General features: G+C 32.0%; 5 protein-coding genes, 1 long non-coding RNA gene and 1 pseudogene across 14 annotated transcripts; 4 read left to right on the top strand and 3 right to left on the bottom strand.

The window, feature by feature from the left end:
• Positions 1 to 7,198: 7,198 nt before the first annotated feature.
• Positions 7,199 to 13,346, bottom strand: LOC107920519 (SUPPRESSOR OF ABI3-5). Of its 3 annotated transcripts, none has more exons than XR_001690642.2 (11): positions 13,159 to 13,337; positions 12,224 to 12,440; positions 11,587 to 11,712; positions 11,330 to 11,491; positions 10,510 to 10,639; positions 10,012 to 10,053; positions 9,544 to 9,855; positions 9,388 to 9,430; positions 9,128 to 9,205; positions 8,768 to 8,880; positions 7,199 to 7,999 (listed from the first exon to the last, which is right to left on the bottom strand). XR_001690642.2 is itself a non-coding variant. In XM_016850268.2 (10 exons), exons 1-10 carry the CDS (start codon positions 13,233 to 13,235, stop codon positions 8,823 to 8,825), a joined length of 1,245 nt encoding a protein of 414 aa, XP_016705757.1. In that variant the 5' UTR covers positions 13,236 to 13,346; the 3' UTR covers positions 8,350 to 8,822. The 3 variants fall into 3 exon arrangements, 1 of the variants encoding a protein (XP_016705757.1); XR_001690640.2 differs by lacking the exon at positions 7,199 to 7,999 and adding an exon at positions 8,350 to 8,655; XM_016850268.2 differs by lacking the exon at positions 7,199 to 7,999 and having other exon boundaries at positions 8,350 to 8,880; positions 13,159 to 13,346.
• A 2,746-nt stretch (positions 13,347 to 16,092) lies between these two features.
• On the bottom strand, positions 16,093 to 20,034 carry LOC107920341 (serine/arginine-rich splicing factor SC35). Of its 3 annotated transcripts, XR_001690567.2 has the most exons (10): positions 19,818 to 19,994; positions 19,649 to 19,727; positions 19,196 to 19,275; positions 18,985 to 19,051; positions 18,524 to 18,595; positions 17,813 to 18,016; positions 17,547 to 17,730; positions 17,310 to 17,419; positions 16,842 to 17,024; positions 16,093 to 16,502 (listed from the first exon to the last, which is right to left on the bottom strand). XR_001690567.2 is itself a non-coding variant. In XM_016850006.2 (8 exons), the coding sequence occupies exons 1-8, from the start codon at positions 19,891 to 19,893 to the stop codon at positions 17,414 to 17,416; spliced, it is 768 nt and encodes a 255-aa protein (XP_016705495.2). In that variant the 5' UTR covers positions 19,894 to 20,034; the 3' UTR covers positions 17,135 to 17,413. The 3 variants fall into 3 exon arrangements, 1 of the variants encoding a protein (XP_016705495.2); XR_001690565.2 differs by having other exon boundaries at positions 16,093 to 17,024; XM_016850006.2 differs by lacking the exons at positions 16,093 to 16,502; positions 16,842 to 17,024 and having other exon boundaries at positions 17,135 to 17,419; positions 19,818 to 20,034.
• Positions 20,035 to 21,947: 1,913 nt separating this feature from the next.
• Positions 21,948 to 23,713, top strand: LOC121225735 (uncharacterized). Its single transcript, XR_005923603.1, has 3 exons — positions 21,948 to 22,036; positions 22,480 to 22,553; positions 23,486 to 23,713. It is a non-coding gene; the product is annotated as an uncharacterized lncRNA (long non-coding RNA).
• Positions 23,714 to 36,339: 12,626 nt separating this feature from the next.
• Positions 36,340 to 38,717, top strand: LOC107949882 (microtubule-associated protein TORTIFOLIA1-like; annotated as a pseudogene).
• Positions 38,718 to 47,168: 8,451 nt separating this feature from the next.
• LOC107918524 (uncharacterized) lies at positions 47,169 to 48,553 on the top strand. Its single transcript, XM_016848098.2, has 3 exons — positions 47,169 to 47,326; positions 47,878 to 48,105; positions 48,222 to 48,553. Exons 2-3 carry the CDS (start codon positions 47,896 to 47,898, stop codon positions 48,294 to 48,296), a joined length of 285 nt encoding a protein of 94 aa, XP_016703587.1. The 5' UTR covers positions 47,169 to 47,326; positions 47,878 to 47,895; the 3' UTR covers positions 48,297 to 48,553.
• Positions 48,554 to 57,261: 8,708 nt separating this feature from the next.
• LOC107919847 (calmodulin-binding transcription activator 2) lies at positions 57,262 to 66,202 on the top strand. 4 transcript variants are annotated; one of them, XM_016849239.2, is made up of 14 exons: positions 57,262 to 57,489; positions 58,734 to 58,796; positions 58,907 to 59,026; positions 59,376 to 59,491; positions 59,621 to 59,718; positions 60,364 to 60,406; positions 60,570 to 60,741; positions 60,871 to 60,987; positions 61,083 to 61,390; positions 62,175 to 62,696; positions 63,102 to 63,790; positions 64,029 to 64,566; positions 64,843 to 65,166; positions 65,726 to 66,202. In XM_016849239.2, exons 5-14 carry the CDS (start codon positions 59,708 to 59,710, stop codon positions 65,849 to 65,851), a joined length of 2,850 nt encoding a protein of 949 aa, XP_016704728.2. In that variant the 5' UTR covers positions 57,262 to 57,489; positions 58,734 to 58,796; positions 58,907 to 59,026; positions 59,376 to 59,491; positions 59,621 to 59,707; the 3' UTR covers positions 65,852 to 66,202. The 4 variants fall into 4 exon arrangements, with proteins under 4 accessions (XP_016704728.2, XP_016704727.2, XP_040966091.1 ...); XM_041110158.1 differs by having other exon boundaries at positions 57,263 to 57,489; positions 59,630 to 59,718; XM_016849238.2 differs by lacking the exon at positions 58,734 to 58,796 and having other exon boundaries at positions 59,630 to 59,718.
• A 389-nt stretch (positions 66,203 to 66,591) lies between these two features.
• Positions 66,592 to 69,315, bottom strand: LOC107919404 (tobamovirus multiplication protein 1). 2 transcript variants are annotated; one of them, XM_041110159.1, is made up of 11 exons: positions 69,037 to 69,315; positions 68,580 to 68,670; positions 68,437 to 68,489; positions 68,080 to 68,172; positions 67,904 to 67,981; positions 67,742 to 67,814; positions 67,519 to 67,564; positions 67,374 to 67,437; positions 67,241 to 67,294; positions 67,081 to 67,158; positions 66,592 to 66,961 (listed from the first exon to the last, which is right to left on the bottom strand). In XM_041110159.1, the coding sequence occupies exons 1-11, from the start codon at positions 69,199 to 69,201 to the stop codon at positions 66,869 to 66,871; spliced, it is 888 nt and encodes a 295-aa protein (XP_040966093.1). In that variant the 5' UTR covers positions 69,202 to 69,315; the 3' UTR covers positions 66,592 to 66,868. The 2 variants fall into 2 exon arrangements, with proteins under 2 accessions (XP_040966093.1, XP_016704365.2); XM_016848876.2 differs by having other exon boundaries at positions 67,910 to 67,981; positions 69,037 to 69,312.
• Positions 69,316 to 70,903: the final 1,588 nt, after the last annotated feature.

The following is a 70,903-nucleotide window of genomic DNA, read 5'->3' as shown; positions in this document are numbered from 1 at the left end:
AGACACAAGGGCCAGAGATGGCTGACGAACTTTTTAATTTGAACATTCAAGGCTTCGAAATAGGGTTAAGATGACATTTTTTGTTCTAAAAAATATCTCCTATATTAGCAACATCACCTTAGTATAACATAAAAAAACAGTTGGATCATACTAACATGTCGCATGCTTCATAGCTTCATTCATATGTGGATTTGGGATGATTCATATTTCGAAAAGTACATGGAAGAAATAGGTCTTGATAATCTTAATGATACAGATTCAAAATCAGATAATGATGACTCAATCAATGACCAACATTCGATAAAAGGAGCTCATGTTAAATATTAAAAAGGAAATAACCCAACAAATATGAAACACTAGAACAATTAGATAAAATTGCATATGATATTTATTTTTCTTATTATTTTTATTATTAATCATACTATCAACTCTTTTTTTGGACTTATAAGATAAATACAATGATTTGATTTTAATTTTTATTACTTGCTTAGTAAATTTTTTTACTGTGTTAATAATTCTTTATAGTAATTTATATTATTTTAAAAATATAAATTATGCAACTATATTGTATAATTACACTATGTGATATAAAGAATTACAATGTAATTACACTCTGTGAGCCAAATATGTTTAGAGAATTATAATTCTTTGTAATTACTATCCTAACAATTACACTTTTGTTCAATTACTCTGTGCTTTCCGAATAAACCCTTAATATTTCAAATACGATACTATTACGATACATTAACGTTTAGTATATAACAAACTAAAAATGATCAAAATTATTGTATAAAATTTTTTAGCAAAATTATATCTTTACAATTCAACTAAATCTTCCACATAAATGTAAAAAAGCCACATAATTACATTTAAATTCACAATTGGAAACTAATTGAATAGGTTATAATAATGTTATATTTAATTTAAAATGTATATTCAAATTTTAAGGTAATTAAATTCACTTTATATCCCAAAAATTTGTAATTGATGGAGTAATTTACAAGATTTTACTAAATTATTCAGAATTCATTATGTTAATGGAAAATTTTTACAGGTATTATCTTTTATATTATTAAGTATATCTTAAAATTTTCAAAGTTAAACCCCAAAAGACCAATATTTTGACCCATAAACCAATCCTTAATATTATCACTTATATCATATAAAAAAATAAAACAAAATAAACATGCATATCAATTATAACAAGAAGCAAAGTTATGGAAGCAATTTTTACTAGGTCCTTCAATTAAAGGGTAAACTAAACTTATGGTTATTTTTGTTGACCTCAAGTTATATTTTAGTTATTTTATATTTAAAATGTTATTTTTTAATCACTTATGTTATCATGTTGTAACATTTTAGTACTGAGTCGTTAATTGTCATTAATAGTGTAACGGTAAGTTGACGTGACACGTTAAATCACCATTTCAAACAAAAAATTTAGGTTAAATTATACAATTGGTCCCCATATTTTTTCATTTTGATCAATTCAATTTTTTCTTTTATGTTCTTTAAATTTTTCTCTCTCTTTTTTTCCATTCTCTTTTGTTTCTCCCTCTATTTTCATACTTCTCTATTTCTTTTAACATATCAGGAAGTCAAATTGACAGTGAAAAAGAAGAAAGAAGTTGAAAGCTATCATTACCTATAACCAAAACCAATAAACCCATACCATCTGCTAACTATCAAAACCCTCCACCACCACCCATCACCTTTGTTTCATCCACCAACACATTCACCACTACCATTACCTCCTTTTGAAAACATCTCAAAAATCTCCAACTTTTGGACTACCTAAGATTGAACCTCCGTCACCGACCATTAGATCGGATCGATTTTTTTTATATGTGCTCCACTATCACCAATCATTGTCTAATCTTTGGCTCTTTGTGATTTTTTGCGGCTTATTAAATTGTTGTTTACTTGGATTCTTGATTGATTTATACGTGGGTTTATTTTGTGAGGGGATGATATTGTTGGGTTTGTCATGAATGAGGTCATGATAGTGGTGAAGGTGTTAGTGGATGAAATGAAGATGATGGGTGGTGGTGGAGGGTTTTGATAGTTAGTAGATGGCATGGGTTTATGGGTTTTGATGGCTTTCAACTTCCTGCTTCTTTCTTCATTGCCAATTCGACTTCCTGATATGTTAAAAGAAATGAAGAAGGTAGAAAAACATAAAGAAAAGCATAAGAGAACGGAAAATAAAGAAAGAAAAAAAAAAGAAAGTTTAAAGAACATAAAAACAAAAAAAAGTGCTCAAAACGAAAAAATATGGGGACCAATTGTATAATTTAACCTAAAATTTTTGTTTGAAATGATGATTTAAGTGCCACGTCAGGTTATCGTTACATTGTTAATGGTAATTAACGGCTCAGTGACTAAAATGTAATATGAGGTAAACAAAAGTGACCATGCCTTAATTAAAATCCAAAATCATTAGTATTAATTTTGTAAAGATCTTATATGTTTACTATTTTGCATGATTTTTAGTTGTGATATATAAATTATAAAGTTTATACTTTGAATTTAAACTCATCCGATTGGATTTTTAACAAATATATAGAAAAATAAATCATATACTTTGATTAAAAAACAAAATAATTATATACATATTTTTTTCATTTTAATCATAACATATTTAGTGGATAGTTGGAAATGTCATTATAAATGCTTGTTTCATTTTGCTAGACTCTCCTATTGTTTCAGCCCAAGCATTATGCTAAAACCAAAAAATATGCCACCATATATATTTATATCAATATGAATCAATGATAACAATAAATTACCTTTCCATAAAATTTATAATATTTGTTTTTAAATATAATCTCAAAATTTTTGCTCAATAAATAAAGTTCTTTTCTTGGATAAAAAAATTAAAGGTGATATATAAATATAATATAAAAATTATTGTAACACCTTAGAATTATTTAATTATCAAGAAATAATTTAATTTTAATGATTATGTAATTCTTAAGAAATTCTAGGTTCAAGCCCTGCTTTTTTCATTTTCTTCCATCTTTTTTCAGTAACTAAAGAATAAAATTGAACTAAGATATATATTAGTTTTGGTGAAAAGTGTGGGTAACAGCTCAAATAATAAGGCTTTAGCATTCCTTCCATTGATTCTTAGGTTCAAGTTATGCCAAGGGCTATTTTCCCAATCAGCCCCTCAAATTTAGAAATCCTAAGTATTTAATTTCTTCTCCAAATCAAAATATAACTCTAATCCCTTTTCTAATTGAACCACAATTTTACTTTCTTTTTCCTATTTCTTCCCCTTTTTCTTTTTCATTTTTTCCTTTGCAAACATTTTTACTCTCATTGTTGAAATTTTATTTTGATCTCGAATTTGAAATCGAGCACCGTTCAACTGTTCATTTAATCGATTTAGCATAACGCCGTCAAATCTCGCCTTAAACACTGCCAGGAATCGATAAGAATATTTCGATTTTGACAGTTAGATCTCAAAAATACCTGTAGGATTCTGTTCTTGTTAATTTCAAGATCAATTAAACGATCTTCTACGAATATTGTCGATTTCTTTCGAAATCTTTAAAAATCTTGAAAACCAATATTAATTCTTGTGTATTTTTCGTTGAAAGACTCATTGTAGGTATCCCAGATCAGATTTGGCCGTGAGGATCGTCGTTCGAGACCATAAAAGTTAAGTGTGTGTTCTTTTACAAGAAAATTGAGGCAAAACCAAGCTTAGGTTAGACCACACGGGCGTATGGGCCACCCGTATGGACCACACAGCCCCCTCACACGGCCATGTCCCCTTGAAACCCTAGTTTTTTCGCTTCTCACACAAACTAGGACCCTCCACATGGCCTGTCACACGATCACGTCTCCCCTGTAGGTTGAAATTTTGAATGTCAAACAACCATAGCCTCTCACACGGCCTAGCCACACGATCGTGTACCCCCTCCACACAGCCCAGGGCTTCTCACACGGTCAAGTCACACGGCCGTGTGTCCCCTGGAACCAAGAATTTACAGTTTGGACCCAAAATTTTATGTTTTGATCAAATTAGTCCCTGAATAAGTTTCGAACTAGTTTAAGTAAATTAAATCATGCAATTAGGTCATTGATAAAATGAAAGATGTTAGATTCCCTAACTGATCGAATTAATCTGGCAATAATTTGCTTATGTATATATATATATTTGCATAAGTTATGAATAGTATATATTACTATTGCATTTGTATATTTGCGATCCTATGAATGGCATGCCCTATATTACTATTAATCTGAATGCACGAAAAGTATGTTTTGCTATTGATTTGTCATGTGTTAGTACAATAAATGCTATCATATGTGATTTGCATAAAATTTTTCACATTGCATTGCATGGGTTGAGACGATATGATTGGAGGAAGCACTGGCAATATATCTACATTTATTTTTGTTGTGTACCACAGCCATAGGTAGATTTCATCTGTGATGGTCTTGATGTGTACCCATAACCATAGCAGATTCCACCTGTGACATTTTGTTGTGCATTCACAACCCTTTGACAACTATCATCTGGAAGCACGTTGTGCTTCCACGGCCACTTGCAGATTTCATCTGCAGTATTTTGTTGTGTACCCATAGCCATATGCAGATTCCATCTGTGGCGTTTTGTTGTGTGTCCACAGTCATTGGCAGTAAAACTGCAAACTATTGGTGGTTAATCCACAATCTGGTGTGTTGGTGGTTGGAGTTCTGAAGAACTCTTATTGTGGTGTGTAGCGATGGGGTAGGATATTTTCTATTAAAAACCCGAAACTGTATGGCATCTTTTAAACCATGTGCATACAAATCTAAAAATCATGCTATGATATATGCGTGGGTGAAAATATGTAAATCTATGTGAATATTGTAGGCAAATTTGAGAATCCGTTATTCTGAAATCTATATTATGAGTTCTGTGATATGAATGTTGGTTCAACTGAAAAACTAATATTCTGAACTGTTATCTGATTATGATTATTTTACGCAATTTATTTAATATGTCTTACCAACGGTTTGCACTTATTTTGCCCAGCTCACTCACCCTTGAATTTTCATCCTTACAGATAACCCACCAAGTTAGGATGTGGGCACGACATCCAAAGGGCCTCGGCACAATCTATTTTATTTCCGATTTATTAAGGCTTAGTCTTATGATTTATATTATTTTTCAAGGACCGTGATGTTTTATATTGAACTATGGCACGAGATTTAGGATTTAGGCTTGCCTATTTTTGCATGACACTTTATTTTAATTTTTACTCAGGATATTAAGTCAATATTATTAACTATTTGTGCTTGAACCCCAGTTTTTATTAAAAATATAAGTAATTACCATCTTTTTCGTTGTTGAATTATAACTAAATTTTAAGGGATAACAAATTGGTATTTAACTAAATCCTCTATCAAAATTAATAAATATTTTAAAATAATTACTTTCAAAACTCCGATAGCTTACTGGGTTACTTTGGTGGCTAATGTAATCTTCTGAATTTGGGCCTAACGTCTAGACTGAATTAGGGAGATTACAATTATGCTCTTAATTTATATAAAATAAATTTAAATATAATAAAGCTTTTTTTTTATTTTCCTTCTAATTGCAAATAATAGTGACTAACCCACAATTTAAATTGTATTTAAAGTTTATTGTTTTAAAATTATATTTTCTTTGTATTCTATATATAATCAATAAAAATAAATAAATCTTAATACAAAATGATTTAATCTAGTTTTCTTATTAAATATAACTGGTATACAAATGCATATGTATACTAACTTATATCACATTTGTACACTAAAACAAGGTTTACACATTAAAAAAATATGTTTATAATTCAATTTTAGGTTTATAATTTTATCTCTACTTATTTGTTTAATATTAATATTTGTCTTCCATAATTTTTATGCGTGTAATATATTTAAAATATTATTAATATATTATATTTTAAATATTTTTATACACACGATAAACTCATGCATCGCACACGATAAACCCATGCATCGCACGGAAGAAAAAACTAATTATTTATAACTATATATAAAAGTTATCCCATGCAATTCATCAACGAGAGAGGCTAAATTTTAGCAAAATTAGCAATGTGGATAAAGATTTTAAGAGGGCAATTATGGTATATCAAGAAGATTAAGAAAAAGAAATAAAATGCATAGGGAGTGTGTATTATTATTATTATTATTATTATTATTATTATTATTAGGGTAAACTATATAAAAAGTCATCCAATTACTCTTATGTTCTTGTCTTAGTCACTCAATTTAAAAAATAATAATTTATCAACTAAACTTTGTATTTGTTCACCCGTCGTTAAATTGTTAACGAAAATAATGACGTGGTCTTTTTTAACCAGAATAATAATACATTTAGTCCTCAATACTTACATATTCTATCAATTTGATTCTAATTTTAAATAATTTAATAAATGTAACCCTTCACATTTAAAAATTCTATCAAATTGATCCTCAAGCTTCTTAACCAAAGCTTTCAAGTTTTAAAATAGAGGCATTCTACATCTATAAATTTGTAAACCTTCTCCAATTGTGCAAATATAACATACTTGTAATATAAATATTTTTTATGAATAAATATAAAATTTATTTTTATACAATAAATATACAATTTATTAAATCATATTGAAAATCATAAAATTATATAACATTTTAAATATAATTATAATATAAAAATATATTAATATAAGGAGAGGATTGTACTAGTATTGTCCAAATATTTAATTTTTACCATGTTTTTTATAATTTTTTTTGTATAATTAATATTTTAACAATTCAAATGTTGAAATTTTTAATACAACTGTATTTGTCAAGTATATATTATTTTAAATGGTCAAATATATTTATAAAATAGATCTAGAATATTATTTTTGTTAATACTAAATCATACCATACCTATTATGTAGGTGGAAGAATTTTTTTAACAACATATATATTTATAATTTTATCCTTTAAACTTAAAAAAAAAAAAGCATTTCTTTTGAGTAACGGCTGAGGCTTTTCTACCTTAAGATCTAAGTTCAAACTTCAGCTTTGTATTTTTAAGTAAATTATGTTAAAAGATTTTATATAAACTATTAAAGGACAAAAAAATTTATAATAATATTTGTTGTTTATTAAAAATGGTATTTTACATTTTTCCTAATTAAATTGATGTTCGGTTGACTCATGATACAGATTCAATCAAAAGCCTTATATACGATATAAATATATTTAAAAGTTGAAAGTTTTTGCATAAAACAAATAGTGCTATATTCTAGTTTTATTCAAAACTTAAAAGATAAATAAAACAAAAAAGTCACAATTGAATTGTTAAAATGTTAATGATATAAGTTAGTGTCTGGTGCTCATTCAGCCGAAGATGCCTTCCGTTCCTAATTACTACATGCAGCGTTGTATGCTCTCTTCTAGAATCCACTCTCAACTAGATCGGAATTTCCTTTGGGGATCATGAGTTTTCTAACCATGGTCATCTTGTTAAATGGAAGTTGGTGTCGCAACCTAAAGCCTCTCGTGGGCTGAGTATCCTGAGAGCTAAGGTTAAAAAGCAAGCCTTGTTGGTTAAACTTGGTTGTTGCCTAATCCAAGAGAAAGATGCATTATGGGCAAGAATCCTTTCTTCAAAATATCTTATTGACCCTCGTAACCTTCACCTTCTGCCGCCTGTGTCCCCAATATGGTCCTATCTAATAAAGATTAGCCAGTTTATCAAGTCCAGAATTAGATGGTTATTGGAGATGGTAATTCTATTAATTTTTGGAGTGATAATTGGATGGGGAGAGGTCCCATTCGACATTTAAGGCATGGCCCCTTATCATCTCTTAAGGAATCTTGGTCCATTGCTCAAATTTGTAATAGTTGGACAAATATGTGATCTCAGCTTCTATCTATCCAACTTCCGCAAGATGTAATTAATGCCCTTCTTAAGTACTCCTGTTTTGTCTCATTCTCCCCCTTAGTGACCTTTGAGAAATCATATCTACATGCAGCCACCGGAAAATGTGCTTCAGTAATAAGTTGAAGGAGATTCGCCTTGCCTGATTTATCTGTCTTATTACTACTTTTGTACCAAAAAGAAAATATATTTCCTTCAAAAAAACTTTATGACTTAGATTTAAAATCGTGAACTTTACAACTCCAAATTCAATATTTTTGTTTGCTTATTTGGCCTCTCGGCCATCTAACACTAGCCACGTGAGGAAATTTCTTTTTTTTTTTTTTTAAACTAGCACATAATCAAATTCAATGGAAGTTTTTGAGGATGTTATCAAAAAAGAAAAAAGTTGACTATAGAGACTAAATTTCTAAGTGTGCAAAAAGTACAGGGACTAGGAGCATAATTACGTCTAGAATTGCAGTGTAACCACATAAGCATCTGCAATTGCAAAAGCTTCTTTCTGAATGGCTGAATGTTAGAGAATACAACTTACAAACTCGTAGAAGACTAGAAGAGAAAAAAGGAAAATTGTCAAAACACTCAGATAAATTTCCCATGAGTCTAAGAACTCAAAAACTAATTCAAAGGAGTTCCTAAGTGATAAAATATGATTGTTTTCGGGTACACGAGAAGCTGCAACCTCTAAGAATGACCTCGAAAACTAGCTAGACTAGGCCTCAAGTTCGAACTCATAATAACTACAACAGCATTGTAACTATTAAGGTTAGAGACATCAAAAGGCAATAAAAGGTAAGGAGCCTAACGTATGGAACATACTTAAAAGATGAGAGTTTCACACATTGGACTTACTCGATAGCCTGTACGACATCTTCCACCGCAAGAGCAACTCAGGATCAAATTTATACTAAGATGCAACTTCCTTAACTTCATCATATGTTCCAGTTGTCTCATTAAAAGAATACCTACATCCGCAGAAGAGATAAAGGCAGATTAGATTCTAAACAGCATATGTGAAATTTAACAACTGTAAAACCAGCATAGGATGCTTATGCATCACTGAATTGAATTAATAAATATGCAATTCCCAAGACTTTCACATTTTCTTTAGTTTTTCCAAACAAGAAGAAAAAGAAAAAAGAAAAACCGTAACGAAAAGCATCTATAGTCTGAATCACTAAATAAGGATACTGTGCAAAATCTATACATTACCATTGCCCTGTTGCTGCTGAGCAAAATAATCCAGTAGATGGGTCATAATAATATCCCAAAGTGCTACTGTAGTAGTACCTGAACAAATAATTACCAAGATCAGATATTACCTAATGCCGACATATTTATTCGTAAGCGATTCTGTGTTCAAATATCTATCACTGCTTAGTAAATCACAAACAAACAAACTCCTAGAAAAGAAACTCCGGAAGAGAAAGACATAGTATTTGGGGGGCAGCAAAGGACAAAAAAGGGGTTACCCTGAAGACTCGTCATAGACATAATCATTTTGGACATCTCCAGCTGCAAATGAAGCAAGTGCAAAAGTTAGACCGAAGGTCAAGCAACGCTTACTCTTAATTTAATCCAAAATGCTCTGTCATATTCGTGATTAAATGATCATTGACAATACATACTCTCGGAGGAAGTGTTTACAGCTTCTGATGATGATTGAACGGCTGCAGTGGAATTAGGCTCAGATGATGGTTTTTCGTCATCTTCATCATCTGCAAACATATCGTAACTTTCGGCAGCATTGTTTGAAGCTTCTGCAGAAGTTAGATCTGAATTTGAAGTACCCACAGCCAAGTCAGTAAGTACAGAGGACGTTGCTCCATGATTATTTGCATCTGTGAGTACGTCATTTCCCAAGATGGGATAAGAATTGTCCAGCCCAGCATTAGCAGATAAGCTTTTGTCCCTGGCCAGAGCTAACTTCTCATATCCCTCTGAGAAAATATAAATCAAGAGCATAGTTAATAAAAGCTATTAGAATATACATTTGCCTTCACAAAATTACACAGAATTATTATCCAATGAAAATTTTAGAAACAATTAATATAAAAAAGAACATGTTAAAATAACTACAGAAACAATGCACCAACCTGCCTCGCGCTGGAAAACCTCTTGCTTCTCATGGTACACATCTGCAGAACAAAATTTAAGCCAATAAACATAAACTGTGGCCAAAGATACATGTACCCAGAGCTATGCCTACACCTGCTTTTGAAGTTATCACATGAAGATGGAAAGTTAAACAAAAGGAGATTTGCTTTGATGGATATAAAGGGCAGGGCTATTGGTGGTCAATAAAAACATTAAGTCTCAATCTTGATTCAATCTTAAACAAGTAGAAATCTGCTTACTAATCCTTTTCCAAGATAAGTTACCATATCCATTAACAAGCACCTGTGTTTAAAATGGTGAAGGTAACACTTATGGACCTGAGTTCAATTCAACTTTGTCTCAAAAGATTCAAGCACCATTGAAAACATTAATCACACCCTTTTTTTCCTGAAGGTAGTGGCATTAAAGCTTAATAATATATAAGGTAACTTCTAAATTGTAGATACCTAGAAGCACAAGAAAGTAACAGACTTAACTGTAGTCGCCATTCTCCATTAACTTAATGGCATCGTCAGTTAGCTGATCAAATACAAGCTGAGTCTCAGCTGACATTTTCTCCTTTCTCTTATTTGAAGCTCCTTTCAACCTTCTCAGAGCTTGCAAAACCTGTCCATATAAATTAAAATTAGCTTTATACTGCCCCTTGTAGTCTTTTTAATTACCCAATGGATAAAACATGTTTAATATCTGGTACATAGGGGACAGAGCTTAGAACCAAAAAAGATAAGTGTTAATAGGGGAAAATAAATACTCTATATCTGACATTCAAAAGCATACGTGACTTTTACCAAAAAAAAAGACAAAAAAAAATCTAGAAGGAACTATCTGACAACCTTAGTCAAACTTATGCCCCATGAAAGCATTGTTATGAACCCAGATTAGACTCAAAATAGACAACTCCCTCAATGGGATGAAAACTAACAACTAAAATAAGCATAACACTAAATGCAGTAAGGTCCATGTCCCAGCATAAAATCATAATCAAATAAAAATACCGGGTACAGTATCCAGTATTCACTTTATATATAGTGTATTGACTTCAAAAATGAAAGCAAAATGGAACTCTGGGGTTTAGTCCACTTGGTACATCCAATTCTTAAAAGGTGAAATCTAGCAGATCAGAGATTCAAATTTCAGCATCTGCAATCCATTTCCTATCCTAGGTTGCAACCTCCTATGTACAAAAAGAAAATTAATAATAAAGCAAAATGCAAATTTTGGAACAAACATGTAACAATTGAAGACTACCATTTCAATTTACTTTTTCAGACAAAAAATTTATCATGATGTAATTACCGTTTCTCCAGGTTCAAGCACATTGGCAATCCGTCTCTTTATTATCCCAACGTCTTGGGTGGAAAGATCCTGTGCTGCAACTTCATTATCTTCACCTTTTGTGGTTACAGATGTTTTTCCTGTATATTTTATATCAACTTCAACACTATCAAGCCAGGCATCCTACAATAATTCCATGTGGAGTCAATAGAAATTCTGATAATTATATTTAGCAGCTTCTGCATCAAAGTTTCCATGTGGTCAATACAATTCTTTACCTTGATTTCCTTGTCAGCAACATATTCAACAAAGTTTCCATCTGCATCAAAGTATCCTTCTTCTCTTTCTTTGCTAAGATTGAAAGGTTCTATTTGAACTCCATCATCAACGAAGTTCTCATTATCCTGCAAAAAGAAATTCTTCATCATTGGCTAATCCTGTCCCCTTAACCAATATATGAGGACTCTGGCGGTCATCTTGACTGCAAGAAATGCAGCCAATTCAGCAAAGAAGCATCCTTAAGTTATAAATTCACTCGATAACAGAATTACATGCCAAGTGTTTGATAGCTCACAACAGCACTAAACATTGTAAGAGCCAAACCCTAAACTGGCAAATCAATGATAAAGATACTTTCTTTTTAGGAATAAAATGGAGAAAAAAGAAGGCCCTTTACCATTTATTAGAGTCAAAAGACTCAACTTGGAGAAAGCTACAGTACATAACTGGCAGGACCACCATAAACTAGATGAGAGTACAAAGATTGTGCATGATCTTCTACTTTTAAAACAGTTAGGATAAATTGGCATTTATTCAAAAAACATGGACTGCATATTAACATCTTATTGCCTCTTCATTCTATCAAGTCACGCATAGAATCTAAAATCAGATAGACTAAGAGTGCAATAAACTTACCTCATATGAAATTTCAGCAGCTGATACATCATTAAGCATTCCTCTCCCATCTTCAGCAAATAGCTCCGTAGTAATTTGACTGCGGCGTTTGGCCCGCTCCTTAGCGGCGAGACGAGGATCCTTCAAGTCACCTGAACCGTCTTCAATATCAACCCTGTTCGGTGCTTCTTCTCCAGGCTTTACCTTCTTTCCCTTGGGAAACCTAACCCTCTTTTGCCTGTAAATCAACATATTGATATTAATTCTAAAATTCAAACAATACAAATGATTCTTAAAGAATAAAAAGGAGTGAGAACGGAAAATTAGTTTATCAAATAGTTAAGATCTCTGTCACCAGAAATCGTATTTCCCTAGCGATCTTGAATTGGTTTGCGCAATCCCAATAAGAGAACAGTAGCAACCTAATTCAGTAAGACTAGCGATCGCATTAACCTATAGTTTATTATAAAATTAGAGAGCAAAATAAATGATTTCACAAACCTCAAATTTATTTATATAAACACAGAAACCATATACGTACAAGTTCCAAAACATCTCTTTAACATTCCAATAAATCGTACTTTGTTCCTACTAAACAAACAAGAGAAGATTGCCCCTATCTAATTAGGTTTCAAATAAGTAGCGATTCGGGTTCTAAATTTCGTTTCTCAGTACCGATTACACTGAGCCATAACCACTTCCCTACCTTCTAGCTTGACCATTAAGATTAACAAATTTTCAATCATCATTTCTTTATATTCTTCAAACCAAGCAAAGCCTAAAGGAATTGACTATCAAAGACTTAGAAAAAATCATTTAAACCCTAAAAAATCAATAAACTAAATAAGCACGGCCTAAAACATCTAGACCGGCGAAAACGAACTACGAGCTAAAAACAATTGCAACGATATGCTGAGATATGAAACTAAAAAAGAGGATTTAAAGGAAATAATTACGCGGGAGGCTTGTTGGAGTGTTGGTCTTCGAAGAATTGGCGCTTGAGATGAGAACGCTGTTGTGGGTTTTCTTCCATAACTGCAAATATTTCTCAGCTGAGCTCCAAAATTTCAAATGATACAGAGACTTGGAGAGCAAAATAAAATAAAATGGTGGAAGGGACAAAAAGCATTTGCCGACTCACCTAGCTTGTTAATGTAGCTGAGCCCACATGAATTATCGGGAACTCGACTCAACTGATGTTTTGGGTAAATTTAAAAATTGGTCATCTAACTTTAAAGAATTACTATTTGGTCAGTAATGTTATCTCTTACCCAAATTGTGGTTACTCGGCACCAGAGATGTCTGTGGATGTAAAAAGTTATTTTCATAATTAAATTAAACAAAAGTTGGCATTGTCCAAACCTAACCCAAATTGATCATCAAAGTCTTGGACAAATCTACTTATCACAGCGACCCAAGTGAAAACAAGGGGAGAGGGTCAGTTGGGTAAAATCAAGTTATATGCCTGCCAATGAGAATCAATGGCAACCAGGAAGAAAATGGAGAAGGAATGAATACAATATAACAAATGTAAAGAGAAAAAGTCATAGTTTTTTAGTAAATATAATTTAATAAATCAAAAATATTAATGATCTTTTTTATATTATTTCACCATTATAATAAGGTCCTTTATCTCAATACCTAACCATCACTTTCTCCCCAATTTACCAAAAAATTATTACAAACAATAATGGAACATGTGGCATACTCTTTTTAGAACAAAATAATATTTCAAGTACTAAAATAGAACAAAATATTAAATATTAAGGTCAAATAATAAATAAAGTTAATCTTAGTATTCAATAGTTATGTTAGCCTTGGTAAAATTTAAATTCCAACTAGATACATACCTAATTATGAGACAGTCTGTTTCCTAATATACTTCAAAAATATTTTGGAGGTCCCTTGTATTATTATAATGTAGATTTTATTTTGTCACTCTTCTCAAAAATCACATAAATTAGTCTATTTATGTATATGAGGCCAAATAGTAAACTAGTCATTCTATTAAAATTGCATCCATTTTTATTGCTAAGTGATGATGTGTTGCTATTTGATTGGTTGAATTACATCCATGCTAAAAAATTCATTCATTTATTTGTCTGTAAAAATGTTTTTTTTTTAATATTTCATCCATTTTGCTTGAATTAGTCACCTCATGTCAACAAGAGGTACACATGGTATGCTATCACTATTTAGTTGCTCCATTAGTTACATCAACACTTAACATTAGAAATTAATGAATTTAAAAAAAAATTTCAATTTGCTATTTGATAGAACATACAAGGACTAATTTGCTCATTTTTTTAATAGATAAAATAAAGACAATCTACCCAACTTCAAAAACTTTCAATTTCATCATCAACTCTTTCAAATATTAAAATTTTAATCACCCACCGTTAAATACATTAATACTTAACAGAAAGCTGGCGTAACCCTTTGTTATTCGCATAATAATAAATTTAGCCTTCCAATATTTACACATTTTATCAATTTAATCCTAAATCTAAAAATTCAACAAATCTAGCCTTCAATGTTTAAGATATTTGTTTTTTAGTTCTAATTCTAAAAAATTCAATAAATTTAACCCTGAACATTTACAAAATTTATCAATTTAATTCTAATTTTAAAAGTTCAAAGAAAAGGAAAAATATTTTTAAAATATGCAAATTTGGATAAAATGATTTTAAAAAATCTAAAAAGCATAGAAAAACCCAAAACATATAAAAAAATACAAAAAATAAATTATATCAAATGATTCAAAAATAAATGAACACAAAATAGATCGAAAGGTATTAGAAAGAGATAAAGTTAGACATTCCCATAAGACATAGAATTAACAAAGTTATCTCCATTGGTTCAATGCAATTCATACTTAAACTAGATTTTTTGGGATTTTTATCATTTAATTAATTTATTTAGACTAATCTTATTAGAACCGAACCAATTGAATCTAGAACTGACCAATACACCAATCTAAAATAATATAAAAAAGCGATTAACCTAAAAATCAGATCAACCGAGACCACCAGCTGGATGAACCAATAAAAACTCGATTCAACCAATTATTCTCTAATTGGACCTATTTTGTAGCCCAAATTGAAAAAATATATATTTACAGCCCAACTCCATTTTAAAATGGCCAAAACTAGTTTTCTCTGCCAAAAATAATAAAAGAAATAAAAATAAAACAAAAGGACATAAGAAAAAAGGCAGCCGCTCACTTATAAGCTTAAAAGTTTTTGGCTTTGTATGCTGCCGCCTCCCCTAAAATCCCAAGCGAAAGAACGAAAGACCAAGAGCAAGTGCTAGTGCTAGTGTTTTAAGCAAAGGAGTTATCTCTAAGCCTTTTAAGATGATTTTGGAGAGAAGAATATAAAAGCTTCGACTCTTTCCGTAAGCAGATAGGAAAGAAAAAATATTAAATTTCTTTCACCTTCATTAATAGCTGAACTTCAGCTACTTTATCTATAACAGCTATTTCCATCTATTCCAATGCGAGTAATTTTTTCAAAAAACAGAAGAAATTTTTACTACTCTTTTCCCTTTTCCTGAAATTTTCCAAAATTTCTATAATTTCCCATATTTTTTCCCTTTTTTTTTTCTTGAACCAAAACCAGCCGGTAATTTAATCAACTCAACCTTCTGTCCGATTTCAAAACCATCGACTTGAATTACCTAAGTTTGAAAGTTATTGATATTGATGACATGTCTAAATAAGAAAAAACAAGGTGAATTTTTTTCCCAAGCTTTTTCGTTTCATATAACATTAAAGGAAAAACCCAAATTATTACCATCACTATTACCATTATTAGGTTAAAAAATGCAACACATACCAAAACAGAGATCAATGAATGCCACCACCTTTTTAACACACAGCTTCTTGATGATTCAGCACAGAAGACCACTCACTGCATTCCTTAATTACCATCTCTAAAGCATTATAGAATAGGGGTCTCCGGATTGTAATATACTATTAGATCACATAGTCACGCAATATCTTTCGAACATATTAACTAAAGTAGTGACATTGAAGGCTAACCCCTGCCATGTGACCGGATGCGGCATATCACATGCTGCTAGTGCCATAACCAGCACATCCCCCACGGGAAGGGCAGCAACAGGTCGCTACAAGCAGACTAGCAACAGAGCTAAGCAACTATGCTAAAACCATTTTCAATGTGATACAACAAGGCAGCAACAGCCTGCTACATCTTATTTGTCGGCTACTCAAATGGTTTCCCACGAGCCGTGTATATCTTACAACCGCTTCACAGCTACACAGTCACGGTCAAATTTGCTACAACTCAAAACATTAAAGCAACAAGATCATGATTAAACAAGATTAGCGGAATGCACCAAACAAGCAATTAAAAAGGAACAAGTTAATTCTGTAATGCGACCATACATTACTTTTTTAAATTTTAGTAACCTCGTAAGATATAATGCATTACAGATCCATCAAAGACAGCATTCCTCAGGTCAAAAAATCATCTCAGGTCCTTTCTTACCATCACAGCAACTTATCCTCAGTGTCAATATTTAGAAATCAGAAGACCGGAGGATAATAAGATTGAAACATCAGAAACCAAAATGGTACAAGGCTTTGTGGAAACTAAGACGTGACCACAGATCTTACCCATCACCGTATCTTTCAGTTAAATATAGTAAACAGACAGTCCTGCACAATCAGCATACTGCTATAACCAGCATCATAATCACGAACAATCATCTAAAGCTACAAACAGCACCGACAGCCACAACATCAACATCAACATCAACACCATGTCCATTTGCCCAAGTCATTCTTTCCCGAACATTGCTATAAAACCCAACAGATGGTTTAAGATGAATCAGCCTTCTTAGAAAATAAACCATAAAACACACACACACGCATGCACACTGCCCCTTTCATAATTAGAAAGACAAATATAAAGCAAAATCAGAGCCAAATATGAGATCTGAAGAGAGGATGGCAACAAATTACAATAACAAACTTACATCACAAAACCTTTGATGAGTAATGAAACATCAAGCTAAAAACTACATAAGTTCAGATACCATAACAAAGCTGAAGTCAATTAAAACACCGACACCCCAGTCCTACCAATACTAGAAAATGCATGATACTTGGATGTCCTCAACACTAGCAACATATCAACAAGAAACATGCTACTCAAAGTCTCCATAATTCCGATGCCATAAGCAAGATCATTCCTACAAAATACAAATAAAAAAGTAAACAGTCAAATTTTGAAAACAATGCTTGTAAGGGTAAATTTACACAAAAAAACCAAAGTCTAACAAGGGGAGGAGAGTGAACAAGATGTCAAAGAAAACTCACATCAACATCTGAGTTTTGAGGAGATGGACTCCGAGAATCAGCTAGACGCCCTCGTGGTGAAACACTTCGACGACTTGGAGACCGTCCATCACGGCTACATCTATCAGGACTTTCACCCCTAGGGGGAGACTTACGAGGGGAAGGGCTCTTCCGAGGACTAGGGCTGCGGCGAGCAGGAGAAGCACTGAAAGATAAAAAATGTATCACACTTAACTTAAGAAAATGAGGAAAAAAAAACTGGACAACACAAATCCCAAAGTACAAACCTTATCGATCGACTAACACTCCGCCTATCATCATCATAGCGGCCTCTTCCTCGGCCTTTAGAATAGTCAGGACTAGCACTACGACTCCTGCTACGGCGCCGAGAATCTCTGTCTTTCCCACGATAGCGATCACGTTCATACCTGTCGTGACTTCTACTACGACTTCTTCTATAATCCCTATCTCTGTAATGGTCATCACGGTGCCTGAAGATATTAAACACAATACACATCAGATATCCACAAATAAGAGCATAAATAAACACAACTAATCCATATAAGTTTTGAGTATTCAACCAAGCTTAAGAAGCATCGTATGTCCAAACATGGAAGTATTTGATTTCCTCTGGAAATAAAATCAGATAAAAGAAACCTATTTTGGAATTGTCAAAATATAAACGGGCAACAAAAGACAACCAGTGCATGCACACATTCAATGCAGGAACGAGCAGATAAACATTGAGTCAATTGGCTTAATAATAACAACACATTACACCATCATGTTCATGCTATCATGAATCTAGAGTGCTTCAGTTGGTTAGGAACAAGCATAATAAATATGAAAAATCCCAAGGTTATCCCTTCATCAATATCTCTCAAAATTCATCAAGAAAAAGTGGGCAGAAGAGAAAGAAAGAAACTGCAACATATAGTGCAAGAGCGAAATAAAACAAAAGTTGCCCAAAAAGAAAAGAGGAGGGTATAATAACTTACCTTCTGCGAGGACTGCGGCTTCTTGACCTGTGCCCCGATCTTGGTGCTGATTCAACTATCCTTCCTTTGTGACTGTAACAGACATTAACAAAGTACAGAAAACTCAGTAACAGATTAAAGAATATATATACACTAGAAATATGAAAAAAGGAGATATCCACACGATAGAAAAACTGGATGGCACTTCCAGATTTTGGTGAGCAAGCAAAACAAGCCAAAAAAACTTATACAGGAAACGCCAACTAGTTAATCATTGCTAGTTATTACTTAGCAAGTGGAAATTTTATTGAGACTCAAACAAGAAGGTATTTTCCTTTGTAATATTTGGTTAAACAAGAACTGAATTCACATTGTCATAAAGTAATTTATTACAAACCATACATCTCCATAGGGCTCAGAACCTGTTCAAGTGGAAAAGTAGTCGAATAATAATCAAAAGACAAATAGCACACACAACTTACATCCTCTCTGCATTAGGCCCATATTTTGCAAACTGAACTGTTATTTCCCGACCATCAACAACTCTCCCTGCAAGAAAAAGGAAAATGTCATTGCATAACTTAATCAGTTCCCTACAAATTTAATACAACATTGAAATCATACATACAAAAGTGCTCATATAATGGGCAAAATAAAAAAGACAAAAGAGTACAAGTGTTTAAGGATTGATACCATCGAGCCTATCCACAGCTTTTTGTGCCTCATCCGCATACTTGTAGCGAACAAATGCAAAACCTCGAGAATCACCGGTCCTGAAATCATAAATTAAAATCATAATCTCATAAATTTTGTAAAAATATATATATATACAGTCAGCGTGTACTTCGGACAATTCTGATTAATTTTTTTTAATTTAAAAATTCTAGTCCAATCACTAACACAATTAGTATTTTCTATCGACGTTAACTTACTATAAGATATGATTACTGAGTTTATAGTGATTCGCGGTGTATTGATTGGCAAATTTTAAGGAAAAATCCTAACAGTGTCAACTGGGATTTTTAAATAAAAACTGGAACTTTTCTTTTAAATCCAATGACTAGATCTCAAATTTTACCAAAGCACAGGGACTGGCAGCACTTTTTTTGAAAAAACATAACAAAATAAAATAGGGAGAAAAAGAACCTTCGATCTTTGGGAATGAAGATGTCGACCACCTTGCCGTACTTGTCGAAGAGCGGAAACAAATCATCAGCACTGGTGCCTAAACAAAATAAAAACAAATCAAATGTTTTAGTTACAGTAATATAATATAAACATATATATCGTAGCCAAAGAGGGGAAAAAAGCTTACGAAAGGTGATGTTGAGGATGAGAAGAGAGTAAGTATCGCTAATGTCGGGCGGCCCTGACCTTCCGAAGTGAGACATGGCGGTGGAGAAGAAGAGCAATGAAAGGGTGGAGAGAGTTTTTCTTTTTCTAAAGGGAGAAATTAAGATTATGGGCTAGGGTTTGGGTTTGTTCTGTACATCAAGTGGTGAACAATAATAAAATAAATAAATAAATAAATTACTTAGTAGTGACCCAACTATCAATAAATTCTTTTTTGGACACCTATCACTATAGGTGATCATGGGCCTGGTCGGGTTCGGGCCGGGCCCAGATAAAATTTTAGGCCCGTTTACCCAGACCGTAATATGGGCCTAAAATTTTTTTCAAGTCTGACTCGAAAAAAATTGCTAAGCCCGAGCCCGGCCCGGCCCATATTTAATTAAAAATAAATATATATTTAATATATAATTCGAATTAAAAGTCTAAAATATATATAATAAAAAGTATATTTGATTAAAAATAAAAATATATATATTTAATATATAATTGGGGTCGGGGCTGGCCGGGCGCGGGCCAAAAAATCTTACCCGAGGCCCGACCCGTTTTCTAAACGGGCATTATTTTTAGCCCAAACTCATATTTCGGGCCTATATTTTTACCTGAACCCTCCCATTTTTTGAACAGGCCGTCGGGCCGGGCCGGGCCGGTCCGGGTAGCCCAACCCATGATCACCTCTATCTATCACCATTTGATTTTCATTTTTTATCACCAAGCTAATGAGATGATAACGCGGCAAGTTTTAAAATTAGTATAATATTAAATTTAAGTTTTAATGCTTATATATTATATTAATTTAGTTTATTTTAAAAAAATTAGTCATCAATTTTAATAATTATCTGATTTTATCTTACTTCTTACATGAAAATATAAATCAATACCTAATGTGTAAATTATAAATAAAAATATTTTTTTAAACAAATATACATGTTTATATTTAAACTAGATAATCCCCGAATACATTTATTTCATTATACTTCAAATGGTTAAGAACTTGAAATCTTTCAATAACAATTAACTCGTTTTTTGTTAACTTGAGTTGACTATCATTCATGAAGCAAATCAAATTTTAATTTATTATTTTTGAAGTTGTTGGACTTGAATTTAGGTTGAATTAACGAAATGAATACTTTTTTTATTTTCAAGGAATTGAAATTGTTATTTTTCAAAATTTGAGTCGTTGAATTATTCAAAGGCAAATCTTTTGAAATTTTATTAAGGGTTAATATTTGTAGAATCAATACTAAATTAATATAATATATAAATATTGAAGGTTAAATTTACTATTATATAATTATCTTCCCACTAACCATGTGCTTTTGCAAAAATTGAAATCTAATTTTTCTTTAAGTATGTTAAAAAATATTTTTTATTATTTTTTAACATAATTCTTTTATTATTTTGGATCATAAATTAAATATTAATTTATATTACTTTTCATCAAAATTATCAATTTAACATGTTTGTTTTCTAATCATGGGTTATATTAAAATAAGTTCAAACAAAAAATACTAAATAGACATGTAATGACCCAAAATTCACGGGCATCAGAAAAGTATAATATCGGGCCTCCGTCTTAGTAAACTGAGTCTGAAAATAATTATTAGAAATATTTACTAGATTAGTTGTGTATTTAATTAGGTTTTAGAAAGGTGAATTTAGCTTAATTAAGAGTAATTAGGAAAAAGGATTAAAATGAATAAAGGGTAAAAGTCTAATTATAAATCAAAAGAAAATAAAAAGGATTAAAATGGAAATTAAGCCATTAATAAGAAATGGGACGGTAAAAGTGATAAAAATCTTAGATTTTTATGTTTTATATATATTATTTTATTATATAATATAATATATTATATTGTATTATATTATATAAATTAAATAGATGAGAAATGTATGGTAAAGATTAAGACAAGTGTAATAGTAATAATTACATAGGTACACTTGTAATAAAAATAAATATATATGCTTAAATAATAAGTAAAAGATTTTTATTATTATTAATATTATTAGTTATAATAAAAGAAATAAAGTAAAGTAAATAAAAGAAAGTAAAGAAATAAAAACAAAACAAAAGAAACAGAATAGAAAGAACAAAGAAACAGAGAAGCAAACGAAACAGGGGAAGAAAGAAGAAAAAAGAAAGAAAAAGGGGAAAATAGATTTTTAAAGCTTGGAGTTAATTTGGTAAGTCAAATTAGCCCTTTTCTCTTAGTTCTAATGTTTTAAAAGCTTTAAAACAAAGTTTTGATGGAATCAAGTTGATATTTTGTAAGTTCATAGGTTTTCAAGAATAGTTTATGTTGAACAAAAGAGATGAATTAGGGATTAAAGTGAAGGAATTTTAAGTTAGAATTGAAAAAGGGATTAAATTGTAAAAGAAACTATAAGTTTTATGTTTTAAGGACTAAATTTAGAGAAATTCGAAATTAGCAAAATATGCTGAAATTTTGATAGTTAAATTTTAGTTTGGATGAAATTTGAATAGAAATAGAGTGGGAATTGAATTAGGAAAGTAAGTGAATTTAGTTAGGATTAAATTGAGAATTAGGAAGAAATTGAATAGAAATTCAATTATTTATTATAATTAGTGCTGTAATTAATAGTATAAATTGTTATTATTTTCGTAGCTAATAAAGAACCCGAGGCATCGCCATCAAAAGGAAAAGGGAAAGCTATCGAGGACTAAAGCGAGAGATTTACGGTTTGTATTACTATAATTCAAATTATTTATTTTAAATGTTAAATTTTAATTTATGTGTTTAGTAAATGAAATGTGAAGTAAGTATTAATATTAGTATTAATATAATTATTAGTATTATTATTATTATGAGTGGGAATTAAATTGAATAGTTGATATGAAATAATATTTGAATTGTTTGTTGATTGAAAGCGGGAAATGAATTTGAATCGAATTGTGAATGGTATTAAATTGTATGGAAATGTATTGAGTTGTGAAAATATGTGAATTTGTGAAATAATTATTGATTGAAAGGTGGAAAAATGATTGAATTGAAAATGTGAGAAATTGTGATTGAATTGAGAATATATGTGATTTAAATACTCTATTAACTAGTCGGGCTGAGTCGGATATAATTGGCATGCCATAGGATTGGAAGAGTTCAGGGATACTTCGACCTCGAGTCGATGAGACACTGGGTGTCACTATATTTCTTCGGATAGATTCGATGAGGTACTGGGTACCAACTTACTTCGGCTTGGCCGATGAGACACTGGGTGTCAACTATTGCTTCGAACTATCCGATGAGGCACTGGGTGCCATTCTGGTGTGTTTGGTTGGATCCGTGTATCCGCCAAAGTCCGAGTTTTGTTAATAGGGTAAATGATGAAATGATAAACCGAACGAGTTGGTCAAACGAGCTATTGAAATGATATGAAAAAGTTGAATTGTGAATTGAAATGTGAAATGAGATTAAGAAATGAACCTAAGGTTCATGATTTATTCAAACTCAAATTGTGGATATACGATATTGGTTGATGAATTGCTATTGTTGAAATATTGAATTTAAATTGTATATACGAATTATGCATTACATGTTTATTATTGTTATAATTTGAATTATGGTAATACCACTGAGTATGAAATACTCAGCGTACGGTTGTTTTCGTGCGCAGGTCGATAGAAGTCAAAGGTCCCGGTTTAGCATCTAGATTAATCCCGACTTCAGCATAACTTTGGTGATGTATATTTTCTTTTGGGTAATGTGGCATGTACATAGGATGTGTACAAAGGTTGTTATGTTTTAATATAAATGGTTAAAAAAAATGTTAGTATTAAAAGTTTATGAATTATTATGAAAGAAGTTTATCTATTTTGATTTATTTATTACCTTGTTAAATTTTAAATTGATATTATGTTGATTGAGTTTGATTAGAAGTAATTAGAATAGAAAATGTGAATGTAGAATGAATTGGTTGATTTGGTTATATTTGGAAAAGATATGGTTTTAATTGCAGGGGGTTCTATGTAAAAATAAGCAGAAATGTTGCCGAAATTTTTATAAAATTTATAAAAAAAAAGAGATGAAGTCAATTGGTAAATAAACATATGAATTTATGATTTTATTTCAATATGTTTGTTAGTTATTAAGAATTCTTTTTGTAAACCGTCTGATATGTTCGGTAATACCTCAAACCCTGTTCCGGCGATGGTTCGGGGTTAGGGGGTGTTACAAGACAACTTTTAAAGTCATAAGTACTTTTGAAAAGTATTTTTGAACCCAAAAGCAGAAGTAATTTTTCTTGTTTCTACTTTTGGCAAAAGCGTTTTTAATAACAAAGGATATTTTAGCCATTATAAAGTATTTTATATAAGAATTATATTGGATATATAATTACATTCCTATTGAAATATATTTTAAATATTTTATATTATATATATTTGAATTAAATTTTATAAATAATTAATATTAATTGCTTAAAAATATTTAAAATTTATATTTCGTATATTAAAATATTAACAACAAATTATAATAAATTATTTTTTATATTCTTACTAAAATATCTTAATACTAACTAATTTGAACATTATTTAAATGCATATTTGTTATTTTGTAACACCATGTCTAAAATGGACATTTTTATTTTCAGGAACACTTTTTGACAGTAGTACTAAGTATTTAAATCTTAAACCAAAATTTTCAAAAGTACTTCTCAAAATTACTTTTACACAATACTTTTTAAAAGCACTTCTCAAAAACAATACTAAACTGGCCTTAAGCCTAAATCTCAAATTACATGGATTAGTTAGAATTCAACATATATATTTTTTAGGGTAAAGTACACCAATAGTCAGTCAACTTTGATTTCAATGACAAAACAGTCACTCAGCTTTCAATTAAGTTACTCAACTTTCAAAACACAACAAATCAATCACTAACGTTATCGAAAAGTGACAAATGAGTCACCCATTAACATTTTCGATTACAGGCCTAATGGGACGGGTGATGTGGCCAGTTAACTAGCTGACGTGGCCAATTAACTTGCCACGTTGGACGAGGAGTCGAAGGGTCTAAGGTTTGGACGGGTTTTGGGAAAAGAAAAGAAAAGATGGATTGGGATTAAGGAAAAAAATGATCAATTGGGATTAAGGAGAATAAAATAAAATCGATTGTAACTAATATTTTAGGGTTTAGTATTGGACGATTGAAGAATTGAAACTTTTAGGGTAAGGGTAATATTGAACGATTGAAGGTCGAATGATTGATATTTTGGGTTTTGGGTTTAGGGAGAAAAGAAGACAACAAAAGATATCAGTGGTTAGGGTTTAAGACCACAATAGTTAATAGAAGAGAAGTAGTCGATGTTGTTGCATCCACTGTAATGGGTAAGTTTCTATATTTGGTTTATGATTTTTTGGATTTAAGGGGATTTACGTTTAGGGGTTTTTGGATTTTTTTGTTAAAAAATGTTGCATTCGGATAAGATTTATGTACTGTGTATGTTTATTGTTTGTATTAAAGTGTATGCCAGATTTTGATTTCTTTGGTTATTAAAGTGTATAACAGGTTTGGATTTTTCTAAAGTTATGATCTGCCATGTGCATACAGACAGCCTTAGGAAAGAGACAAATCAGTTCAAAAATTTAGGTTACATATGATTCAAACATATGATTCAAATATGATTCAAAATTGTGTATGTCATTGAATTATTCGAAAGTTTTTATTTATGTTACATATTATTCAAATATGATAAATCAATTCCTAGTTGTCAAGAACATTGTTTAAATATTAATTCAAATGTGATTATTGTTTGTATCAAAGTGAATGGCAGATTTTGATTTTTCTAAAGTTATTGTCTACCATGTTCATACAAATAGCCTTAGGAAAGAGAGAAATCAGTTCCTATTTTTATGACTAACAGTATCGAGCTTCTTTGGATTCAATGATTTAAATATGAATCAAATATGACAAATCAGTTCCTAGTTTTCAAGAACATTTTTTAAATGTTGATTCAAATGTGATTATTGATTGTATCAAAGTGTATGGTAGGTTTAGATTTCTTTGGTTATTGTCTACCATGTGCATGACAAAAATGAATTTGTTTGTATTAAATTGTTTGGTTATTGTACATGACATAAATGGATTTCTTTGTATTAAAGTGTATGGCATGTGCATGACATAAACGAATTTGTTTGGTTATTATACATAGCAGAAATGGATTTCTTTGTATTAAAGTGTATGGCATGTGCATGACAAAAATGAATTTGTTTGTATTAAATTGTTTTTGTATTGGTTATTGTTTGTCACTGCCTAGGTTGTATTAAAGTATTTGGATGTTCTTTGCCACTGCCTTTATTGATATTAAATTTGTTTGGCAGGTTTACTTAATGATGAATTTAATGAGAGTGAAGAAGAACTATTTGATTTTAATGTGTCTAATAGTGATATGTCTGATAGTGATAATTCTGAGAGGTTAAATAGTGCACATAAATCCTACTCATATGGCCAAAATTGACCTGAGTTCAACTCAAATAGTGACATGAATAATCCAAAACTTGAGGTTAGAATGTTATTTTCGACCAAATACTATTTAAAAGAAGCTATCAAGTAGTATGGTAGGCTGAATAGTTATTTTATTAAGTTTCTAAAAGATTATCAAAAGAGATTAAAGGCAGTTGGCAATTCAAATTGTTCTTGGTACATATGGGCCTCTAGACTACACCCTAATGACCTTACTGACCAGACATGGTAAATTAGGAGTTTAAACTCTAACCATACTTGCTCTAAGGTCTATAAAAATAAGAATATAACCTCAGCTTGGCTAGCTTAACATTATAAAGACAAATTCATCGTTGTTCCTGGTTATTCTTTGACATCATTGCAACAATATGTCAAAAGAGATTTCCTTTACCTTGTCTCACTAACCAAATGTAGGAGGGATAAACTGAAGGTGGTAGAATTACTTGAATGAGGTTATAAGGCACAAAATGAAAAGATATATGAGTATCTGTTGGAGGTTAAGACCCAAATTATTGGAACAACAACAATATGTTATCTAGATAACAATTTGTTTTAAAGGATGTATATCTATCTATAGGCATGCTAAGATGGATCTAAGGTTGGTTGTAGAAGGATAATAAGTTTAGATGGACGTTTCTTGAAGGGCTACTTTGGTGGCTACATACTGGACTTGAAAATTGTAAGCTCATATCAGGTATTTTTCATGTTTAATAAACATAAGGTAAAACTCTATTTGTTTGATTTGTTTTATGTTTTTTCTAATTAGGATTCATGCTAAAGAATTAAATTGTTTTCGCTCTATTTGCAGGGACTTGTAGAAGTAATACCCATGTTATTTCCTAATGCAGAAACAAGACATTGTGTTAGACACCTACATGCCAATTTTAAGAAAGTTGGTTTCAAAATAAATGAATTGAAAGAATTGCTTTGGAAAATTGCTAGAGCAAGTACTCCAAGAGATTTTGAGGATGCCAAGGCTGAACTGAAGAATACCAATCGGCATGCTTATGATTAGTTGAAGGGAAAGAGCCTTGCTCACTAGTTAAGGTCCCACTTCTCGTTTTGGAGCCAGTCTGACATGTTGGTGAATAATATTTGTGAATGCTTTAACAAGGTAAACCCTTATTCATTTTCTATATGCAGTTTATTAAGGAGCAAGTTTCATAATCATTTACATTACTTACTAGTAGGTGATATTGAAAGCAAAAGGGAAGCCCATTCTGACCATGATGGAAACAATTAAGACCAAAATTATGTTGTTGATTGTCAATAAAAAAGAAGATGATGAAAAATTAAAGGACACTTGTGTCCAAAGATAAAGAAAAAGGTGGATGTCAATATGAAAGATTCACTAAGGTAAATAAATCATTTTTAATATATTTATACCTTTATTCTACCATCACATGCTGGTGGGGCTCATCATATGCTGCCTTTACTTGAGTATGATATGTTTTAGTCATTGTTTTCTAGTCGTGTTCCATCACATACTGGTGGGGATAGATATCAGGTTGAATACGGTCCAAACAGTCAGGATGTGGTAGACCTAGTTGAGAATTTCTACTCTTGCAAGAATTAGGATCTCACTGGCATCTCTTGCATGCATGCGATGGTTGACATTCATCTAAAAAATGGATACCCTGAAACTTCTGTACAAACCTGATACACCAAGCAAACCCAGTTTGCCATTTACTCCAACTTTAACAAGCCAATAAGGGGTCATAAGCCATGGGAGTCTGTGCCGGACATAATGTCTCTTACATTAAGGGCACCTAGCAGACCTACTAAGGTGAGAAGGAAAGAACTTGATGAACCACAAACAACAAAAAGCTGACCAAGAAAGGGGTGGAAATGAAGTGTAGTAAATGCAAGAAATTAAGCCACAATAAGAGGAGTTGCAAAGGGGAAGTCGACCAAAACATTCTAGTAAGTCATCTGCTTTGGCTTCATTAGTTTACTTATATATTTAATGTGCTTGATGGATTTCACTTTTTCGTGTAGGTCACAAGACATAAAGTTGGAATCATAACCAAGTGGTTGCCCCAACTCATTAAGAAGCTACTTCAACTCACCAAGAAGTTGTCCCAACTCATCAACAAGCTACATCAACTCACCAAGAAGTTGCCCCAAGAGAAAAACTTCCATTCAAGAGGAAGCCAATCGCTGTTAGATGGATGCCTTCTACTCAAGAGTCATCTGTCTCAGACCCATTGATGACATTGTGAATTGAAAGTTTATTTTGTTAATTTTTTAAGCTTATCGTGTAAATTTGTCTATTACTGCTACTGATTTCTTAACTTAGGAAATTTTTTTTTTGTAAATTTTTCTATTATTGCTAAATATCTAAACATAAGCAAATATTTACTAAATTTTTTTGTAAATTTACCTACAATTCAAATGAGTTCAATTGTACTGAATTGTAGGCAAATTTGGCAATAGTTTGCCCTTTTTTGTGTAAATAGTTTGGTCTTAATTAATGAATGAAATATAATTTCTACCAATGTTCTATGCTTTTCTTTCATCTGTTTTGTCTCTTTTACCCTATTTTCTTTTGGATGTTATATTGTTGTATGCTTGGAGTTTAATCAATTTCTTTGTTTTATGTAAACACTTGATCTATTTGGCCTTCTTTTTGTCTATTGTTGTAAACACTTGCTTTACTTATGCAACTCTTATATGATCAATTTCATTAGAGAAAATGTAAAGAATTTAATCTAAAACTCAAGTGTAACAACCCATTTTTCTAGTGGTGTCGGGTATAGTGGTTTTAGAGCCACAATTTCGATGAATAAGACTGTAAATATTATTTAATAATATTTACGAGTTTGTTTTAGTGTTTTATTGACTTCTAATCTAATATTTTTGTTAAATGGATAATTAGTTAAGTAAAAGTGGTTTGGTCCTAAAGTCAAGTGGTTTTGGAAGATGAGGTATCAAGACATCATTTTTGTAAACTGATGTCATAATTATTTTTATTAATTATTTACGGAGTTACTAAATAGGTGCATTGAAGTTCGGTCCAAAAATTTTAATAATTTGATAGTTAATTAAGGAAAATGTGTTGAGAAATGTGCTCATATTGTAGTAAACATGTAACTATTTTTTATTTATTTGAACGATAAATAAATAGATAAAGATAATTTCACATTTCACTATTATGTATTTTGTATTTATGTCTTTTATATTTTACATTCATAGCAAAATTGTGACAAACAAATATTAGCTCATTAATTGTCTAAAGTTCAAACTGAAGATAAATGACATTGTAAAAAAAGTTTATATTGCGAGAAAAACGACTCAGTTCAGTAGATAATCTAAATGAGTCTGTAATCCCGTAAAAGAATTAAAGTGAACATTTGATTCAAATACTGAGAATGATTATTATGTCGTCTACAATTCCAATTGGGGAGATGACTAGTCTTGGCTATCGGAGTAATTGACTCCATGAGTAGAGACATAGATGTTTTCATTGGTAGAATGATACATTAGATTGGACCCAAGATGAATTAATTCTAAATTCCTTTGTGAATTAATTCACTTGTGACATTCATGGTGTAATTTACCTAAATCCTGAGTTAGTCGCTAACCATGCGTATGCAATTCATATGCTTTGATATAAGTGGAGGCTTATGCTTTAAAGATGATCGAGCCCATAGTCGGTATGTTGGGTACATGAGTTGTGTATGGTATGACTTTACTAGCAACAGTGGAATTCATAGCTCAATTAAAGAGTTAATGATATCCTCTCATTAGCATTGTGTGGATTGATAAATATGGAACATGGTCACGGGTTACTCGTTCTCAAACGAGTAATTTATCACATTCATTTGTTGACAGTGATCATATTAATCATTAAGAAAACACAATAGTGACAATGAGATAAAATATGATTGTATTGAGTGAACGGATTTAACTAAAAGGAATCAAGGATATCATATGAGGGTAACACCAACACACACATAATGATGTCATTGGACAAAGCAATTGGATGAATTACTTTCGTAAAGAGTATACAATAAGGAGTTTTCAATCATGGTATTTCTTGTAGATTGACTCTATGCTTAAGTAACAGCGAATTATCGGAACGATGCTTCTAGACATAATTGCAACCACTAGAGCCTAATTGTATATGTCTGATTGGTCCCTTCGCTAGCTCAACAAAAGCTCGATCGGACTGCATTTGAATCAAAAGAAAATTCTATGACTTTGAGAAAATTTTAATTTAGTCAATTTATTCGATGTGGAATTAAATTAGGTGGACGTAAGAATTGTTTAACTAGATAATTTGATTAAAGAATTTTCTTGAAAAATTAATTTAGAAATTCTAAGTGATTTTTTAAAAAATTAATTTTGATCAAGTAAAATTAAATTAATCAAATTAATTAAAGTTAATATGATATTTTTAGAAGTTAATTTTCAAGTCAGACAATTGGCTTAATGGGTAATTGAACTTGAAAATCGAACCTGATATCGTAAATTGGGCCCCAGAGCCTAAAACCGAGACCAAGACCCAAAAATTGGTTGAGCTGGGCTCGGTATGTAAAACCGGGCTGATGATCCAACTGGTGGCTAGACCGGACCGATCGGGTCGTCACTAATTTGGACTGAACTGGCAGCAGTTGAATCAGCTCGGGGTGCCGTAAAGGTGTCGCAGCTACATCACCGGATACGGCAGTGCCGACGACTGTGACGACGTTGTCCCAGTGGCCGATAGCGGTTGGTCATCGGTGATTGAGCAATGGAAGAGTTACGCTGCTACTGGAACTCTACTAGAGAATTTTATTTCAGATTAATTATTCCAAAAATAATATCATTTTAACAATTTAATATTAAATTTAATTTAGTACTTATCTTAATAGTATTTTATTAATTTAATATTAAAATGATTATCTTAATATTAAAGTGATTAAGTTTAATCATAATTGAACTCTCTAAACTCTCCCTATATAAAGAGAACATTGGGTCATTATTTACACATACTTGAATTCAAGAGAAAGTTGCAGGAGAGAAAATTTTTTGAAGAGATTATTCTAGAAAATTTCTAGAGATATTTTTTATTTACAACTTGACCCAAAGGTTTAGAGAAATTATGAAATTACCTCACTGATAATTTTTGTGAAAAATTTTCTGATTCGAAGCGAGCCCACATTCGACAGATGTAAACTTGAGGATAGCGAAGAAGACTACTCGGTCGAAGCACTCATCCTAGATGAATAGAAAATGTACAATTTTGATTAAATGTTTATTACTTTAGATATCACAACCAATATATTGTTTTGGAAAAATTTTAAAACTCTGGTTTTTCCCTAAATTTATTTTCTGTTGCATTTTCTAAACTTGTTTTTTCCAACAAAAGGATTAAATCAAAAAAATTGTAAAATTTAATTGATATTGAATTTTATTAGTTAAATGAGACAAATGGTAAATTTGAAAACATTTTTTTGGCAATTATACCATATTTAATTATAGTGGACGGTTGGATGCATGTTTAATTAACATGTGATTAAATAAATTAAAATTTTATATTATATCATGTTAAAACATTAAAAAAATGGTTGTCATCTTCACCATTTTTGTTATTTTCATCGTTTGAAGAAAGAAAGAATAAAAGGAAGCCATGGCTGAACCTTCCAAGTTTTTTCAGTCGTGTATGTAAGTGATATTCGAACCCTTTTTTTTTATAAATTTTATGTTTTTGAGAACATTGTAACTAGGTCTAGCTAACACGTATCTCTGATTTTAGAACTGTTAAAGATTTTAGAACTGTTATGATAGATTTATAAGTTTGATAGTTAAATAGGACTATTTTGTAAAATGGTTTTAGTTGGTTTTAAAATTTAAGGACTAAATTGATAAAATAAAAAATTTAGCATTAAATTTTTGAGAAATTTCAGTAATTATGGGCTGTTTATTATTAAGAGAGAATTCGAATAGCTTGAATTTGATTTAATTGTGATAAATGTGGAAGTTTCGGGATTAAGGACTAAATTGAACAAAGTGTAAAACTATAGAGAAATTGTGAAAAATGTTAATTAAGTAGTCATATACATTAAATGGATTTTTATAACATAATTGGGACTGATAATTGAAATTAAAATTATTGTATAAATCAAGAATCGGTAGATAATTGCAGAAAATAGAAAATTGTTGACTAGTCCCTGATATTGTCATATTTGTTGTTTAGCCCTGGTAAGTTCATAGCATTAATAAATAAATATATGTGATTATATATATTATGTTGATTTTTATTTAATTAAAATTGAGATATGATTGAATATTTGACAATGCAGTCTTAATTATTAATTGTTTATAAATAATTATAAAGTGAAAGTGTATTTATTTGGAAGTTGAGAAATGGATTGTAAAATACGAATTATATAATCTCGTAATGGATGTAATGGATATACAATATGTGTAGAGATATTGTGGAAGTGCCTTTGATTTGTTAATGTGATGAGTTCAGTTAAAATGCATGTTTGAACATAGTAAACGATTATGATACGATTGGCATGCCAATAGGTTATATTGCATGTTGTACGGGATTAACTTGTGATGAGATAATGATTCCTGACTTGTTACTGTCCACTAAATATACTAGATTCTAGCATTTGTTGTGGACTACCGTGTTATATTTACATTGATTCTGGCGTGTTACCGGGGGTGGACGTAAAGCCTTTGTGCTTGGCATTTGGTGCCCAGGTGTGTTTCTAGAGGGATATTAGCCTATGGGCTAGGCACTTGGTGCCAAGGTGTGTTCTCGGTTGGTTTGGCTCATATGAGCTTTCTGAAGTGTTTTGGGTGGATAACCGATTATCAGTATCTATTTATACCGTTCATCGGGCTGAAATTTTAGTTGTTAAATGACTTAAGGATGACATGTAACTAATATTTGATTATAATTTCTTGTGAAAGACTTGTACATGTGTTCATGGTTTCCGATATTATATCTTGACTTGATAATAGTTTATACTGTATAAATGAGGTGAATAAATGACTCGTACTTACGAAACTCACCTGTTGAATGGTTGTGATTGACAAGGTTAATGTTAGCCATTGATTTTGTTAATTATAAAACTGTGATTATCGGTAAGTTATAATGTTTCAACCTTCGAACTTACTAAGCTTTATTGAAGCTTACTCGTGTTGTTTTCCTGCTTCATTGTAGATAACATTCTACAGCATTGGGTGATTAGATCAACGCAAATATCACACTATCCAAAGTTTTTTAGGTAGATTTTGAAAACATTTATTTTTGGGATATGTGGCATGTAATAGGAGTATCTTATATATGTTTTAAGTACTACTACAAGTGATATGTTCTATATGTGTGATGAATGTATGCTTTTAGTTAATAATGTGCTTGATCATGGTTTGGTAAGAAAATCCAAATAAGGTGTGGAACTTGTCATGTAATAGGTGTGTTTGTATATGTTTGGATACTTATTTCATATGTTACATCTTAGCTTGGTGTAAAGTTGTTTGAACTTACTTGTGTATGTTCCATTGTCTTTGGAATGTATATGTTATTGTAAATTTGTTTTGGCCATTTGGTATAAGTCTCACGGAGGTGTTTGAAAAATGGTAGAAATGAATGTGAATGGATTGGATGAAATGATAGTTTGGCATGTGTTTAATGTATGGACTTGTGAATTTTGAATGCAAATAAGTTTGGTATGAAATATGGTTTTGGTTTGATAATTGAATTGTGGTGTCAATGAAGGCACATTGGTTAAGCACTTAAATTGTATGTTTTGGTATGGTTTAAGCTTGTTTGAATATGTTTTGAAGATATATAAATGTTTGGTTTTGGTTTGGCTTGACACTTAAGAAATGGGTAATGTTTTGGCTTGTTTTAGATTTCATTTTAAGTGCACATAGCTTAGGGCATGGGCTATCACACGGCCGTGTGTCTTATTCATTTTAGGTGCAGGATTTTTCACACGGCATCAGCCAGTTACACGGCATGGCAACACGGGCTTGTGGTGCAACACTCCTAACCCATTTCCATCACCGGAACAGGGTCATGGAGCATTACCATAGTTTACAATTCAAATACAGTTAATTTATAACATTTACTATTCATTTCAGAAATCAATCATATTCAATCATAATGTCCCTTATATAGGCCATCGAGGCCCAAATTATGCATTAGAAACAAGTCGGGACTAAACCAGGAACTCAGAGAATTTTTCACGAAATTTTAAAATTTTTCTTAGGTGCAAAAGACACACGCCCGTGCGGCTAGGTTGTGTGGCTCACATGGCCAAGTGACACGCCCGTAACCTAGGCCGTGTAGGCATTCGATGTGAGACACATGGCCGTGTCCCAGCCCGTGTCCATACCCGTGTAACTCTCTGACTTGGGTCACACGGCGAAGCCACACACCCATGTGCTAGGCCGTGTGAATAATTTAATTTTCAATAATTAGGTGCAAGGAACACACGACCAAACCACATGCCCGTGTGCATGACCGTGTGTCACACAAGGCTGAGACACACGCCTATGTCTCTACCCGTGTAGACGAAAAATAAGCCATTTTCAAGGCCACTTTTCTCACCCAACTTGCCTTCCACCTACAACAACATTTAAGCACATTCACCAACCAATTCATAACCCTCAAATCAAGCCAAAACAGTTTTATGCATAATATATCATAACATTTATTCAAACATCTAACTTACCAAAGTGATCAAATACTCACTCAAGCATATATTATACCTAGTGCATCAATCCATTAAGTCCAAGCACACACATATAGTAAACAATACATAGTCTCATACTTATATACCTCAAATTATGCCATCATTAGCCATTCCAATGGCTAATTACAACCAAAACATTCCATCATTTGACCTAACTTAGCTTATACATGCCATTTTACCAAAGGTAATTTCACTAATTATACCAAAATGAGCTAAAGGATAGTGTGATCTTGTTCCAACCCGCTTCCAACCTTTACGAGCTTCCGAGTACTATAAAACAGAGTAAGCATTTAATGCTTAATAAGTTTGTATAACAGAAAATTAACTTACCATTCATGTTCATTTAAAGTAAGCATACAAAGTACATCGAAATCAATAACCTAACACATATACATCATCAAGCAAGTTAGTCATGTATTTCAAATGCATTTCAAGTAACAGAGATGAGCTCATCGCATAAACATTTCTATATATTTTTAGGTAAATACAATTATTAATTCATTTAGACCTTATCTTAACTTATATCAGAACTTTAACCATTAAACCTTATGAAATATTGATGGACATCGGGTAGTACACATGAAGTGTACGAATCTGTAATTCATCAATTCATATTCAGGAGTGTTCGTAAGAACACTTAAATGGGAAGCACTCTCTCAAGCCAATACACCCCTAATCGGTGGGGCCCACCTAATACCAATCTAAGACGCCGTTTGGTTGAGCGTATTGCTAATACGCGTCTATCCCCTTACTTCCCTAATCGGTGAAAAACACCGATTTCTACTCCCCCCCTTATTCTCAGATTAGATGACCCTACCCTAAACCTTCCCTCTTTTACCCCTAATCGATCCCCTCTGTTTCTCTTCCGTTTCCCACCTTCATCCGAATTGCTTCCTTGTTTCATTGCTTTTTCCCAGTATTATTTTCTTCCCTTTTCTGCCGATTTGCTCCCCCGATTATTTTCTTTTCTATTTCGGCCGATTTGCTCACAGTTTCTGCCGATTTGCGTCATCGGTTAGTCTATGTTTCCCGATAGATTAATATCCTTTGCTATTGTAGATGAAAACCAATACTTTCGAGGTAAATATGATCTATTGTTTTTATCTAATCGGTTTCCCCTTTTGCTTTTTTCAGGTTCTTCATTGTGCCCCGATTTGCTAATAGGTTAGTTTTAGCCAATTTTATTCTGTTTGTATTGCATGTTGAATTGAAATGTGTTTTCTGTTGTTGGTTAGGCTTAAGAAATGCATGCCGTTCGAAGTTGTTCTCTCTTCTCTGCTAATCTTCGATTTCTGTTGTTTGTTCTGTTGTAATTTAAATAGCAATGGGGGAGCAGAACAAAGGGGTACAATCTGGTGCATCGACGTGTATGGCTAAGATGGTGGAATGTGCATCTGATCCTCCTTTGCCTGCTTTTCAGAAACTGTGTCCAAGGATCTACAAGCTGTTGAATAACCAGAATTTTATGGCCAAGGCTTCCCTTTTGCCAGTAGTGGCAAGTTTGTCACAGGTTTGTGTATTGCAGTTGTTTTGTGTTTGATTCATAAGGATATTGATGATTTATGTTGTTGGTTTTGTGGATGTCAAGTATCATCGTAAATGAATATCTTGTAGTTTCTTTATTGTTTACTTTGTGCTTGTTTTTTTTGGCTGGTATTGTAGATCTTGTTTTATTTGATCATGTGAATTAGGTAGCTAGGTGGGGAATAGATATGGAAAATTCCACAAATAGGAACAATTTGTTTTTTTGGTCAAAAAATAGGAAAAGAAAATTGAAGTTCTGTAAATTTATGATGACCATGTAGGTGGGAGCAATTGCACCTCAGAGCTTGGAAGCATTGCAGCTAAGCATCCACGAATGCCTTGGGAGCACAGATTGGGCGACGAGAAAGGCAGCTGCAGATTCTTTAAGTGCATTGGCACTGCATTCAAGCAACTTGATTGCAGATAGAGCATCTTCGACAATAACCATACTTGAGGGTTGTCGCTTTGATAGGGTAGCTTTTTGGAGTCATTTTTCTTGCATGCATGCATACATACTTATATATATGTATATTACTTTTACATCAATGCCTTGTGTATGATTTCATTGTGAAATTTTGATACATATTTTGGACATGACTGGTGCCAGACCATGTACTTTCTTTTCTTCATTACATGTGTTGATCTGGTCACTTTGCTTCGGGAAAACATGTATATCCTCCACATAGATTTCCTTTTTTTTGTAGGAACTTGATATAATTAGAAATCATAGGGTTAATTGTGTGACAGAATTTAGACTAATAGAAAATGTGGGTTTGGACTGTATGCATCCATGCTTTCTAAATTGGTTTTCAAGGGACTTTCAGCTAGCACATTATGATTAAGCAAGGTTAGGATTGAAGTCCTTTCACTATCATCTCTTCTAATGGTGCAGATATGACAGATTTACATTACTCAACACTGCCTCATGGAAATTTTATTCTATTGTAACGTTTAATCATTGGTCAACCAGATGAAACCTGTGAGAGATAGCATGACAGAAGCATTGCAATTATGGAAGAAGATTGCAGGAAAAGGGGAAGATGGAGCTGCAGATGACCTGAAAGCCTTGTCTCATGGTAAGTGTGTCAGTTAAGTGTTACGGGTTGTCCTTCTGATGTGTAGGTCATTCATCTTATTGGATTAAACTTGTTTCAATGCTGTAGATGGTGACAATGCTCAGTCAGCTGAATCATCAGAAAAGAATGGCTCCAAAGATCCAAGTGCGGGTGATAAAAAAACACAGACTTCAGATTCTGTTTCTGAAGGCAAAGGTGGAAGCATTATTGACAAAGCAGTTGTAATTTTAAAGAAGAAATCACCTGCATTAACAGACAGAGAGTTGAATCCTGAATTCTTTCAGAAACTCGAAACAAGGGGACTCTGCCCTGCAATGCAATGCAATGCAATGTCTGGACTTCTTGGAGCAATGCAATGCATGCCCTTCAAGTAGGTGATATGGACTCTGCCTATGCAGAAGTTCTCTCTACAGGGGATGATCTCTTGCTTATAAAGCTGATGGATAGATCAGGCCCTATGGTTGATCAACTGTCAAATGAGATAGCAAATGAAGCCTTGCACGCTATTGTGCAATTTCTTATGGAGCAAGATTTGTTTGATATTTGTCTATCCTGGATTCAACAGGTATGGGTTCTTCATCTTTGAGCCATTTACTTCAAGCTGCTCTATTTAGACATTTTCTTTTATAAGTTTACTATTAAAAAAAAAATTCCTGTAATTATTCAGCTGGTCAAAGTGGTGATAGAAAACGGACATGATGCATTGGGTATAACGATGGAGTTGAAGAAAGAGCTTCTGTTGAATTTACACGAAGCAGCTTCCACGATGGATCCACCAGAGAATTGGGAAGGCGCAGTACCTGATCAACTTCTATTACAATTGGCATCTGCCTGGAAAATTGAGCTGCAACAGTTTGATAAGTAAATCTGCTGGTTTTGGTTTTGGAATCCTGTGTTGTTCTTGCAAACTTCATGATTATGTTACTCTGGTTCGGCGCATATATTTTACATGATGTAAATTTGAAGTGAAAGAAAACTAGCATCAATGGTTGAGGCCACTTATACATTTTTGTATATCATGTAAGATAGTGGCCTCTGATATAAATGTAAATGTACGTCTATTATACCATCTATGCAAAACTAGCATCAACAGTATCATATATTATGATTTGAGTAAATTAATATAAGAACATTAATTATTAAGAATTTTTTTAAATTATATAGTTTAATTAAAATATATTTAATAATAATTATGTTAATTTATATTTTACAGTATCATATATTATGATTTGAGTAAATTAATATAAGAATATTAATTATTAAGAATTTTTTTAAATTATATAGTTTAATTAAAATATATTTAATAATAATTATGTTAATTTATATTTTACAGTATCATATATTATGATTTGAGTAAATTAATATAAGAATATTAATTATTAAGAATTTTTTTAAATTATATAGTTTAATTAAAATATATTTAATAATAATTATGTTAATTTATATTTTACAGTATCATATATTATGATTTGAGTAAATTAATATAAGAATATTAATTATTAAGAATTTTATTAAATTATATATTGTAATTAAAATATATTTAATAATAATTATGTTTAAATATGATTAAATTATTTATTATTGATAATAAAAATCTTATTATAATTTAAATAACAATAACAATAATCATTTACCAAAACAAATTTATGCTAAGGGTATTCTAGTCATTTTAGTTTTTTCTATTATGCTATTACACCTCTATTCCATTCAACCAAACACAAGATTACTATTACGCCTCTATTCCATTACATTCAACCAAACAGTGGATTAGCTATTACACCTCTAATCCAATACACCTCTAATCCCAATACACCTCTAATCCAATACGCCTCTAATCCAATACAGCGAACCAAACGTGCCCTTAAGAAATGGGTAATGTTTTGGCTTGTTTTAGATTTCATTTTAAGTGCACATAGCTTAGGGCATGGGCTATCACACGGCCGTGTGTCTTATTCATTTTAGGTGCAGGATTTTTCACACGGCATCAGCCAGTTACACGGCATGGCAACACGGGCTTGTGGTGCAACACTCCTAACCCATTTCCATCACCGGAACAGGGTCATGGAGCATTACCATAGTTTACAATTCAAATACAGTTAATTTATAACATTTACTATTCATTTCAGAAATCAATCATATTCAATCATAATGTCCCTTATATAGGCCATCGAGGCCCAAATTATGCATTAGAAACAAGTCGGGACTAAACCAGGAACTCAGAGAATTTTTCACGAAATTTTAAAATTTTTCTTAGGTGCAAAAGACACCCGCCCGTGCGGCTAGGTTGTGTGGCTCACATGGCCAAGTGACACGCCCGTAACCTAGGCCGTGTGGGCATTCGATGTGAGACACATGGCCGTGTCCCAGCCCGTGTCCATACCCGTGTAACTCTCTGACTTGGGTCACACGGCGAAGCCACACACCCATGTGCTAGGCCGTGTGAATAATTTAATTTTCAATAATTAGGTGCAAGGAACACACGACCAAACCACATGCCCGTGTGCATGACCGTGTGTCACACAAGGCTGAGACACACGCCTATGTCTCTACCCGTGTAGACGAAAAATAAGCCATTTTCAAGGCCACTTTTCTCACCCAACTTGCCTTCCACCTACAACAACATTTAAGCACATTCACCAACCAATTCATAACCCTCAAATCAAGCCAAAACAGTTTTATGCATAATATATCATAACATTTATTCAAACATCTAACTTACCAAAGTGATCAAATACTCACTCAAGCATATATTATACCTAGTGCATCAATCCATTAAGTCCAAGCACACACATATAGTAAACAATACATAGTCTCATACTTATATACCTCAAATTATGCCATCATTAGCCATTCCAATGGCTAATTACAACCAAAACATTCCATCATTTGACCTAACTTAGCTTATACATGCCATTTTACCAAAGGTAATTTCACTAATTATACCAAAATGAGCTAAAGGATAGTGTGATCTTGTTCCAACCCGCTTCCAACCTTTACGAGCTTCCGAGTACTATAAAATAGAGTAAGCATTTAATGCTTAATAAGTTTGTATAACAGAAAATTAACTTACCATTCATGTTCATTTAAAGTAAGCATACAAAGTACATCGAAATCAATAACCTAACACATATACATCATCAAGCAAGTTAGTCATGTATTTCAAATGCATTTCAAGTAACAGAGATGAGCTCATCGCATAAACATTTCTATATATTTTTAGGTAAATACAATTATTAATTCATTTAGACCTTATCTTAACTTATATCAGAACTTTAACCATTAAACCTTATGAAATATTGATGGACATCGGGTAGTACACATGAAGTGTACGAATCTGTAATTCATCAATTCATATTCAGGAGTGTTCGTAAGAACACTTAAATGGGAAGCACTCTCTCAAGCCATATAACGAGAAGCTCATGTGAGCCATGTAACGGGAAGCTTATCCGGGCTGTATAACGGGAAGCTCATAAGAGCCATATTCAGGAAGCCCATGTGAGCCAATAACGGGTAGCTCCGAAGAGCCATTAATCAAGAAGCTCTAGTGAGCCATTAATCATGAAGCTCACAAATAGCTTTTAATCGGGAAGCTCACGAAGAGCCATATAACGGGACACTCATAAGAGCTACAGTGTGTCCATAACACATGTAGGATCACAACCAATCGGGATGCTCCGAAGAGCTATTAACAGGAAGCTCGAGAGGGCCAAATATCGGGATGCTCATGAGAGCTATTAATGGGACGCTCTTTCAAGCTGTGTTGTATCCGCAACATATGCAATACTACAACCAATACAGGAAACTTGTATTCATCGATTTTCATTTATTCAAACGAGACTTAACATTTATCAGGCATTATCGGATATTTAATCAATTTCATATACATGACAATTATATAATTCACATATATTATATAATTCACATATATAACATTAAGTTAAACATATAAATGTACACAATTTAGTTACACGAACTTACCTTAACACTTGTTCGTATACGAGAATCTACTAATCTGATACATTTTGTTTTCCTGATCCAATTCCGTACTAGGTCTATCCGGATCTATACGAGTAAATTTAACTCAATTTAATACAATTCATATTCAATTCAATCAAAATTCATATTTTAGGCAAAAGTACCATTTTGTCCTATACTTTTAATTAATTTCAATTTTATCCCTATGCTCGGAAAATGAAATTCATGTAATTTAACTCTTATTTCAAGCCTAACCGAATTTTTCATATAACAATAACAGTCCATGTATTTCACAAAAATCATAAATTTTCCATGAATTTTACATCTTTTCAATTTAGTCCCTAAATCACTATTTCATGAAAATTTCCTTTACAAAAATTGTTTATCTATCAACAACCTTTTAATCCATAAATTTCAAAATTTTAGCATACTCATCCATGGAAAAATTTTAATACTTTGATAGTTTTGAAAATTAATCCCCAAAATTGCTAAATTAGATTATTGCGATCTCGGAAATATAAAAATTACTAAAAACAGGACAAGAATGCTTACCCAATTAAGCATGCTTGAATTCCTTTCTCTTAGCTAGGGTTTCCATGAAAATAATTTGGGGAAGATGATGAAATAAAATGATATTTTGTCTTTTAATTAATTATCATATTTTATTATTTCCACTTTCCAATTTAGTCCTTTTCTTTTCTTAAATTTCCATGGATGAAATATCATAACTATCTACTAAATTCTCTTAATGGTCTATTTGCCTTATAAGGACCTCAAATTTTGAATTCCACAACTATTTAATTCCTCTAGCTATTAGAATTCAACTTTTGCACTTTATGCAATTTGGTCCTTTCTAACAATTAAACTTGAAATCGATAAGATTTTCTTAACAAAATTTTCATACGTCATTCCTATCATAATGTAGACCATGCAATAATATTAAAATGATTTTTCTTTTTGACTCGAATTTGTGGTCTCGAAACCACTATTCTGATTTCACTGAAAACGTGTTGTTACATGTGGGGTAGCCACATAGCCATGTTTGAGTCCACACGGGCTGGTCTCTTCCACACGGTTTGGCCACACGGTCGTGTGAACCTTATTTTTAAAATTTTCTAAAATTTTTCTATTTTATTTCAAATTAGCCCCTAATTATTTTCAAACTATTTTAAGGCCCCGTAAACTCCATTTAAGTCCCGTCAATGTATTTATGCTATGAATGATATTTTGATTTGAATATTGGTTATTTAATTTAATAAATGAATGGTTAATGATGTTAATGGTTTCGATATGTGTCGTAATACTCTATAACCTTGATCTGATAATAGAGGCGGGTTAAGGGTGTTACACCAAAACTAAATAACAACACCATAATATTATTTTCCATTTCAATAACTGATGCGATCGTTGAAAGCACCAAAAATATCCTATCCCTAATAAATAATGAAAAAGAATAGTAAAAGGGAAGTAGGATCAAATCTTCAGGGACTGGATTTGCACAATATTTTATTCCGTGAAATCTCAGGCAGAATCTTGCCCAAGAAAACCTGCATTCCTGAAAAAAAAGAAAAGAAAATAACATAATTAAAGGTTTGGATCTGGAAATGAAAAATAAAATAAAAATTGAATTAAGAATATTGAATCGAAAATTCGAGAAATTAAAAATAGAGTTGAGAGAAAGGAAATTCTTATGGGAGATTCCAGCCTCCAGTTGTCTCGTTCTGCCTTGGGTTCAATCCTCGGCTTTTAGATGATCCTTCCCAAACCGAATAAGCCAGTTATAGTGGAAGAGGACGCCTACGACCACCAGCTCCAAGGATTTAGACTTTCGATTTAGTGGAACCTGACTCTAGCCAACAATCGCTTCTGTGGGACCGTCTTATGTTATATCAACGCTTCTCAATAAAGAATCCCACGCCATTTTGTCTCTTGGGCTCGCCAACCTCTAACGCAGTAAGCTAACGAACCGACCGTGCAACCTTCCCAAAACATACAAAGCGGCCGCCTTTGCATACATTGAAAAGCTTACTTCTTAAGGGACATGGACGGAAGCGTCAGCCCCGTAGTGCGGAGAAATGATGAATACTCGGCGAGGAGGCTAAATACGGACTCTAAGCCTCAAGAACCCTTTTTGGGGAATATCGACAACCTTCGGCTAGATGGGTTTAATGGCTCATGGTTGTGGTGGAAAAGAAAATAAATAAAACAAAAATGGAAATTTTATTGAAAGGAAATATGAGAAGAACAAAAGCCTAGACTTTTGGGGAGATAGTGTTTACACAAAAAGATGCATCTCTTTTGAGTCACTTCACCCACTGTTTATAGTGTTAGGGGAGATAGTCTAATCCTACTTAAATTCCTAAAAGATAAATACATTTAATTGAAGATAAATAAAGATAAATAAAATAAAATCCTAAAATTAAATAATTCTTAATAATTATCTTAATATTAATTATCCTAATATAATTAAAATAGAGTCTGATAGAATAAAATCTCTTCTTTTTGCATTTCAACCCTTTTGTCATCCATGCTTGCACTTTTGGCACTAACTTTTCCTTGTGTCGCACATTGGCCCATTTTATCTCTAAATTCACATTTTTGTCCCTTAATTTAGTCCCTATGAGATAAAAGATCATAAATAGCTCAAATTAGTAGGATCATACTCAGAATAAATACATAATTAATACATAAAAATACGTTATTCTGGAGTGTTATCAACAACCCTATTACCAGCAGTCACGTAAGCTAGTTTTCCACTTCAACAACAACAACAATATCAGCTTATGCGAGCTATCACGTAAGGTGGTATTTCACTTAAACAACAATATTACAAATAACAACATCAAACATCATGTTTTTCTCTCCCTCCTCATTGCTTCCTTCAATGTTTTAACTTGTTTCAAAACACCCAATAACAAAATTCATGAATGGGCGTCAATAGTGGATCAAACCAGGTGAAAAAATGACATGAATTTTGAAATTCACTCCCATACTTCTTACACCCAAAAAACCTCTTACCTGGGTTGTCATTAGACTAAGAAGTCTTTAAATTGGCTGGGTTTCCACAATAGCACACTAGAGTCATGGTTGACATCTCTATTTATTCTGTTTTCCTTATTCTCATCTTATTCTCCTCCTCCTCCCCTTCTTCTTCTACTGCCCAGCTAGGGTTATTAAATGAGGCTGTTTAAATGATAGCAAACCCTCCAATTGGCCAATTAAATGACAGTAAGGAATTAGTTAAATGCCAAGTCACTTTTCCATTATGTCTATAACGAAAAATGGTTAGTGGGACTGATTTGTTATTTTTTGAAAGTTAAACTAAATTGAAAGTTGAGTGACTGTTTTGTCATTGAAATAAAAGTTGAGTGACTGTTGGTGTACTTTACCCTATTTTTTATCATCATTATATATATTTTTCCATGTAAATTAGATGGACGAAAAATGTTGATGTGCTTTCTTAATTGTTTTTAGTTACTGATTTTTGAAATTAATAAGATTACAATATTTTAAAATTTTTAGGTAAATTACATCATTAGTCACTAAACAAGGGGTAAGTTTTCGTTTTGGTTACTTAACTAAAAAAGTTACGATTTGGCCACTGAACTATTCAAAAGTTCTCATTAAGTCACGAAATTATTCAAGAGTTTTTGTTTAAGTCACCGAGTTGCTATGTTTTTTTCTTTTAAAAAAATTCTATTAGCGAGCTCCAAGTGATGATTTGTCGATCAATACAATGGATCAGTACCCATCGACAAGTAGAAGAACATACCTTAGATCCAAGTCAATCTGGCGATCAATGTCGGAATCAGAGAAAAAAGTTGTTTAGATTTTCGTTCGCGTATTCGTGACGTCTAAAGTTTTTCATGAAAAAAACTGAACTATAGAAGAGAAGGGGAAAGAGAGCTTTCGGTTGGTGCATATAGTACGAACAAAGAAAGCTATATGGCATTGATTTTAACAAGCCCAATAACTTAAATGAAAACTTTTGAATAGTTCAATGACCAAATTATAACTTTTTTAAGTTAAGTGATCAAAACGAAAACTTATCCTAAACTTATCTAAAATTTTAAAAGAACCAATTTGCTAAATCTTGAAATTGAAAGGAACCAATGAAGAGCCTTTACCAATAAAATTACATACAAATATTTTTTTTTTGTTTAAAAGCAAAATTTACACTCAAACTAACTATATCATTTTTCTGATTAAGGTACTTAAATCTTTTAGATTAAATGTATTACTTAAACTATCAATTATTTTATTTTACTCATAACACAATAACAACTAATACGAACAAGATATTTTATATTTTTGGGTAAAATAAAATATAATAAATATTTTAAGTACCACTTTTAATAAAAATTAAATACCTAATTAAATAAAATTTAAATTTATATATTTTTATAATGTTTTATAAATAATATTAAAGTGTTACGTAAATGAACCTATTAAAATAAATTATATCGAAATGAATTATATTAATTTTAAAATAATTATCTTTTAAGTTTAAAACCATTTAAACTAGATCCAGCCCATTGTTTCCATCCCAAGATGCACGTGGTTTTATAAAAAGGAATATATTTCAGTTTCATCCTTTACACTTTGCATTTATGCGCTTTAGTCCTTAATTCATATTTTTATTTTATTCAATTACAATCACTCATTCCCCAAATTTGTTGATATGCGTACTCATGATGTACACAATACACTAATGAATCGAATTATTTGTTACACAACATTAAAGAGGTATAACCTTCAAACATTCTACACCTTTCACCAATTTACTTATAATTACAATAATAATAAAAATTATTCTTTCTTTGTCACTTATCAGAGATTTTTTATTATCATTGATATATATTTTTATCACTTAAAATAAATAGACAAAAAATGTTGAGGTGCTTTATTAATTTTCTTTAATTGCTCGATTTCAAATTTAATAAAACTAAATTGCTTCACAAAATTTTAGAAGAACCAATTTGTTAGGTATTGAAATTGAAAGGAACCAAAGAAGGGATTTTACCAATAAAATTATATATATTTTGGCTTAATTACAAAATTGACACTTAAACTATATCAATTTTCTCATTTAGGTACTTAAAATTTTTTAGTTATATATAGTACTTAAACTATCAATTTAGTTTTATTTTATCCAAAACACAAATACCAACCAAAAAGAACACATCATATGCTTTTTGAAAAAGAAGAAGATGAAATTGATATTTTAAATATCAGTTTTAACCTCCCAAAAATTAAGTTATATTTCAAAGGTAGTAAAAGTATCATGGAGGGTTTTATACTAGAAGCTAGATTACATTTTGTACTATTTACTAAAAAAATAGGTAAATTAATCCTTATACATTATATTAAAGACCAAATTAGTCATTCTGTTCAAAATTCTATTCATTTTTATTGTTAAAAATTTGTTCATATATGTCAAAGTGAGGTACACATGACACGCTACGTGTAACTGTTTAGTTATTCTGTCAGCTATAGTAATTTTTAACAGTAAAAATACATAAAATTTTAATAAGAAGGATCAAATTACTAATTTACTTATTTTATCCTCCAATTTTATAATCAAGCCAACTGATTTTTATTCTAGACTCCTGTATAAAATTTCCGACCCACTCTAGATCTCTCTCACATCTTCTACCTCTATTCTCTGAGCCAATCCCTCTCTTTCCTTCAAGTTCCCAACAGACCAGGAAATTAAATAAGGTAATTAGTTTTGAAACCCTAAACTTGAACGTTTCTAATCGAGTTATCTGGTTTCGATTTTTTTCTCTTTTGGTTTTTCGATGTTTATGCTTGTTACTCTGTCTTATCTCGTGATTCTTTTTTCTGTTTACTTTCTTGATGAGGAGAAGTTTTTTTACGGAAATAGCGTTTATTGCCGTTATTTCCGATAACACTACTGCCGCGATCTTTAGCGGTGGTGGAGGACGGTGTCGCTACACGAAATAGCGGCAGCGATGCCGGCATTTGAAACTCTGGCAAGAAGTATTTATACATTTCTTAAAACAATCCATCAGCCTGAACCGATATTATGTCCTTAAGCGTATTTGAACTGTAATTGCAATGGTGTCAATTTAGGACTCAATTGGCTTTAATTATTTACTATAATTTGTTGTGCATAATAGATTTTCCTTTTAGAAATTTGAGTAGGTGATATGATTCGAATGAAAAGTGTATATATCATGAGGCAGCGTAATTGTTTCTTATAATCTTTTACCGAATGCTTATTTATAATTATCATGTTTGTTATGAAGTCCTAATATAAACATCGAATGGACACGCAAAAGAGTCAACCCGACGAGCAAAAGAGTCAACCCGACAAACAATCGTCGTCTGCTGCTGCTCCCCTAGTCTCGACTTCGTGTAGGAAGAAAAAGAACGAAGAGGCCACCTTCCTTGAAGACTTGAAGGATCACATCGATGAGTTCATTAATGCTTCAATGGAAGAGCACAAAACTTGCTTTAAGAAGACCATCCAGAAGGTTCTTTCCTTGATCTTTCGCGCTATCGTTTTTTCATTATCCTGTGCAAGCTTTTGTGTTATATATATATGTTATGTTGATATTGTTGTCTTAAAAGAATTCGGGGTCCTTTTCAGATGTTTGGGATGTCGAAAGTTGTAGCAGAAAGGAGTGCGGCTGAATCCAAGGAAGCTGAAACCGTGTCGAAATAAGATTATCTTCTTACCTCTTTAGTAATGTGACTTGTGGACTACATTTATATGCATTGAGGTTGCACTGAAATGTAGCTTTTGGTTTGGTCTAAACCGTGTAGCAATGCTTTCATTTTGCTTTGGTTACACTTTCCTTTCCTTAAATTAGTTTTTGATTTTATAATTATAAATGCCTAAACCGATTCTGTAAGTTTTCTGTGGATTCATGAACAAGGTTTTGTAAGAAATGAACTTGTGCTACAGAGATTGGTAGAAAATTTTGGCATGAAACATGTTAGGTGTTAGTATAGCTAGAGGCAAAAGAAAGATTTTGTGGCTTCAAACAATTTGACTAAATACATGTATATTTCACCATAACTTTCCCCAGTGGAACGAGTCTTGTTGCTCCTCTGGTGTCTTTTTGTTGCTGAGATTGAATGCTGTGTACTCAGTAAGGTTAAAGGATTGCATGGTGGATTATTTATAGGGTTGATGTGATTCTCTAGAACTATCCCACAGCAAATACATATTTGTGTGTATATACATTGTTAAAATATACTCCAACTCTCTGTAGTTTTCACATATGTGGAATTTAGTCTTTGATTTATTTTCATGAATTTTGGACATTTATTTTTTAGATTTTAAATTTATGGTTCAATTATTAATACCGATAAAATTGTTTTGTTGAATTTATTGGTGTGATATTTTGAAATAAAAAAAATACTCATCTAGTAATTATGTAAAAAGAAATGATGTTGTAATGAATATAAATTTAACAGAAGTGTTTTAACGATGTTAACCATTAAACTTGTATTTTAAATTCTGAAAAAGAGAGGGATTACTTATTTTAAACATAAAAGTATGATTAAATTTCAAAAATATGAAAGAATACAATAACTTATAGCATGTTTTAATCTATATATTTGTTTCCATCCTGTAGCTTGCTAGTTGCATTATTAAAACAAAGTAACTGTTTATGTCTTGGCGTTGAGGTACATTTGTTTTACCAATGTGATATTTTCACCTAAAATATCTATTTGGAAAGCTCTCATGTAGTCAGGTTTGGAAAGCAGTATCTCCAGCGTATAAATGATTGGAAGCTTACATTCCCATTATGTCATGTAGACATTTATAAACTACTCTACCGTAGATTGTTTTCTGCACATTCAACTAATTTGTTAGTTCCACTTTAAGCCCAAATCGGCTTACTAGGTCATAAAACATCACAAGAAGTTTAATTTATTTAATCGTAACTAAAAACTAAATACTCCTTAAAATGAATGCAAATGACATAAAAATATTTGAATACAAGCTCTTTAAGTAGTGAAAAAAGCTTAATTTGTCATAATGAATTATAACAGATTAGTCAAGTATGCGGCGTTATAATACATCTTGAAAAAAAATAGTCTAAAATATTTGACAAAAATACACGTAATGTACTACTTCCTAATTTGCTCCATTTCCTCAAATTTGCACTTTTATTTTCTTAATTAAAATCTCAAAAAAAAAATCCAATATTAAAATTTTGGGGTTTCTAAGAACTTCCTTTGAAGTTTCATGTTTATCTATAGTCATTCATAACACAAAATTATTAGGGCGTGGTGATAAAAATAAATTTATGAAAAATTAACAAAAGCTTTAAGACGTATATCAATGCCACTTTCTTTAAGATTCTATTCGCCCTAACCTATATTATAGTGTGTAAACGAGTTACTAGCAAATGAACCTCGAGGATATTATGAAGCCTAATGTCTGTCTATATTTTCCACTGACTGAAACAGTCTACTGAGCATTGAGCACAGCAAAGCAATGATATCAATTTCTATAAAGAATTCTTGCTGCAATTCTTTATAGAACAATCTAGAAATATAAAAGGTGGTGACAGAATAGAAAAAAAACTTTTGATGTGCTTTTTGTTGTGTCAGGTAAATGAAATTTGGCTCTTATTTATAGGAGTTCTCATGTCTCTTCATAAGAACACAACTATATAAATAGATAGTCATATCTTTTAACCATAAATATAATTGTTCAATAGATGTATCTTGAATAATCATGATTCATTGTTAATAATAAAGTAATATAATTTTTGAATTTAAGAGACATAATTCATCACTATGAAATGTGATAACTCTTAGTTATTAACCAAGTGATATAACTTTTGGTTATTTATAACTTTTCATTTGCAACTATTGGAACACTATAAATATTTTGAAAATATTCCAATAGTCTCCCCCTATTTTTAAAATATTCTATTTTTTGATAGTCTTGGAAATCAATTGCATAAATGAAGGTGCCTTAAATTGAACCTTTACTTAGTGAGAATATGTTAAGGTTAATTGAATATTTCACTAACTATTCCATTTGATTAAGTGAACACATCTCACACAATGATCTCAACACCAATCAATGCATAGTATCTAGGGATACTATTATGACCATGTGTTTATAATCTCTTTTCATGAGTGCTATCAGAGCCAATCCCTTGAGCTCCTAGAATCGACCACACTTCCACTCACATAAGTAAATCAAATCGAGAGTGTTCCCGTAATTATAACACTTTAGCATATTTATGTTATGAGTCTATTAAGAGTATAATACTCATCATTCCCCTTATCACCACGTATACTTAACACTTTTTACCTTGGGATGATATATTATATATATTATTATTTTATAGTGCTAACAATCACATAGTGATGATGTAATTTGTCTTATTGAACTCAAGACTTGACGTTATACCAAGCGTTGAGTTGAGTTTCCATCATGGGTGACTCAAATATTATAGGCTTGTACATTATCCCTAAAATTTTAAAAGTTCAACATAGTTATGTTAATTATCTATACCACATGGTAAAACTTCATATTTATTTGTGTCTTGAAAATTTGCAAGACCAACATCCTCACTGTGTTCAATTACTCATTCTTTCGCAAAAGAATACTATCAAGGATATCCTTTTTATTATTGTCAAATTACGGTGATCACTTTATCTTTTCTTATCATGACAATTTCATATTTAGCTACTTTAATTATATCTTGATATTCAAGAAATTAATTTCACAATCAACAAATATATGAAATCATACATCATGTCTCTTTCACCAAGTAAGTTGTTGTAAAGAGGTCTCAAATCCCTTGGTGAAACTAGACAACATATTTTCTATTTGTCATAGCTTCTTTTCAAAGTCAATACATGAATTCATAGTCAAATAACATTATTTTTCTTAACACACCATATATATACAAGGGTGTAACATATATAGTCATATTAGAGGACCATCAATTATTTCAATCAAGTGACTATAAAATTACACATTTATTCACCCTTCACCATGAACATTATCAATTATTTTCTGACTATAATTAAAACCATGCCCATCACCTAAATGCGTAGAATAACATTCATATTGCTATTTCCATACTTATGAGAGTAAATTTCAAAATTTACTATATCTTAAAATTTTATAAAACCACGAGATTATAGATCATATCCAAGTTATATATAAAAAATCACATGCACCATCGTAAATATGCACTGTATGATCTCGATTTCAAATATATGATTATCACATTATATATTCTCACTAGAAGATTTCATACCAGAATAGCGATTTTATTATATAAGCCAATGTATTCCCCTATTCTACATTGATTAGAACAATTAACCATGCATGCATAGGATCTATTTCATTTCTAGTCAAAACCACTTTTAGTCTAAACTTTATAACATAGAATAAAAAATGTGCAATCATATATAAAACTCATTTAGCTTATGATTGTTTAACAGAAAAAAAAAACAACCAAAATTATTTATATTATATGATCATCTACAAACTTTCATTTTTAGCAATGAAAATAATGTTTCATTAGAATCATCCAAATGCTAGTTACTAATATCATGATTTAAATAAACAAATAAATTTATATATCAAATTAAATATATATCATAAAAAATAAAGAACAGTTTTGTACTAACGTGGCACTATTTGGTGACGTTACGACGTGGAAGAACTGACGTTACGACGTCAACCCTAAAATTTTAAAACTTTGCAATTTGATCTTATTTCATGCTCGGGTCAACAAAAGAGCTTTCATCAGCTCGATCAAGGCTCAAATTTAATTATGTATTATAATGTAAATGTGTATATGACATGTTTATATGATTGGATGATTAATTTGTTGGAAAAACGAGTTTGAAAAACGCAGAGGAAAATAAATTTAGGAAAAACCAAAGTTTTAAATTTTTTTCCAAAACAAGATCTTGGTTGTGATATCTAAAGTAATAAACACTTAATTAAAATTGTACATTTTCGATTTTTGATTCGTTTAGGATGATCTCTTCGACGAGTAGTCTTCTCCGCTATCCTCAAGCTCACGTGTGGGCTCACTTCGAATCAGAAAATATTTCACAAAAATTACCAGTGTGGTAATTTTGCAATTTCTCTAAACTTTTTGGTTAAGTTGTAGATCAGAAAAATATCTCTAGAAATTTTCTGGAATTGTCTCTTCAGATAATTTTCTCTCTACAACTTTCTTTTAAATTCAAGTGTGTGTAAATAATAACCCAAGGCTCTCTTTGTATAGGGAAATTTAGAGCGTTCAACTATGATTAAGCTTAATCACTTTAATATTAAATTAATATAATAAATATTAGATTAAAATTAATATTAAATTTTATTAAAATAATAGAATGTTTATCTACAAGATAAACATTAAATTAAATTAAATTAAATATTAAGATAATCACTTTAATATTAAACTAATAAAATACTTTAAAGATAAATATTAAATTAAATTTCATATTAAACTATTAAAATAATATTATTTTTGGAATAATTAATCTGAAATCAAATTCTCTAGTAGAGTCTCAGTAGGAGTGTAACTCTTCCACCGCTCAACCACCGACGACCAACCACTGTTGGCCACCAGGATGTCACCATTGCAGCCACCGGCACCGCCGTGTCTGGTGATGCAGGTGCGACACCCTTACGGCACCCCGAGCTGGTTTGGCTACTGTTGATTCGATCTGGGTCAATGATGACCTGACCGGTTCGATCTAGTCATCTGTTGGACCGTCGGCCCAGTTTCACATACTGGCTCGATTCGACTAGTTTTTGGGTCTTGGTCTCAATTTTGGGATCCCAGACCCAATTTATGATCTCGCATCTAATTTTCAAGTTTAATTACCTATTAGGCCAATTGTTTGACTTTAAAATTAACTTCCAAAAATATCATATTAATTTTAATTGATTTGATTAATTTAATTTTACTTGATCAAAATTAAATTTTCCAAAAATCAGTTAGATTTTCCAAATTAATTTTTCAAGAAAATTCTTCAATCAAATTCTTTAGTTGAATAGTTTTCACAGTTACCTAATTTAATTCCACATTGAATAAACCAAATCAATTAAATTATTCCCAAAGTTGTAGAATTTTCTTCTGATTTAAATGTAGTCTGATGGAGCTTTTATTGAGCTAGCGGGGGGACCAATCAAACATATACAATTAGACTCTAGTGATTGCAATTATGTCTGGAAGCATTGTTCTAATAATTCGCAATTACTTAATCATGGAGTCAGTCCACAAGAGGTACCATGATTAAAAACACATTATTGTATACTCTTTATGAAAGCAATTCATCCAACTGCTTTGTCCAATGACATCGTCATGTGTGTGTTACCCTCATATGATATCATTGATTCCTTTGAGTTAAATTCATTCACTTAATACAATCCTATTTTATTTCATTGTCACTATTGTGTTTTCTTAATGATTAATATGATCACTATCAACAAATGACAGTGATAAATTGCTCGTTTGAGAACCAACAACTCGTGGCCACGTTCCATATTTATCAATCCACACAATGCCAATGAGAGGATATCATTAACTCTTTAATTAAGTTATGAATTTCAATGTTGCTAGTGAAGTCATGTCATACACAAGTCATGTACTCAACATATTGGCTATGGGCTCGATCATATTTAGAGTATAAGCCTCCACTTATATCAAAGCACATGAGTTATATACGCATGATCAGTGACTAACTCAGGATTTAGGTAAATCACACAATGAATGTTATAAGTGAATTAATTCACAAACAGATTCAGAATTAATTTATCTTGGGTCCAGTCCAATGTATCATTCTACCAATGAATACATTTATGTCTTTACTCGTGGAGTCAACTGCTCCGGTAACTAAGACTATCTATCTCCTAAATTGGAATTGTAGGCGACATAATAATCCTTCTCAATATTTGAATCAAATGCTCACTTTGGTTCTTTCACGGGATTACGGACTCATTTAGATTATCTATTGAAGTAAGTTATTTTTCTCGCAATGTAAACGTTCTTTACAATGCCACTTATCTTTGGCTTGAATTTTAGGCAATCAATGAGCTAATATTTACTTGTCACAATTTCGCTATGCATGCAAAATATAAAAGACATAAATACAAAAGATATAATAGTGAAATGTGAAATTAACTTTATTTATTTATTGTTCAAATAAATAGAAAATAATTATATGTTTACTACAATATGAACACATTTCCCAACATAAATTACGGTACATTTGATGGTAGTTGCTCCGACAACATTTGTAGCATCCTGTAACTTGAACTCAACGACTGGGTCGGGCGAGGGGTGTTACACATTTGATTTTTTTTGTCAAGTAATTGATGCATGAGACACCCACATCTTTTGTATAATGCAATTTAATAAACACATAACAATTGAAATCTTATTCATGTAATAAGAGTAAAACAATAATTTTGATATACCTTTTCTTGTGATAAAGATTTCTTCTAAATCAAAATTTGACAAGATCATTGGCCTTTATGCAACCACATTTGCCGACATCCATCCTCATAGTACCATGTTTGTAGTGGCATGTGAATGCACAATAAACAAACAAGCCTTCTTTAATTTCACATAAATTGCGAAAATAAAGCCTTAAAATTGTTGATGCGTGGGAATAAAAATAAACTTATGAGAAATTAACGAAGGCTTAAGGTGCGTATCAATGCCACTCTTGTTAAGGTTCTATTTACCCTCACCTATATTATTTTAGTGTGTAAAAGAGCTACTGGCAAATAAACCTCGATGATACAATGAAACCTAATGACTATCTACGTTTTACATTGACGAAAATAGTCTACTGAGTATCGAGCGGAGCAGAGCAATGATATCAATTTCTACAAAGAATTTCTACAATAATTCTTTATAGAATAATCTAGAAATATAAAAAATGGTGGGAGAATAGAAAGAAACATTTGATGTATTTTCTGGTGTGTCAGACAAATGAAATTTGGCTCTTACTTATAGTAGTTCTGATGTCTCTTCATATGAACACAACTATCTAAATGGATAGATGATTCATTGTTAATAATAAAGTGATATAATTTTTGAATTTAAAAGACATAATTCACCACTATAAAATGTGATAACTCTTGGTTAATAACCAAATAATATAACTTTTGATTGATTATAATTTTTCATATGCAACAATTGGAACATATTCCAACAAAAATCAAATCTATTTTAATAGTAATGGTGGGCATAAGTTTGTATGAATACATTCGACCCTCATTGGCACCTTGAAATATGAGGAACACAACATCGTGCTGTTATGGAAGGAAGTTGAAATTGGCTTTTTTGTATTAGCACACCAGTTGTTACGAGAAGGCGACAGTTCCCCGTGCAAAGGCATTCGCTCATCGTTCCGAGTCCACAATGATAATAAACCATATGACATTTCTGAAGCCTGTCAAAGAAAACAGTATATATATATATTTGTGCGGATAAGATTTAGGCGAGACCTCCCCCAGGCCCAGGTGATGGCGTTTTATACTGTCCAGGTGAGGTGTTTTCATCTTCAAGTCAACCTAGATTGGAGCATACTCTCAGTTGCTTCCAGGTAAGACAAATTTGGAGTCAACCCATACTCCTCACATTAATTAGTAGAATAAAATTGTTGAAAAATGAAAAATAAAACAATATAAATGTTTTATACGGGTAGGAGGAGTTTGAAGGTAAGTAGGATGTGTTTGGAGGTGTTCAAATAATCCCAGCATTATGGTTGATTCTGACTCGATTGTGAATAGAGCATGGGTTCTGGGAGAAGTTTTTAAAGCTATTGATCATTTGGTGGTTGGTATAAAGACTGTCCTTTGTAGATCAACAATTCATTAAATGTTAATATATCAAACATTTAAAAAATAAAAAACTTTTATATATCAAACATAGGTTCATTAAATTGTTGAAATAAACCATCTCGCAAACTCACTAATGGGATAGACATATATTTACAATAAATCTAATATTTTTGAAAATTTAATATGTAACGATTAATATATGTAGAATCAAATTCGTGCACAGTCAAAAAAAAATAATTGGTAAATAATTAAGTTGCTTCCTTTACACGACGTGGAACTTTCCCAAGCCCTCTCCACTTTTCTACCAGTAAAGTGGCTCCTAAATCGTTTTCACATTTCCCTGATTTTCTAAAGGGTTTTATTACTATATTGGCTCCTAATTTATATCAAAATTTCTAAAGTGATCCTAAACTATTTATTTTTATCAAAAGTAAATTATCAATTTTATCTAAAAAGTGTTTGACCTCTTACAATAATATGCCACATGTTGGTATTAATTTTAAGGCTGAACTACAAAATTACCCCCAAAATTATGTTGCTTTTTCACTTAGGTACTTAAATTTTTTTTTTGTTAAAAGTGATATCTAAACTATAAACTGAATTTCATTTTACCCAAAAAGTATATGACATTCAACAAGAATATTTCATTTATCATGTTCTTATTGGTTTATATATACGAAATCGATAAAAAAACTTTAAATACTTAAGTAAAAGGGATCAATCTGAAAATTTTATTATAATTTAGGGGTCAATTTTATGAATAAAACATTTCCTAAAGTCTCACTCAGCTCCACATATACACATAAATAATATACTTAAAAATAAAAATCCCAGTAAGACAGTCAAAAGGAAGCAAAAGAGAAAAAAAAAAAGAAAAAAAAAGAAAAAGAAAAAACCTCTTCTCAGCTTTCGTCTCTATCGTTCTTTGCTTATCTCAACAATCAAACAAAAATCAACTCCAAAAGAGAAAAAAAAAATCAAATCAAATCGCTTGATCTTTTCGTGTTCAAGTTTCTAGTCATGGCGGATCGCGCGTCCTACAGTTTGGCTCCTCGATTAGGTTAGCTTTCTGCCGGTCTCTTTCACCTACTTTTTAGAAAAGAAATATTTATATACAATATATTTGTTTAGATTTCCGTACCTTTTCCACGCGTTTTTAGTCTCAAATTTGCGCGTAGTTCTGTAATTCTCATTAGTGTTAATTTTACATTGATCCGTTTTAGGATTGTGTTTGTTTTATGGGGGTTTAAGCCTAGGGATGATAATTGAATTCTATTTACTGAGAAAAATGGAGTTTGAGTATAGAGATATAACTTAATTTGATTACTGAGACTGGGAGGGAGGAATTGTTAATTGTTAGCTTTGAAGAACTTATTATCATATCGGGAAATAGATGATTTAGGGTTTGATTGTCCAGTGATAGAATTAACGATGATTTGAGCTTTCTTCTGCTTGCATTGAAGAGTAGAATGCATTTTCATATTGATAACTTTGGTTTTGAAGTAAGAACACTTTGTATAACTTTACAAAGCTTTAAAGAGATATGGTAGTTTAGATTTCCATACTATATCAATGCTTTTTTAATCTCAAATTTGTGCGTAATTCCTTTATTGTCATTAGTGTTAATTTTATATTGATCCGCTTTAGGATTGTGTTTGTTTTAGTGGATGATTTACAACTGAAGTCTAGATATATAACTTAATTTGATTACTGAGATTGGGTGCAAGAAATTGTTAAATTGTTAGCATTGAAGGACTTAATATCATATGGGAAAATCGACGATTTAGTGTTTGATTGTCAGATGATAGAATTAATGATGATTTAAGCTTTCTTCTGCTTGCATTGAAGAGTAGAATGTATTTTCAAATCAATTAACTTTGGTTTTGAAGTAAGAGCACATTTTATAACTTTAGAAAGCTTTGAAGAGATAATGCTAAAAAACTCTTATCAAATAGGCTTAATGAATTAGAGATTATGCCTGGGTTCTGGATTGTTTCTGGTAATTTATATCAATTAATACAGCAATTCATGCCTTGATAATCTGCTGTAAACACAGGAAGGTAAGCTTGTGACCTTAGGTTATGCAGACAGAAGCATTTGCATTATGAACAGTTTGCAGTTTTATCTCTCTTTAAGCACTTGGAATGCTCCAATGTAAAATTAACAGTTGGATAACAAATAAAATTTTGCTTGGTTTGAGTTAGAGCATCTTTCATTATCCAACTTTCTTGAGTTTTTGAGAGTGGAATATAGGTAAGGAATGTTATTTAATGATAATACAGATGAAGCTTTTTGCTAAAATAGGTCTCTCTGTCTCTTGGAATACAAATGAAGATTTTTGCTAAAATAGGTCTGTCTCTTGGACAGGTGTGAACTCTTAATATGGATTAAGTTTTTCATGGTTTATTTCTCCATGTCATGTGTTTGCTTGTGCCAATGAATCTTTTACTAATTATATTTTGTTTCCTGATTTGTAGATATTGAACAGATTTTACTAGAAGCGCAACATAGATGGTTAAGACCTGCTGAAATTTGTGAAATTCTTTGTAATTATCAGAAGTTCCATATTACGTCAGAGCCTCCTACTAGACCTCCAAGTATGAACATTAATGTTTATTGTGGATAATCATAATTATATTATGATTACTAAGTGCTTGGTAAAAGCATACAAGAATAATAATTTCAGAAGTATATTAATGTTGTTCTGTTGTCAGCTTTGGTTGTTGCTTGCCTTTTTTCCTTTTATTTTTTTATAGATATATATTTTTGCTTTCTTATACTTTACAGTCCTAAAAACCTTCTTTTGTTTAATCATGAAAGGTGCACAGAAATGCTTTAAACATGGACGTTATCATCGTGAAAGTTTATTTATTTATTTTATAAATGAAGTTATGGTTGATTTTAGGGTTAAACAACCAGACATTGACATGAACTTAAACTTTTCAGGTGGTTCACTCTTTCTTTTTGATCGAAAGGTGTTAAGATACTTTAGGAAGGATGGACATAATTGGAGGAAGAAAAAAGATGGAAAGACTGTGAAGGAAGCTCATGAGAAGCTGAAGGTAAGTATTGCAACAATAGAAATATGAAGTTTTCTTCAATGCAGCCATATAATTTTATCAATTCAGGAAGTCTTTATCAGTGATTCTCTTATCGATCGGAAATTTCACCTAAGAGTAACTTCTTTAAAGCAATTTTAGGTTGGAAGCGTTGATAAGTTGCATTGCTACTATGCCCATGGAGAAGAGAATGAGAACTTTCAGAGGCGCAGCTATTGGATGCTTGAACCGTATGGGTTAATATATATGATATATTTTTGTGGTTAATGATAGGGATGTTCATGTTCCTATAGCTGCATGCTTTCTTTATTTTGTTTTTTTCTTTATTACAATTAATTATATTTCGCTTTGCAGCTATGTGCTAGTACCATAGTGCTTAGAAGGGTACTTCCATGGATCCCAGATATGGGGGCATAAAGTAATATCAAATTAACTGTGTTCAATAATTTGTTTATGCCTGGGCCTTATTTCCCATGTAATACATGTCAGATTTCCATAGAAACCTCTACTGGTTGTCAATGCGGGAATTTGTGTAACAGATATTCATCTTGTCTAGAGTCTGTCACAATGATTGTTGCATAATCTTTGCTTACATTGACTTGTAAAGCAAGTTGGGAAGTCAATATTTGAATTGCTTTATCAGATTTTTTGGCCTGAGAAATTTACAATCAATACTTTATTAGCAAATAATGCAACTTTACTCTGAGTTCTGCGATATATGGAACCCTCCTAGGACTATTGGCAGTCTGATTTCTTTGAACTCTTATTTTTCAAATAATAGTACTTTTTTTTGGTTGGGGTGGGCTGGGTATTTGGAAATTTATAGTCTCTAAGCCTTGTTAATTTTGGTTTGAATGGTTTTGTTGCTATTGTAGGGATTTGATGCACATAGTTTTTGTGCACTACTTGGAAGTTAAGGTAATTGCTCTTTTCTTTTATTAATTCTGATTGATTATCACAAAAGTTGTTAATTTAGTGACAAATTGATTTCGACTAGACCACTCTTAAGCTCCTTTGAATGGTCAATCGTTCCTCATGTTACCTTTATTCAGATCAGACATTATTGGTTACTTTCCTTCAGGGTAGTAGAACAATTGGAGGCATAAGAGAGAATAGTGATTTATCAAACTCCCAAACTAGCAGTCTTTTGACTTCTAGCAATTCTGTTACTCATGCAAAAGAACCTTCTGCCCATGCGAATTCAGCATGTTCAATAACGAGTTTAACTTCCTTATATGAAGACGCTGATTCTGGTAAATTTTTTTTCCTGTGCTGTCATATTCATATCCTTCTGCCAAAATAGTGTAATGGTATTAAGTTGCCATATGTCCTCTCTCATTATGCATGCAAACTCAATGCAACTTATGTGAGATATCATGCAGAGGATAGTTGCCAAGCAAGTTCTAGAGTCTGTACATCGCCCCAAATAGGAAATGCTACTGTGATGGACAAGTTGGATCCTGGCTTTTTAAATCATTATTCTCCACACCCCATTCAAGGTAAGCATTGTTTTTTATGATTTTGTTTTTATCAGGCTGCTTCTGTTAATTGCTTTATGCATCAAACTTGAAACTCTTACAATATGAACATGAAGGCCAGTCATCAATTCCTGGAGTAACTGAAGTTTCACATCTTCATGGAGATAGAACCGGGGATACTAATTACGGCTCTTGCATTAGTGAAGCTCAAAGAACACTTGGTTTGACATCGTGGGAACAGGGCTTGGAGCCATATGTGCCTGTATATGCTGATGCATTTTCTAATGCTTCACTGACTTCCACTCAACCTGATACTATTAGCATCAGCCTGCAACAAGAAACCATGATGAAAGGCAAGCTATTAGCTGTCGAGAGTGCTGGCGGGGAGTTTGGAAATCCTTTGCCTACACAACCACATTGGCAGGTATTCTTGGTAGTTGCATTTTGTAGGCCTAAATCATTTAATTTCTATGTCATGCTCATAAATTTGAGATTGAGACTTTAAGATTGATATTTACTCTTAAAAGTGTACTATTTGTAATAATTTATTTTTTTCTGTATATTATCTATTATATTATGTAGAAATTGTGTGAGGCTAAATGCTGAATTTTTAAATGCATGTGGTTTCTTTATAATTTCTAATGCTAAATGTTTTATCTAATTTTGAACTAATGCCAGAAACTGGTATTCTTTTCACTTTCCTTTCTTTATTAAGCATACAGAATTGAATCGTGTCAGAGTTTATTGAAACTTAGACAGTTACAGAGAACTGTCAACTTTTGAGTTTTTTTCTGATGTGTAATGCCTAAAGGATTGATTACAAGTAATAACAAGAGTATGTAGTCAGAAAATATCAAAAATTTAACCAAACTTCTCTTAATAGATTGGTTTTCTCTTTCTGTACTTTTGATGTTTGGTCTTATTTGGATCTTTTGTCGAAATCATGATTTATAGATGTTCTAATTCAAGTACATCTTTCAGACTCCTTTGGCTGACAATGCCTTAGAGCTGCCTAAATGGTCCATGGGTCCATCTTCAAATTTTGATTTGCCGTTTGATTCTAAGTTATTTGAGCAAAATGCTCATGAATTTCAAAACTTCTCTTAATAGATTGGTTTTCTCTTTCTGTACTTTTGATGTTTGGTCTTATTTGGATCTTTTGTCGAAATCATGATTTATAGATGTTCTAATTCAAGTACATCTTTCAGACTCCTTTGGCTGACAATGCCTTAGAGCTGCCTAAATGGTCCATGGATCCATCTTCAAATTTTGATTTGCCGTTTGATTCTAAGTTATTTGAGCAAAATGCTCATGAATTTCAAAACACTTTTGAGGAATTTTCCGGCCATGGTGTTTTCAACGACCAGCCTCTGCATAAAAACCTTCAAATGCAGATTATCAATGCAGATTCCCATTCTGTCATGAGAACATATCCTGATAATGATATGCATTTGGATGGAAATGTCAACTATGCTTTATCTCTGAAAAAATCATTACTTGATGGTGAAGAAAGCTTGAAGAAAGTTGACAGTTTTTCACGATGGGTTACTAAAGAACTTGGAGAAGTAGATAATCTGCAGATGCAATCCTCATCTGGTATTGCCTGGAGCACTGTTGAGTGTGGAAATGTATCGGATGATGCTTCTTTGAGCCCTTCTCTCTCCCATGACCAACTCTTCAGCATAGTTGATTTTTCACCAAAGTGGGCTTACATAGACTTAGAAACTGAGGTATTAAATTTTTTGTGGAATCTGTAAAGTTAAGTTTCTGCTGCAACTATCATAATGAAGATTTTAGTTATCTACTTGCTTATTCTCTTGGCCTTTTCCTACCTGCTTTCTTACTGAAAATCGATAATTTGTCATGTTTTTATTTCTTGTGCATTCTTCAACTTTACTGATTATGCCCTGGTACTTATTTGTGTGCATAGCCTTAACATGTTAATTGCTTGAAGTTCTCAATGGTTTCATTTAATAATGTTTTAAATCTCTTTCTCTTAGGTTTAATTGTTACACAGACACATATATGTATGTGTATTACACAAGCACATATTGTTATCTTTAAATGTCTATTCAGCTTTTGAGTTTTTTTATTTCTTGTGTTTTCCGTTTCTTATTTTCTTCATAATGAAACAGGTGTTGATTATTGGAACATATTTGAGGAGGCAAGAGCAAGTAGCAAAATATAACTGGTCATGTATGTTTGGGGAAGTGGAGGTTTCAGCTGAGGTCATTGCAGATGGCATTCTTTCTTGTTATGCTCCACCTCACAGTGTTGGGCAAGTCCCTTTTTATGTTACGTGTTCCAACAGGTTAGCTTGTAGCGAAGTCCGAGAATTTGACTATCGAGCAGGATTCACTAAAGATATAAACATTTTGGATATCTATGATATTGCTTCAAGAGAAATGCTGATGCGATTCGAGAGGTTACTTTCTCTGAAATCTTCCAATTATCCTAATCATCATTCTGAAGGTGTTAGGGAGAAGCGAGACTTAATTACTAAAATTATATCAATGAGAGAGGAAGAGGAATGCCACCGGATTGTAGATCCCTCATCTGATAAGGATGTGTCTCAACATAAAGAAAAGGACTGCCTCCTTCAGAAATTGATGAAAGAGAAGTTGTACTCATGGCTACTTCACAAAATAATGGAAGATGGTAAGGGGCCGAATGTATTAGATGAGAAGGGTCAAGGTGTACTACACTTAGCTGCTGCACTTGGTTACGATTGGGCAATAAAACCTACTGTTACTGCTGGAGTTAGTATAAATTTTCGTGATGCAAATGGATGGACTGCATTGCACTGGGCTGCTTTCTGTGGCAGGCAAGGACCTCTAAACTAGTTTCTGTTATATGCACCTAGAGTTTTCAATTTATAATCTGTCAAATTTCTCACTGAATTGGCAGTAATTTGAATATGTACTTTGGTTATGAAATCATTTGGCAACATCCTAGGTGTAAATAGTAGCATTAATTTCTTGGATTTTGACAAGTAAATGCTGTATTAGGTGCAAAACTTATGTGGCTTTGTTGTGTGTTCAAATCTTTTTTGCAAAATTCAGAGAGCAAACAGTTGCTATTCTAGTGTCCCTGGGAGCAGCGGCGGGAGCCGTTACAGACCCCACTCCAGAATTTCCTTTGGGCAGACCTCCTGCAGACTTGGCTTCTGGCAATGGGCACAAAGGAATTTCTGGTTTTCTTGCTGAATCTTCCTTGACTAGTTTCCTTTCTAATCTCACAATGAATGATCAAAAGGAAGCTGTACAAACAGTTTCAGACCGAATAGCAACTCCTGTATTTGATAGTGATGACATACTGTCATTGAAAGACTCACTTACTGCCGTATGCAATGCCACACAAGCTGCCGATCGTATACATCAAATGTTCAGGATGCAATCCTTCCAGCGGAAACAATTGAGTGAGTCTGGTGATGGTGTGTCAGATGAGCATGCTATTTCACTTCTAACTGCTAAGGCACGCAGGCCATTGCATATTGATGGGGTGGCTCATGCTGCTGCAACACAAATCCAGAAAAAGTACCGTGGTTGGAAGAAAAGAAAAGAATTCTTATTGATCCGGCAAAGAATTGTCAAAATCCAGGTTTGTTGCTCTGCTTTTGTCTTTGCTGATGGCTTACTTTCTTGGTTGATCTTTTCCTTTATCTTCTCTTAACTTTTTCCCTGGAAAAGGTTTATTTCATAATCTGATGTACGAGGCATTTCCTAGGCAGTTTTTTTTACCCGACTTCTTTAAGAGACAAGAACATAAAAGGGTTTTGGGTCTCTGTTAGTTTAAGGATCTGTTGATGTATTATTTACCTCCGAACTTTTAAGTCTTGAATTTTAATATTTATTTGAAATATTTTATGGTATGAAGGCCCATGTTAGAGGACACCAGGTGAGGAAACAGTATAGAACAATTGTCTGGTCGGTGGGTATTCTGGAGAAAGTTATTCTACGGTGGAGACGTAAAGGAAGTGGTTTGCGAGGATTTCGACGAGATGCAATTACCAAGGAACCTGATCCACAGTGCACGCCCTCGAAAGAGGATGATTATGATTTTCTTAAGGAAGGAAGGAAACAAACTGAGGAAAGGCTGCAAAAGGCACTTACTAGGGTTAAGTCCATGGCTCAGAATCCTGAAGGACGAGGTCAATATCGGAGGCTGCTGACCTTGGTTCAAGGGATTCGTGAGAACAAGGTATATCTTGTTTTCCTTTTATATAAATTTCTACTTTTGCTAAAGTTTATTACTTTTGGCCAATCATTGCAAGTAGGTCTGTCAATTTTGATCTGAACCCGAAACCCTAAACTAATTTAAAATCGATTTGACCATAAAAGTCAACAACTCAAACCTGTCCATCCTAGCTTGAACCCAAACCTGAAATGAAACAAGTAATTTGAAGTGAACCGAACCTAGAATGACTTGAACCCTAAATAGTTTGAACATGCATCCTACCCAAAAAACCAAGCTTCAAGTCCAAATTATCTTTAACCCAAAACAACTTGAGCATGAAATGACCTGAAAATTTTAGAACTCGAATTGACACAATCTAGATTGGTCTAATCCAAAACAAACCTTCTCGCCAATTTGCAGGTCTAATTGCTAGTTTTATAATACCAATTTTATATTCTTCCGATTGTATGCCGTAATTTTGATTGTAAAAAGGTGGTTCAAACAAACTCTGTGCTCACCAGTTCTATTTTTTACCTTGATATTTTATCAAAAGACCGACTATTTTTGAGATATTGTTTTACAGGCTTGTGATATGGTTCTGAGCAGTACAGAAGAAGCAGGTGAGGGTGAAGGAGACGGTGATGAAGACTTTATTGATATCGAGTCTCTTTTAGATGACGAAAATTTCATGTCGATTGCATTCGAATAAGGTCCTTCGAACCTTTGCCCTATCCAAACTGTACAGAAACCGGTACGACAGCTTTCATTGCAGCATTACGAAGGGTTTTAACTTCCGTTGTGTCTGTAAATATAGCCATCTAACGTACATTGATTGTATGTTTGTTTTTAGGTGACGTGTGAAATCCGTTTTTTACTTTTGTTTGTCAGGTTAAATAGTGACTTTAATCCCATATAAATTTCTTAACTCAGAAAAGGGTTAGAGTAGTATTTTATTGGTTGTTTCATGGGAGATTTAGTGTTAAAATCTGTTGAGAGGAAGGGGTTATGAGTGACATTTTAGATATTAATATGTACTTACTGATTCCCTTTGTGTGCTTAATTTCTGTTCAAATCTTTCTTCTCTTCTTTTCTTTTTTGGTTTATTTTCAGATTTTGATCAACCCATTCTATTAAGTATTTTTTATGAATTATTTTATTTTATTTTATTTTTATTTGATGCTAAATTATTTTTTTTAAAAATAATTAGAACCTCATTTGATCAACTAAATGGTTTTATTCTCTTATTGTTCTTTTGTATTTTTAATTTTTTTCATTACTTGATTAGAATCGTTTCCCTCTTATTAATCTCTTCTCTTTTATTTATCTATTTGACGAGGGTAGGATTAGAAGTTACTCGCTATAAGGTAAAAACACAATATTCGTTTCTTCTTATTTTTTTAATTTTAAAAACTCAATTCACTTATTTAATCCATCCATTACCCTTGAAGATTATCAGTAAGTCAAAATATACGACGTATATGATGTCAGTAGATCATTTCACTTGTGCTTCAGTCACGTCACTTATTTTTTAATGTAACAAGTTTTGCCAATTTAAAGAAGTGGATTTCGGGAAAAACAATGTACATAGAGAAATGTTAAGTCGTTTCGGCATTGAGGAAGGTTTAAGAGCATGGATGAAGGCAGTGGCAGGGTAGCTCCCACATAAATTTCCTTTGCATTGCATTTAACCTTTTCAAGTTTCAGATTACGAACTGCATTCAGCTCTTCATCTAATGGGATAGTACTGATCAGAAACTCTCTTCGGGGGCAATTTCCGAAGGATAAACAACACCAATGCTGACGGTAGAATCTCTACCAACTATCGGAACAAAAATAATAGATGGAAATACCGTTAGAAAACTCGCAAATATTCACATTGCATTACAATCTAATTGTAGCATGAATAAAAGAGTCGCAAAGTCGAGAAATCATATGTACCATGTAGTAGATAAGATTTAGGAGTGGATGATACAGAACATCGACATCGGCATTCTTGTCAAATACAGAGGCCATAACCTGCAAAACAGAACCGACAGAAAACGGTTTTCGTTACGTATATGCAACTTTTATGATTTATTTTTTATTGAGCATGGCTTACCATGAAGCATCTTAGCAGGAAACAAGCACAACATATCCCTGTTACAAAGCCAACCTGCCATAGAAAAACACATCGAATGAGGATAAATGGTTTGAAAGGATATCAAAGTCTTTATAATTACAAGTTAACAAACCTCGAACAGCTTCTTTTGACGACCTCTGGATTCGATCGGGAAGCGTCTCAACATGAAGAACAACCTAACGACGTAAAACGACAGAGAAGCGATTAAAGAAGGAACGAAACCTAAAATCTGTTGTAGGGTCGATATCGACTCTTACCTCCCGCCATATAGAATGAATCCAAATGCAGCGCAGAGTGAAATAACTGCAAAATGCAAATGCAAATACACTAATCCAGCACCTTTTTAAGTCACTTAAAACTCGAAATATGTCCATTACTTCTTCGGAAGCTATTCCATTTGATAACTTCATAAAAACGATTACTCAAACTACATTATAGCATCGGAAAATGCAGATGCAATGCAAAACAGAAAAAACATACCTGAAATGAAGAGTCTAGCAAATTCGATGGCAATCGGGCTATGACTTAATCGTACTGAAATCCATATGCATGCCTGTTAGCATAGAAAACCATTAGGCTTCTTTAAATGCATTGAGAATCCGAATCACTATAAGCCTAGCTGATGAGCAATTACATTCTTACTTTTACCTGAGCAAAGTACATAAATCCGTTGATGCTATAGTATGCAGGCCTAAGTTTATTAATGGGAAGACTTCTTGCCTAAGAAACGAAAATAAAAAGAAGAATCCGTTAGCATCAAATTAGCAGTGTAATCAAATTATGCGATTATGTTGACGTAGCAAGGGATAGTTATCTACCTGGTAATATATCTCAGCCCAGAAAAGAACAAGCAACATATATGTCGAAAAGAATAGAAGATTTGGAAGATCCAGAAGCACCATTTCGAGTGCCTGTATACGGATCGATGTCATAATTAAGGCAATGAAGCTCAACTAAGATGATATCGTTAACATAACAACTATTGCTTCAGGTGACCCGAATTATAACTAACTCTACACATTTCGGAATACCGGAATCGTGATTTAAACAATATGAACTGTTGGATTCATATGGCAGCCATTGTTATGAAAGTCTAGAGATTACATGGCCATGCTATCAAAATGCTCTTTTCACATGTAAAAAGCCGGATATCGACTCTAAACAACGACGCATACCTTGGATTTAACGAGAAACGCAGTCTTGTAGAAACCGAAAAGAACAGCCCTCACTGTTAAAATGGCGTGCAATGATTTATTTTAGCAACGCTATAAAACAGCTAGTTGCAGAACTATGAGAGATTATAACACACAAGTCTTACATCCATTCACAACGAAGTTCATCAAGTGGAAAACCTTTTGGGTCGTCCACCCGTACTCCGGCACTCGTTGTTGAATCCGGTAAAGTTGTACCTAAGTAATTTTGATTTGATACCATGCATTATAAAGTTTACAAGTACAATGACAATACAGATCGTAAATAATAAATAATAAATAATAAAATTTGCAGCAATTAGAATCAGAATCAACTCATCCAACATAACCAAGACCTTATTGGCATAAATATAACTTTTTTGATGATAATTCACCAATGTGGAGTAGACATTAACATCAAATTCCATCCATACACAACCTTTACCTCCTAAAACCATTCATTAAATCATTGAAGGGTTTCATATTTTCATTTGATGTTTCATTAAAAGTCCCTGTTCTTTGAAACGAAATCCCCAGTGGAAAACATGAAAAATGCAGATGAAGAAACAAAAAAGGGAAGAATACCAGAGCACCAAATGAAACAAAAGCATAAGAAACGGCCAATAAATGGAAAATGAATCTTTGGCATTCCTGGGATTTATCAATCTCATCCCACCAATCAAACATCCCTCCATTTTCCCACAATCTATTTAATAATAATGTTTGAACAATACCCTTTACTCTCATCATCTGAAAAACTAAATACTAAAACCAATTAAAAAAAACTGAAAAATATAGAGAGAGTAGGAATTATGGGGGAAACAGCCAGTGTTGATATGAGAGAGATGAGAAGGGGGTGGTGGGTAGGACACGTGCATACGAGTATGCCAGTATAACAGGTATTGTTAGTGCCATGTTCGTTGATTTCGGTAACGGACACTACTTTGGTCACTGTTTTGCTTTAATTATGCTATTCGTCCTTGATTTGGCAATGGGCTGATTCTATCAATCTTATTTGAAAGTGTTTGGTAAAACTTAGTTGATAGTTGAAGGCAAGCTGATATATGTAAAATAACAAATAAATGCATGACGCATTTTATTGTTAAATATTTATTTGTTTATAATACTTTAGTCTTTATTGGGTAAAATTATTGAAATAAAATACTATTACTGAGGAACTAAAACATTATGGAAATTAATTAGTAAATATTTTTAAAAAATTTAAATAAACAAGTTTCTTAAGTTCTTTATTTGCAAATATTAACCTTGTGAAAATTGATAAATATTAATAATATTTCAATATAATTATAAACTATATTCTCAGTGATAATTATGTCTTGTTTTTAGTATGTAAATTAGTGATAATTATGTCACTCTGAATAAATTTTTCAAGTAGTATATTTCAATTAATATAAAGTTGTATAAGAAATCATTTTACATAAGTAAATTAAAAAAAATTAAGAGTACATAAATATTCAAGAAAAAGATACATATCCAAACAAATAAAAACAAATAAGTACCCAAAGTGAAAATTAACCGTTGATGTATAAAAGCGTAAACTACTTAGTTGGTCACCCAGCTTTTAGAGCACTTTCATTTTGGGACTAGAATGAAATACTTGCAATTTGGGCACTCAACTTTTAGGGCGCTTTAATTTTAATCACCCAAGTATTAAATCTCTAGTGACGATTTATTGTACACGCCACATCATGTTTACACTTTCATTTTGGTCACCCAACTTTTAGGTCATTTTCATTTTGGTCACCTAAAAATATTTTTCTAAGGATTGATTTGGGTAAAAATAATAATCAAGGATTAAACTGAAAAAGTGGCAAAAGCTAAAATAATACCAAAAATTTGTCAAATTGTACTTGTTTATCCCATTGCTGAAATTCTAAATTTCTTTTTTTTTTTAATATTGAAAATTTAAATTTCAAAAAATCAAAATAAATTGAATAGATTGTTGAATTTGTTTTTATCTATTGACAATGTTAACCGGCATGTTACTCTAATATTAAAATTAATTAATTTAATCTCCTTTTAAATTTTATATTTCCAAATCTTCCTTAATGAAATCAACTCAAATAATTCATATTTAATATTTGTCTACAAAACTTAAAATTCTTTTGATTATATAATCTTGAATCTTCCATACTAAGTTAAGAGTAAAGAAAAAACACTTTGCAATTAATTAAATTAATTGTTTATTATTCGTTTGAGTAAAGCAATGATTAAAAAAATTATGAGTTTTTTTTGGCGTGAAAGATAAAATTAATTAATTTAATTAATTCTAAGAATTTTTATTTGCTTTTAGCTTAGCGTGAAAGATTCAAAATAATATAATAAAAAAATTGGGTTTCTAGACAACTAATAAAGACAATAATTTTCCGTGAAAGATTCAAAATAATATAATAAAAAAATTGGATTTCTAGACAACTAATAAAGACAATAA

The sequence above is a fragment of the Gossypium hirsutum genome, chromosome D13, assembly GCF_007990345.1.
Source record: "Gossypium hirsutum isolate 1008001.06 chromosome D13, Gossypium_hirsutum_v2.1, whole genome shotgun sequence".
NCBI classification, from domain to species: Eukaryota; Viridiplantae; Streptophyta; class Magnoliopsida; order Malvales; family Malvaceae; genus Gossypium; species Gossypium hirsutum.
The sequence above is the reverse complement of the archived record's forward strand: the minus strand, read 5'-3'. Positions and strand labels throughout refer to the sequence as shown.

Coding starts and splice junctions, on each gene's coding strand:
- LOC107920519 (XM_016850268.2), bottom strand. CDS start 13,235: ATGGAAGAAAACCCACAACAGCGTTCTCATCTCAAGCGCCAATTCTTC. Junction 11,713..12,223: donor CTGCTGAAATTTCATATGAG/GTAAGTTTATTG, acceptor TTCTTTTTGCAG/GATAATGAGAACTTCGTTGA. Junction 10,054..10,509: donor AATGGAGAATGGCGACTACA/GTTAAGTCTGTT, acceptor TTTGTTCTGCAG/ATGTGTACCATGAGAAGCAA.
- LOC107920341 (XM_016850006.2), bottom strand. CDS start 19,893: ATGTCTCACTTCGGAAGGTCAGGGCCGCCCGACATTAGCGATACTTAC. Junction 19,728..19,817: donor CATCCTCAACATCACCTTTC/GTAAGCTTTTTT, acceptor TATTTTGTTTAG/GCACCAGTGCTGATGATTTG. Junction 19,276..19,648: donor TTCATTCCCAAAGATCGAAG/GTTCTTTTTCTC, acceptor TTATGATTTCAG/GACCGGTGATTCTCGAGGTT.
- LOC107918524 (XM_016848098.2), top strand. CDS start 47,896: ATGGACACGCAAAAGAGTCAACCCGACGAGCAAAAGAGTCAACCCGAC. Junction 48,106..48,221: donor TTAAGAAGACCATCCAGAAG/GTTCTTTCCTTG, acceptor GGTCCTTTTCAG/ATGTTTGGGATGTCGAAAGT.
- LOC107919847 (XM_016849238.2), top strand. CDS start 57,450: ATGGCGGATCGCGCGTCCTACAGTTTGGCTCCTCGATTAG. Junction 59,719..60,363: donor AGCTATTGGATGCTTGAACC/GTATGGGTTAAT, acceptor TTGCTATTGTAG/GGATTTGATGCACATAGTTT. Junction 64,567..64,842: donor AAAGAATTGTCAAAATCCAG/GTTTGTTGCTCT, acceptor TATGGTATGAAG/GCCCATGTTAGAGGACACCA.
- LOC107919404 (XM_041110159.1), bottom strand. CDS start 69,201: ATGATGAGAGTAAAGGGTATTGTTCAAACATTATTATTAAATAGATTG. Junction 68,490..68,579: donor GAACTTCGTTGTGAATGGAT/GTAAGACTTGTG, acceptor CCATTTTAACAG/TGAGGGCTGTTCTTTTCGGT. Junction 67,159..67,240: donor TCCTGCTAAGATGCTTCATG/GTAAGCCATGCT, acceptor TCTGTTTTGCAG/GTTATGGCCTCTGTATTTGA.